Source organism: Uranotaenia lowii, chromosome 1 (genome assembly GCF_029784155.1).
Source record: "Uranotaenia lowii strain MFRU-FL chromosome 1, ASM2978415v1, whole genome shotgun sequence".
NCBI lineage: Eukaryota > Metazoa > Arthropoda > Insecta > Diptera > Culicidae > Uranotaenia > Uranotaenia lowii.
The window spans coordinates 104,351,204-104,413,575 of NC_073691.1; the positions used below are offsets into that span (position 1 = coordinate 104,351,204).

General features: G+C 43.1%; 5 protein-coding genes and 5 long non-coding RNA genes across 12 annotated transcripts; 6 read left to right on the forward strand and 4 right to left on the reverse strand.

Annotated features, from left to right (window-relative positions):
- Positions 1–1,982: 1,982 nt before the first annotated feature.
- Positions 1,983–3,265, reverse strand: LOC129752441 (uncharacterized). Its single transcript, XR_008738876.1, has 4 exons — positions 3,102–3,265; positions 2,977–3,042; positions 2,808–2,877; positions 1,983–2,696 (listed from the first exon to the last, which is right to left on the reverse strand). It is a non-coding gene; the product is annotated as an uncharacterized LOC129752441 (long non-coding RNA).
- A 1,795-nt stretch (positions 3,266–5,060) lies between these two features.
- LOC129752391 (uncharacterized) lies at positions 5,061–6,611 on the reverse strand. Its single transcript, XR_008738865.1, has 3 exons — positions 6,187–6,611; positions 5,720–6,014; positions 5,061–5,344 (listed from the first exon to the last, which is right to left on the reverse strand). It is a non-coding gene; the product is annotated as an uncharacterized LOC129752391 (long non-coding RNA).
- A 2,747-nt stretch (positions 6,612–9,358) lies between these two features.
- On the forward strand, positions 9,359–9,998 carry LOC129752469 (uncharacterized). The gene is made up of 3 exons (XR_008738881.1): positions 9,359–9,488; positions 9,558–9,675; positions 9,733–9,998. It is a non-coding gene; the product is annotated as an uncharacterized LOC129752469 (long non-coding RNA).
- A 10,253-nt stretch (positions 9,999–20,251) lies between these two features.
- On the forward strand, positions 20,252–20,953 carry LOC129737723 (uncharacterized). The gene has a single exon (XM_055728882.1). The coding sequence runs from the start codon at positions 20,252–20,254 to the stop codon at positions 20,951–20,953; it is 702 nt and encodes a 233-aa protein (XP_055584857.1).
- A 1,819-nt stretch (positions 20,954–22,772) lies between these two features.
- LOC129752427 (uncharacterized) lies at positions 22,773–25,003 on the forward strand. Of its 3 annotated transcripts, none has more exons than XR_008738874.1 (3): positions 22,773–23,656; positions 23,720–24,664; positions 24,761–25,003. It is a non-coding gene; the product is annotated as an uncharacterized LOC129752427 (long non-coding RNA). The 3 variants fall into 3 exon arrangements; XR_008738873.1 differs by having other exon boundaries at positions 22,773–23,527; positions 23,584–24,664; XR_008738875.1 differs by having other exon boundaries at positions 22,773–23,388; positions 23,452–24,664.
- Positions 25,004–33,736: 8,733 nt separating this feature from the next.
- Positions 33,737–35,542, forward strand: LOC129737724 (uncharacterized). Its single transcript, XM_055728883.1, has 3 exons — positions 33,737–34,553; positions 34,631–35,382; positions 35,477–35,542. The coding sequence occupies exons 1-3, from the start codon at positions 33,737–33,739 to the stop codon at positions 35,540–35,542; spliced, it is 1,635 nt and encodes a 544-aa protein (XP_055584858.1).
- A 17-nt stretch (positions 35,543–35,559) lies between these two features.
- LOC129752383 (uncharacterized) lies at positions 35,560–39,417 on the forward strand. The gene is made up of 3 exons (XR_008738864.1): positions 35,560–36,837; positions 36,930–37,194; positions 39,053–39,417. It is a non-coding gene; the product is annotated as an uncharacterized LOC129752383 (long non-coding RNA).
- A 9,026-nt stretch (positions 39,418–48,443) lies between these two features.
- Positions 48,444–49,508, reverse strand: LOC129737725 (uncharacterized). The gene has a single exon (XM_055728884.1). It carries the CDS (start codon positions 49,506–49,508, stop codon positions 48,444–48,446), a length of 1,065 nt encoding a protein of 354 aa, XP_055584859.1.
- A 732-nt stretch (positions 49,509–50,240) lies between these two features.
- LOC129737726 (uncharacterized) lies at positions 50,241–55,498 on the forward strand. Its single transcript, XM_055728885.1, has 3 exons — positions 50,241–51,119; positions 51,180–52,013; positions 52,388–55,498. Exons 1-3 carry the CDS (start codon positions 50,241–50,243, stop codon positions 55,496–55,498), a joined length of 4,824 nt encoding a protein of 1,607 aa, XP_055584860.1.
- A 2,965-nt stretch (positions 55,499–58,463) lies between these two features.
- On the reverse strand, positions 58,464–59,528 carry LOC129737728 (uncharacterized). Its single transcript, XM_055728886.1, has one exon. The coding sequence runs from the start codon at positions 59,526–59,528 to the stop codon at positions 58,464–58,466; it is 1,065 nt and encodes a 354-aa protein (XP_055584861.1).
- Between the last annotated feature and the right edge of the window lie 2,844 nt (positions 59,529–62,372).

A 62,372-nucleotide genomic window follows, 5' to 3' on the forward strand; every position in this document is an offset into this window, starting at 1 on the left:
AGAATTCCCTTAAAAAGGTTCCATAGAAGCTTAATCGGCTCTCGTTTGTGTCTGAAGAGAATGCTAATCAGCCCAAAATTTAAGTTCTTAAAGCTACTTTCAAGTTCGTTTAGGTGGCTGTAGAGAACGCTATTCAGCTTCTAAGAGAATGTCAAGAAACTTCTACGCACCGAAAAAAAAATCCGATTGACAGATTGCTCTGACAACCACATGTCAGATTGCTAGGTTGCCGGTCTATCATGGTCTATCTCATTGATTTTAATTATATTGTTTTGATTACAAAAGCTGCTTACACGCCTAGAGAATTGAACCGCTGCTCTCTAGGTTGCAATGAAACTCACCAGCCTCTCGACCAATCCAGCAATAGCTAATTGCCACTGTAATGATTAGTATTTAAACTTAATGTCATTTGAGATGATTGAGTGGGTTGGTCAATAGAAGGTACCTTATTTCGTCCAAAGGACTTTCAGTACACAATATGAATCATAACAAAAATTCGCATCATCAAAATTTATTCGAATATCTTATTTAACATTTATAAGAAAAATTCGAAAAAATCTTGAATTCCATTTGTAAATATCAGTACAGATATAAACAAAACAAATACCATGACAAAAAATTGACAGACATTTTTGACATGTCGCTTAGAATTCCCATATAGGTTCTTTAAAACACCTTCAAGTATCATAATGGTGCGTTTTGGAATGTTACGCGAACGTTATCGACCTTTTTGAAAGAAGTTCCATTGAAAGCGCCTAGAAGTTCTGTTATCGATAGTTTAACCTTTCAAAGGGCGATGGAAGTTCCTGAGTAACTTTTACGCGACAAGAGTCACCTGAAGTTCCCGTAAAACATTTTTTCAGCCAATTGTGAACTTCGGAGTTCCATCTTTAAGTAAAAACGCGACTTTTGGTTGCTTGGGTAACCAGATAAGCTAAACTTTGTAGAGCATATGGACTATACAATTGAAAAAAAATGCCAAAAAATATGGTGTTCTTTGCCGGATAAACAGATATTTGACTTTCTGGTCAAAAATCATTTACACAGTAAACGAAAATTACCGAGTTCGGTAATTGTTTTACCGAAATCCTAACATGTGTAAATCGTTAAACTGTTCGGTAATTTTTTCGGTAAAAAATAAACGAACATCGGTAAATCGATTCTTCATTTACCGATGTTCGTTTGTTTTTTACCGAAAAAATAACCGAACAGTTTAACGATTTACACACAGTAAACTAAAATTACCGAGTTCGGTAATTTTTTTACCGAAATCCTAACATGTGTAAATCGCTAAACTGTTCGGTAATTTTTTCGGTAAAAAATAAACGAACATCGGTAAATAGACTCTTCATTTACCGATGTTCGTTAATTTTTTACCGAAAAAATTACCGAACAGTTTAACGATTTACACATGTTAGGATTTCGGTAAAAAAATTACCGAACTCGGTAATTTTCGTTTACTGTGCACATGTTAGGATTTCGGTAAAAAAATTACCGAACTCGGTAATTTTCGTTTACTGTGTACGTGAAGTCGGTTATTATGCCACATTTTGATTACTGTTCTAAAATTCTACTTGATGCTTCAGATACCCAAATAAAGCGATTGCAGAAAATCCAAAATAAAATTATGAGAGTTGTGATTCGCTGCAACCGATACACGCCTAGTGCTCTTATGCTCGACATGCTTAAATGGTTATCTGTGAAACAACGTATTGCTTATAACAGCCTGATGTTTGTCCATAAAATGAAAAAAGGAATGTTACCTTCTTATTTGGCTCGAGACCTACAGTTCGGAAACGACATTCACAGATACAATACGAGAAGAGCTTGTGATTTTAGACTTCCGATTGCTAAAAAAGAAATGACAAAACGATCTATATTCTACAACGGCTTGAAGATGTATAAAAACCTGCCGCAAGACATCAAAGATAATTCGAATATGAACAGCTTGTAACTTGCCTGACAGCTACACTCAGTGGGATGTGGGAGGAGAAATTATGGGACTCAGGGTCGTTATGTTAAGTTCACCACTGTTCACTTTCCTCTGCGGTATCTCACAACAGGAACTTCCAGATTCAGCGAACGTGCATATCCAGGGTGCCGAAACGGGTGGGTACCTCTCATGCTACCAACCAGAGTTAGACGACATCAATTAAAGAGGAACTATAAAACCTGTCAAACTGTTAGGACCACCCCAGGGCGAGGACTGAAGACAATTTCTGATCTTAGATTCGTGGGAAAACCCGAAAGAATAAATCACTTACGGAGGTCTACGGTTCACAAATATGGATGTTTTTATTCCTAATGGATAGCCCTAACTTTATGACGTGCTACAACATGGGGTACTTGCGGTATTATGTGTTGCTACGATGCTTCGGTCGATCTAGCTTTCCGCCACGACCAATGGCGGATTCCGATGGTTGTGAATAGCCGCATCCGTTGACACGACTGTGAATCGCTGTTTTCGGAACGATTCCACTCGTGCTCGGTACTACTTTGCATGCGTTAGGGACAGCGAGATGTTTGTGTCGATGCTGACCCATGGATGTAAGGTTAGGTGCCGACTCGAGGTGTTGTATCGATGGAGTCGAGGCACGCAGGGACCTTTCTGTCCGGATCTGGTGATTGCCTGGGGATGAAGGAATTGTGGCTCGACAGAACCAGTACAAACCAGAAAGAAAAAGGCCCTCTTGGACCTTTCCGAGGGTGTTAGCATATTGTAGACGTCATTTGTTTTTAACTTGTTTGTACCCACATGTGGTTTTATGTTTTTAACTAAACCTTGTATATATAAAACATTATTTTACCTTTTTCTTTGTTTTTAGATTGCTCGTTTGTTTCCGTGTGTTTTAACAATGTTTATGATTGTTACGCTTGCTTTTAATACGATAGAATAAACATAGATATTATTTTAATATGTTGTCTTTACAAAGCACATGTTTGTTCTTTTACTATTTGTTTTAACTATTACCGTACTTTTTAGGCTTTTACACAATTTTAACTTTATGTTCACCGTGTGTACTTTTCGCACTGTTTGTTTCTCTGTGAAAGTAGACTTTAGGTAAATAATTTAAACTTTATGTAATTTTACAAATTTTTACTCGACAAACTAACACGTCGCGCACTTCTTTTCCCTCAGGCGGTCACGAACAGAAAGGACAGGACAGGAAACGGATCGCTAACAAAGCGCTAAGTACACTATCTTGTCCAACCAACACACTAACAAACAACTATTATCTACAAAACATTTTAAGAGTGTGTTGCTTTTCTGGGTGGCCACACTTCCCCGCTTTGCTCTTTAAAATACACGGCGCCTCTGGAGAATCTCTGAGAGTGCCGTGAATGAGTGGTGAACTCCTGGACAGGGATGTCAGTTGTGCTGATAGAGGGCGACTGTTGTAGGGTTTTCTGAATTGTACAGGGATGTTTGAATTTTGTGACGGAGTCACATAGACATTAAGTAACAGATGGTTACAAGCTTCGAAAGAATGGTAATACTATTTATATGTGAAGAGAACCTTTTAACATAAGCAAAAATCCTAAATGGGATCTTTATAATGTGATGGCAATCTGATGCGTTATCAGACATAGGCCGATGACATAGGCCGATGACATAGTGAGTGCGATGCGATGCGAATTGGCGGAAAATTTACGGACGCAGCCTACGCGAACTCGAGCGGCGGAACAAATTGACATCTGCTTCGCCGCGTTGAGTATGTCAGGTTTAAGCGATTCACATACATTTTCATCAAATGTGGTTCACCGCATTGAACCGCATTCACCGCATCGCATCGCATCGTATTCAATATGTCATCGGCCATAGTGAGTGCGATGCGATGCGAATTGGCGGAAAATTTACGGACGCAGCCTACGCGAACTCGAGCGGCGGAACAAATTGACATCTGCTTCGCCGCGTTGAGTATGTCAGGTTTAAGCGATTCACATACATTTTCATCAAATGTGGTTCACCGCATTGAACCGCATTCACCGCATCGCATCGCATCGTATTCACTATGTCATCGGCCATAGAATCTGTACAGTGATGGACATACGCGGGAGTTGATAAGACGACCAAGTAGTACAGAAAATGACAAAGAAATGTATGAACAAGTATCCAAAGGATAAATTGTCTCTCCCACTTCAAAAGATGCGTATGGGGTGGAGGGAGGACCCAAATGGGCCTCATGGGACCATCACAAAAAAAAAGGTGGCGATAGAAATCCCGTGCTAAGTGTTAGTAAACGTTTTTTTTTTAAACTTTAAAACCATGACAATTCTTGACGTCAGTTGCATTTCCAAACAAACAACCAACAGCGAAAACTATAGAGAAAAAAATTAACGCCAACTGTAGCGAATAGGAATGTAGGAAATAAGAAACCCCGAAGCTTGCTCATATGAGTTGTTAGTATTTTGATAGTATGTTTTCACGGACATGTTTATTCGGCGATAAAGAATATTCTAGACTACCCGAATAGAAAAGTATGGTGAAAAAACCATGAATTCCATATTCACAAACCATAAATTATACGGTTTACACAATGATTATTATCGTCTTCGATACCGTGAACGCACATTGGAATTCATAGTTTTCGACCATACATTTCATCGTTTTGGCGAAAATAACCATGAAAAAGGGGTATTGTTATGCAGCGTGACCATGAAAAAAATGGCGATTTTCCATACATTGAAAAGCCCAAAAATATAAAGTTCATGGTTGAAACAGCTTCCAATTTTTCATAGTGAAACCATGAAATTCCGTTTTTTTACAATGTTTTAACGAAGATGAAAATCAAGGTTTTTCTATAGTACTTACATATTGTTTTAACCGTGAAATTTCATGGTTTACTATGAATAAATTAAATTTTCATTAATTGGAATGATTGTCTAAGGTTTCAAGGAATTTTATTCATGATTAGTTGCGCTTTTTAATAAACTTGATTAACGTTTATTGAAAAGCTCGCCAATCAGGAATATTATTCCTCAAAACAAGAAATAACTATAGCAAACTGGTTAATTAAAAAAGAGTTTTAAATAATTTATTTAATTTTATGATTCTATGACAGCCTTTTATAACAAGGTTGTTGCTGAAACTCAGCCCATCGAATACTTTGATGGCATTTTTGACTACGGACTTTTTCGGCGTCACCTCCAACGATGAACCCAAACAATCCATAGTCATGTGCTGGAAGATTCAGGCCTTTGGTACGAGCAACCACCAATTATTTCATCGATGAGCGCCTCAAATTCGTATCTTTTCTTTGCACTTGGTCGAGCAAGAATTTGCTTAATACTCGATGGAGGTGATACCCTTCGGCAATCCTGTTTCCCATTTCAGATGTGGGAGCTGCAAATGAAAAAGAAATTATAAAGTCATTTAAGATCCCGAAATGAGATTTCGATTTATGATTTCAGTGTAACATTTGAGATTCCAGAATTCAGGTTCCAATTCGAATTTCAATAATAAATTTCATTGAAATCTTAAAATTCAATCATAATTTGTAATTTGTAAGTTGATAATCAATAAATTACAAATTACAAATAATGATTGAATTTTAAGATTTCAGTGATTCAGATTTCAAAATTCAGATTCAGGATCCGATCTCAGAACTCAGGTTTTAAATTTGATTATCTCAGATTTCAACATTCTGATTAAAATGATCGTTGCTTAAAACTCAGTACATGCAAAATCTTAATAGCTATTTAGTCTTACCTTACTTACCAACTTTTACATCGCCACCATCGTCCGCCTCCGTTTTCGGTGACCACGCTTTTACCGCAAGCACCCTGCAGAACATGCATTACCGCTTCGGTGGCCTGCAACTCATTCAGAACCCGGAGGATGTTTCTGAAAGATGTGTAGTGGCATCGGCTTCCAGGCACTTCAGTCTGATGTCCTGCTCGGCTTCGGTGACGGTGTAGGTGATGGACAGTCAGCGAAGCACCAACTCGTAGCAAGTTACTCATGATGTCGAAGTTGGCGGTCATCTGGCTATGCGTGTGGCATATCAACCAGCCTATATTTAAAAAGAAAAAAACCTTAGTAACCTAAGAATAATTATTAAATAAAAACTGAAACCATTGCATTGCTGGTTACTTGGTTGGTAGTAAATAATAAAATTAATAAGCCTGATGTCATTTTATGGCTTTTCTTAGGTAGTTTTGTAACAAATATAAACAATTAGGTACCTCAACATCCTTGCCATCCATCGTTTCACCGGAGATGTGGAAAAGTAATTTCGTTCGACGAATACCACCACCATCGAGGCATGCTCCTACAGCTTCTGGTGCTGCTGTGGATGGAAGGGATTTTCAGGTGATTTCTGCGAAGATGGCCACCACCTTATCCGGATACTTAGCATCAAACAGATCCGTCACAGGAGGTTCAGCATCGGTACAAAACGCCGCACAAGATCGGCGGGCATTGGGTCCACCTCGACTAGGGAATCCTGCAACTATTCGATGTTCCGAATTCGACCGATTAAGCAAATTTTAATTAAAATTCTTTACTAAGCAAAAATTCGCAAAAATGGCGCGCGTTTCAAACCTCTACACGATAAATTTAAAGTATGTAAAAATAGCTCAAGTTTACCAATAATCGATGGGTTTGGATTTCAATTTTACCATGAAGTACACAGTAACAACAAAAATCACAAGAAAATTATTGAAATATCGTGCTTCTGACATTTTCGTCAACTATGAAATATTTTAAATTAACAATATAATTCATGGTGACTTTAAAAAAGATGGTGGTTTCAAAATTAAAACCAGTTTATAAATATTTAGTTATTACGATGAACTTCATTGTCAAATTGAAAATCATTGTTCGGTTATATTATTACCATGGTCTTTGCTATTCGGGTAGTTTATAAACCTTCAAGTCAGGTAATGCACGCTCGTATTTTTTCAACCATTAATGACTTTACTTGAACCATTTTTTGCGATTTCCGATAAAACTGCCATTATTGCTATTTTTTAATCATGACGTACGGTTCAATTTTAAGCATTTTAAAAGTTCTAATGAACAAGTTAAAAAATGGTTAAATTTCAACCGCAAAATATATGAAAATCGCCATCTTTGCAAGCAAACTTATTTATGTTTGACAGCTGTGTGGTGAATCCAACTTTTTCGCTCTGAAGTCAGTGCATGGTTTTAGCGTTTTAGTATTTATGATAAATATTATCTAATAATAAAAGGCGTAAGTATGTTTTGGATTTCCAAAAAATTGTTTAAAAATTAAAATTCTCTAAACCATTATTTTTTTCTTGCAGAGAATAGAAACTTGGAACATCGGAGGACCACAAGTGCTGTAGCATTAATAATATGTTCCAATTAATTAGTCCTTAATATTTTAATATGTTCCAATTAATTAGTCCTTAATATTTTTATTTGATTCCGCATAATTTTTTGTTTCACATATTATATTTTGATACTGAGTTATTTTTTTTAAACTGTTTATCTTTTTACGTGTCTTTGTCCTGTGCTGTCCTTAGTATTTTGCAGCTTAAACTATTTTAATTTCGCCACTTATTTATCTTATTTATCTATTTATTCATTTTATCGCATACTTTTTTTCCTTGTAAATAATATAACATTGATAAAAGTCATATCAGTTTTAATTTAAGTTTTGATTGTGAGGTATCCAAACAAGTTTTGTTTCTTTTTTAATCTTTTGTAGCTGTATTTTATTTTGGTCTGACGAACATGGACGGGGATGATGAAGTAATTTGTACTGAATGCAAAAATGTGGAAAACAATCTTGATAAAATCATTACATGTTCGTATTGTTTTAAAAGTGTCCATTTGCGTTGTAAAAATTTGATTGGCAGTGCCGCTCGAAAAATGAAGGCACAACAATACTTTTGCGATTCGAATTGCGCGTGCATTTATGCCAAAATAATATCGTTGCGTAAAGATCATGAAACAATTATAGAAAGCATAAACATGAAAATAGAGCAGACTGTTCACAATGTTGTTTCCAATGAGATGAATTCTATTAAAACGGATATGAGATCAGTTACGTCTGCAATAGAGGCGTCACAGGAGTTTTTATCTTCGAAATTTGACGAAATTCAGACAGGCTTCGAAGATTTAAAATCCCGTAATGATGCTCTAGAAACAGAAGTATCTGGTCTCAAATCTAAACATTCTAAACTTACGGATCAAGTTCAAAAGTTAGAAATTAACCTGGACCGTTTTAACAAAGAAGCTATTTCGAAAAACATGATGATTTTTGGGGTGCCTTTTAAAAGTGGTGAGAACACCCTAGATTTGGTCCGTAAAATTTGTGGGTCTTTCGGCTATGAATTAAAAATTGAGCACATTGAAAACGCTGTCAGATTGTTTTCTTCTAATAAATCAAACGATTATTTCCCACCAATCAAAGTATTTCTAAAAGATACACTTATTAAGGAAGAAATTTTTAGCAAGAAACGAAGTTTTGGAAAACTTGCTTCTACCTTAGTGGATCCATCATTTTTAGTAAACGGAAAACCTTTAAACGTCACAGTTAGAGATGAGCTTACGCCTTTATCTATGGAAATCTTAAATGAACTACGCGAGTACCAAGATTTACTGGGAGTTAAATATATTTGGCCTGGTAGGGGTGGTGCCATTCTTATTAAACAAACAGACATTTCTAAACCTGAGATTATAAAAACAAAACTAGATTTGAGTCGTTTCATGAGCAAACACGTTATTCAACAGGGAAAGAGCAGTTCCACACTTTCAAAAGAAACTCCGTCACCAAAACGTAAAAGGAACAATGCTGATTCAGGATCAAGTAAATAAAATTCAAAAATAAAATTGTACACACTAAGATTGCATTTATTCCCCTCGGGATAATGACTTCTCGAATCACAGGGAAATTGCTCACTTCATACGAAATTCGAACGAAATCTCACCCGAATCTCATGACACTCCATTCCTTCTGAAATCAAGGGTGACATTTCTACGAGTGTACAGGAACTCGAACTAACCCCGTGAATTCAGGACAGGTGTTCTCCTGAATCACGGTAGACGCGGTAGAAACATTCTTTGTCAAATTTTCTTTCTCTTTCTATCCTGTAAAAAAAGCAACAAGATATTTTTTTCTCTTTTCCAGCTTTTTCGCGCTTTTTTCATTATCTGTAAAGCCTAGTCCACACTCGGCAACTTGAAATGCGATTTCGGTTGCTGAGACTTGTTTATGTTTACATCTTGGTTGCTGAATGTCTCCCATACTAGTCGGGAGACTTGAGACGAGTATCTCATCAAATGTAAACAAAAACAAGTCTCAGCAACCGAAATCGCAGTCCAAGTTGCCTAGTGTGGACTAGGCTTAATTATTTCGGTTACTGTTTGTTGTTGATATTTTTTCTTCGGTGATCGTGCAGAATCGTGTCGTCACAAAAGCTCCAAAATTTAAATTGGCCGGAAAGAACAACGCGAGCATTTCCGGGCACAAAAAACAACCAGAGGAGGGATCGGAAGCGGTAATTCAAGCAGCGAGGTGACTAATATTTTCATCGGTATCGTAATGTGTCGATGAAATCAATTTTCTTTTTCTTTTTCCCGACAGCATAATCGAAACAAAATCTTGACCCTGCAGATCGGATTCACCCACCTTGCCGACTTGCTTCGTTGAAGAGATTATTCCCGCCAATTAAGCCGATGAAATTGCCGATCGGAAGCATCTCGTAAGTATTTAGTGAAATATGGACAAATTTTGTTTTTAATTTTTATTTTTTATTTAGGCTAAATTTCCGGCGTTCGTCAGCGATTTCGACTAGGCTAAATTTCCGGCGTTCGTCAGCGATTTCGACTGCGAGGCGTTGCAAAGGGGTGATTTTTTCTGACATGGAAACAGAAAGAACGGAAAAACGCAACAGTATGCAAGGAAGCTTCAACAACTCCCGGCTAAACAGCAGGAACAAATATGCCAGCCCAGATATTCACCAATTAAGGAGGCTGCTACCATCAAACAAATGGCTCCACTAAAATTCAAGTGATTTCAAGTGATATGTGTGTTCTGTATGAAATGACAACAAATATTTTAAAATAAATAACTCATGTTTGGAAATGATATCTTTTTCTCCAAAACAGAACAACGATGAACTTTTTTTGAATAATTAAAAAGGGGATACTGCTAAACGATTTCGGAACTTCCTACAATTCTCGGGAAGAATCCGTCTCGACAACTCGGAAGTTTTTCATAACAAACCTGTACATCACAGGAGAAACCCGTTTGGAACCTACAGGTGAATTTGACAGTTGTTTTCCTGAGCTGTTTTTCTGTCCTGAAATCGTCCTGTAATTTCAGCTGTTGAAAATACAGGACTAAATCGTCCCGACCACAGGAGAAAAGATTAAGTGTGTAAGTGTTTAACCTTAGTATAAAGATAATTTAATGGATAGTTTAATTAATAAATACTATGAAAATATAGATGAATTTAATTTAAGTACTTGTGCTAATGATTTGGGTAATTTAAGAATTTTGCAGTGGAATATTTGCAGTATGAATAGTTTATGTAAATTTGATTCTGTGCTACAAACTATTCATCAATTAAATAATTGTATTGATGTTATTGTCATTTGTGAAACTTGGCTCGTCAAAGATAATTGTAATATTTATAACATTCCAGGATACACCTCAATATTTTCATGTCGTGATCAACCATATGGAGGCTTAGTGATGTATATTAAAACGAATTTGAAATTTAAAGAAATTGAAAACAAAGTTGTTGAGGGTTTTCACAGAATAAGTGTTGAAATATGTCTGAGTGGTCAAATTTTCAGTGTTCATGGTATTTATAGACCACCAGCGTTCTCGTTTAACCTGTTTTGTGATGAAATTGAATCCTTATTAGCATCTGTTCCTGTTAACCATTCGAGTCTTATTGTTGGTGACTTTAATATCCCCGTGAATTTAGTTAATTTAAACACTGTGATGAAATATAAGTCAATTTTAGAATCTTTCGGTTATGCTTGCACAAATACTTTTCCAACAAGACCAAAAACAAAAAATATCCTTGACCACGTTATTTCGAAGCAGATTGACATCTACCGACTTAAAAACGATACTATTTTTACAGATGTAAGTGACCATTTACAAATTGTTACATCCCTAAAATTGTTATGTGATAAGAGGGAAACAATTCTGAAGAAAGAAATTATTGATCATTCCAAACTTAACGATTTGTTTCGAAATTATTTAAATAATATTCAACTACCAGAAAATGTTAATGATGGCCTACAGCACATTACAACAACTTACAACCGTTTTCTCTCAATATGTCTACAAAAACACACAATAAAAAGGTAAAACTAAAAGGCAATTATTGTCCATGGATGTCTCTAGACCTTTGGACACTGATTAGAATCAAAAATAACCATTTGAAACGTTGTAAACGACATCCCGATAATGTCCAACTCAAAGAAATGTTGAATCATATAAACAAAAAGTTAAACTTTAAAAAACAAGAATGCAAAAAACAATATTACGAGCGATTGTTAAACAACACTCCACATTCCAAGCTTTGGAGAAACATAAATACACTCCTTGGTAAAAATAAAATCACCGCTCCAATAAATCTTTCTGATGAAGAAGGCGTAACAACAAACAATTCTGAGATTTGTGAAAAATTTAACAAACATTTTTCTACGATTGGGAAAAAACTAGCTAATGAAATCCCATCTGATCCCGGCAGTGATCCTTTGTCGCATATTAATAGTGTACAAAATACAATATTTTTACGTCCAGCTAGTGTCAACGAGGTTCGACTAGTAATTCTATCTCTTAAAAATAAAAAGAGTCGTGGACCTGATGGATTTCCTGTAGATGCGTTGAAAAATAACAACGAAATTTTCTCTGGTATACTCATGCAATATTTTAATCACATGTTAGAGACAGGAGTTTATCCGGATTGTCTTAAAGTTGCAAAAGTTATTCCCATTTTTAAGGCAGGTGATCCACATGACGTAAATAATTACCGTCCAATTTCAACCTTAAGTGTTTTTAGTAAAGTTTTTGAAAAACTTCTAATGAATAGAATTGAAAATTTTTTAAATCAGGAAAATATACTGTACAAATTGCAGTACGGTTTCAGACCTGGATCGAGTACGCTAATTGCTATCACAGAGTTAGTTGATTCTATTATTTCAAAAATTGATTCAAAGAATATCGTTGGTGCTTTGTTCTTGGATCTTAAAAAAGCCTTTGACACACTAAACCACGACATATTATTGTCCAAATTGAATGAATACGGAATAAGAGGTGCTGCTAACAACATCCTTCGCAGTTATTTATCGGAAAGGAAACAATTCGTAGCGATCGAAAATACTAGAAGCGATTTGAGAAACATTGATATTGGTGTACCCCAAGGAAGCAACATTGGTCCGTTACTTTTTCTTTTGTATGTAAACGATCTTTGTAATTTACCACTGAAAGGCACAGCTCGATTATTTGCTGATGATACAGCTATTTTTTATTCAGCTGCATCAACGAATGTTATAACTCAACAAATTGAAAATGATTTGAAGTTACTATCAAAATATTTTAAATGCAACTTGCTTTCTCTAAACTATACAAAAACCAAATATATGTTGTTTCGTTCTTCACATAAAAAAATACTGTCAAATAATGACCCAATTATGGATGGAATTGTTATTGAGAGAGTTCATTACTTCAAGTACCTAGGAATTTTCTTGGATGAAACACTTTCTTGGAGTTGTCACACAGAGAACCTAGTAAAAAAATATTTCTCCTCTTTGCGGTGTTTTGTGGAAATTAAGAAACTTAGTACCCCAACATGTTCTTTTAAAGTTTTACTATGCATTTATTCAGTCTCATCTAAACTATCTTATTTTGATATGGGGAAGAGCCTCCTTGTCACATCTTCAAAAACTTCAGACCCTACAGAATAGATGTTTGAAAAACATCTTCAGACTACCCCTGCTTTTTCCTACCCAACAGCTATACTCTCTGGGAACGCACAACATTCTTCCAATAACCGAACTCTGTAATTTGCAAACCGTTATATATGTTCATGATAATATACACTCGAGTAGCAATAACCAAAACCTTAATTTTACTACGGGATTAAGAACCCACAATACCCGTCAAAATAATTACTTGCAACGATGCCGATCCATGACATCTTTAGGGCAAAAAAGAATTTCTTTTATAGGACCTACAATATACAACGCTTTACCTACTGAAATAAAGACCATCAACAACCGTTCCATGTTTAAAGTCAAAGTAGTACAGTTATTAAAAGAAAAATTGAATCGTTAAAAAAGTCGATCAACAACCAGTTTTTTTAAATCAAATTTTGTTTGTTTTTGTAGCATCGTAGTTTTCTTTTGTCGTACTTTTAACTATTAATAAGTAAACTTAAGTAAATGTAGCATAATATTTGATTAGTTAACATTATTAAAAAAAAAGAAATGGATCTCTTTAAAGGAAATTTTCTTCCATTGAGATCCTTATCGTAATATTGTTTAATTATAGCATACATTTCCTCGCAGTAAATAATAAACTTTTGTGTTCTCAGCATGATTAAAATTTTGTTCGCGTTGAAATTTCTTTGTTTTGCTGCCAGACGTGCTGAGAACAGTAGCGTCCATTACCAGGGGGCTCAATTGAGCCTCTTGGTGTGGGGGAGTGTGGTGGGCCGCTACAAAAAAAAAAAAAAAAATTATAATTAAGTTTATGTAGCTATTTTATTTTGAGCGTGTAGTCCTACCATGTGAGTGAAAAACATACCAAAGAATGAGTGTATAGAAATAAGAGTGTAGCCGTCAAACGCGCACGTGGAGAAAACAACATAAACAAAGAGCAACGATCAACAACAATCATCAACAAGCAACCAGAACAAGAAAACGGTTAAGCGGTTAGATTCGCCATCGCGGTGAATAAAAAGTGCCTGCTATCATTGGAGTACCGGAACCGAAGCCAATCAAGGACGATATACCGGATTTGCTCAGTGAAAAGGTGAGACAGCGCGATCACTTTAATCGGATCAGATAAACCAATTGAGATTCCTCCAAATCCCAGACAACTGATTGTGAGCGACACGTAGCAGCATCGACCGAGCCAGCACCGACAAGATTCAACCTGTGCGGAAGCAACGGTAAAGCAGTAAGGATTCATTTTGTGTTTTATCTAAAAACTCGCCTCTCATCGTAGGTTGATGTTAGCGTTGTGCTGAGAGAAGTAGAGCGCGAAAGAACATTTGAAGCAGCGCAAACCAGGTAGTAGGGTGAGTGAAGCAAATTGAAAATCCCCTCCTACAAATGGTGATAAGACACTTTCGACCTTACAGAGTACGCACGGAACTGCTGCCCTGGGATTCACCCATCCGACGTTGGGAATTGGAGGTGCCGGAAGAAAGCGACCCCTAGCGAGTGAGTAGCCAAATTACTGTGCTGAAAAGTAGTTTATATGAATCCAAAAGTAACAATCGGCAGGTCGTTTTTGGGAGCTGAGAAATACGCTTTTCGGGACTCGATTTTCGCCATCTTGGTTTTGCGAGTCCCGTTTTTGCGTAAGTAAGCTGCGGACGTAGAGAGAGCCCGCCGGATCGAGCCGGAAGTCGTCGGAAGTGCTCCGGGCAGCTGCGGTACGCCCGTCGAAGCAGTGAAGCCTGGCAGGGTTGCCAGTTCACCGGATACGACTGCAATACGAAAATTAAAGCTGTGATACACCTGTGCCGTCCAAGCAGCTGTGATATGATTGTTGTGCGTTTGATGTTAGAGTAGGAAAACGGGCCCGTGAGTAGTTATTATGTAAGCTAGCTTAAGTTTTTAAAATGTCGTGTGTAAGTAAATAATTATAATTGCTACAGATTTGGGTTTTGCGTGTTTGTGTTTTGGGTAAAAGTTAGCCGAGCAGCACACACTGAAAGTCAGTGGTGCTCAACTTGTTTCATTGGCGCCCAACACAAAAACCCATTAGTTTATACTACCGTATACGTTATTTATATAATATTTGTTGTTTTGGTGATTTATGCTTAGTTTTGTGATTTTGTGGATTTGGTTTTTTAATTTTTTTTCCAACTGCCACATTTTAATTTAATTTTATTATAGATAAGCATAATTATTTTAAGTTCAGCATGGATTTCACTCATTTATCAGATGAGGAAATCTCCTATGAGCTTGCCTTGCATCATGTGGTCAATGTTGGGCTCACGACGCATAGAGCAAAAGTGCTCAAATTAAAATCTGTAGTGCAAGAGGATAATTCAAGAAATGTAAGACACTTAGATTCCAATCATGTCATGACTCCAACAAATAATCTGGAAAGTTGCCAGCGTAATATTGACAGTATTCAACGACAAATTGATTCGGCAAAATCGACAGCTAACACGGAGATACTAAAAGCCCTATACTCGCGTCTGTTGCATTACAAATCTCGTTTGTCAATCATTGTTCCGCCAGATTTCTTAGCGGAAGCTTTATCAGCACTTAGCATGCTAGTGAATGATTTATTGAAGGATCTCAATCATGTGATTAATCCAGTGTTGCCGGTGCAAACAAGTGCAGTGAACACAGAGTTGGAGGAAACTCGCTTGAATGAAGCTGAAGGTGGCTTTTCTGCAGCGTTGTCAACAGGATCGGGTCAGACGCCTACTCCACCAGGGTTTCACTTCAGTGAGGCGATCCAGCAACATCCAGGAGAATCCCAACAGCAAATACAGCCGCAAGTTTCCGATGAATTATTCCAGGCGAAGCAATTGCAGACGCTATTGGATCAGCAGCGAGAGCAGATTCATATGGAGCTAAAAAAGCACGAGAATTTGAAGCTGCAGCAACAAGAAATCAATCGATTCGGATTGGCTCAAGCCACCCAACCACCTATATCGACAGTTCAACAACAGCAACAACAAGATTTGCTGGAGCAACAGCAGCAACTGATAAGGCAGCTACGAATCAGGAATCAACAGTTGGAGCACCCGATCAGGAGAGAAAAACAAAATTATATCAAAATGAGATATTTTGATACTTATATTTTTTCTATCTAAATGAGTTATAATTCAGTACTCGTAGGATGTTAAAATATCTCAAATTATATCAAAAAATCTATACGATCATAGCTAAATTATATCAGTTTTTGATATGCTCCTATCAAGATTATATCTCGTTCAGATAGCATAGTTTGATATTGGACAGAAAAAATTATATCAAAATTATAACTTATCAAGATATGAGTGCTTCGAGAAAATTTTCTAGTGGAAGGTCAATAAACCACATTATTTGATAAAACCATGCCCCATTTTTGGTTTCCCAAAAATTTGATTCAAATTTATGAATCTGTTGAGCGAAACTCGTTAATGTAAGGTTTGAGCCGTTGACTTCGATGTCCGTGTTTCAGAAAAAGTTGTACGTATATCAAAATAAGATATAATCATTTTATTTTAGGACAATCCGAAAAAAAAAACATTATCATTGAATATGGGCTCAACCCCGTTTTAGTTTGTCAATCAGAATAAGATATATTTCAGAATGGAGAAACTTAAAATCGAAAATTTGGAGTACTTAATTATAACTGAATCAGATGTAAATATCTTGGTGAGATACGTTTAAGTTATTATTTTGATATGCTCTCCTGATCGGGCAAGCGAACCAACAACTTCAAAGACAAACAATGCAACAACAACAACAGGCACCATATCGTGAGGAACCCGTTCGTCGCATTCCAAAGGGAATCCACAACTGGCCGTTCAAATTTCGTGGACAGCAGGATACAACATCTTTGAACGTTTTTCTTGATAGAGTTGAGGCCTTTGCTTCCTCTGAAAACTTAGACCAAGAAACTCTCCTCGCGAATATAAAGCATCTGCTTGAAAAAACCGCTCAGGATTGGTACACCCGTGCATTCGTCGAAGGGCGACTGACGTCGTGGGAAGAATTCAAACGGGAGATACGCAAGGAGTTTCTGCCAGGCAGTTACTCGCAAATTCTTCGTCTGGAAGCGTCCTATCGTTTCCAAGGGCAAAACGAATCATTTGCGGATTTTCATCGTGATATCTCCATGCTATTTCGCTTTATCACTCCGCCGATCTCGGAAGAAGACAAAATCTTTATAATGAAGAAGAACATGTGTGTGGATTATGCCATCATTGTAGCAGCAGCAAATCCAACATCCGTAGCTGAACTTGTTAAAATATGCTCCAGTTATGACGACACACGTAGACTTCTGAACTGCCAACGGAAAATCCCATTCCCGCACAACAGCTTGTTGGAACCGAGTTTCGCCACTCCGTCACTACAACAGCGAACAGGTATAGCGTCGACCAATCAGCGATACAGCCGGGTCAACGTAGTAGAAGAAGATGACAGCAGAAGTGTAACCGAGGCGGTACAGCAACCAGAAAGCGAAGACCTGCTAGCAAAAATTGAGGAACTCGAACAGCAAGTATGTGCATTTAAGATGCAGTTGAATAAGCAACGTCGAGAAGCACCATCGATGGGGCCAAGAGCACCGCAACAGGCAAGACCTTTTCAACGACAGCAAGAGCACCAATTCAATCCTCAGCGTAGACAAGAAACTGGTTATCAACATTTCGCAGTGCAGCCCCCAGAGAGCGCAACTTACCGAACACAATCCAATGAGCAGATCGCATACCCACAGAGACAATTTCCGGGAAGATTCTCACAGTTACCAACACAACAAGAAGATCGACAAAACGCCGCTGAATCTCTACCACAACAACAACCTACAGTGTCAGGACCTTTGTTGAAGGTTTGCTGGAACTGCGACGAGGAGGGTCATCGTTTCATGGACTGTTCGAGACCACAGGCTATTCTGTTTTGCTATCGATGTGGCAGAAAAGGCTATTCACTACGCAGCTGTTTCACTTGTCGTACAGATTCGGGAAACCCGCTAGCGGAGAATCGGCAATAGAGGGAAACAGTTCTCCGTTCTTCAATAATCCCTCCAACGTATTTGACTTTCATTATCTGCATTCAATCGTCATCAAAACCGGAACAGATAATCGACCACATGCGCAAATTAAGATACGGAACAGGGAGTTAACCGCACTCTTAGATAGTGGAGCTACTTGCTCTTTATTGGGAGGCAAGATGACAGGAATTGTGCAAGAACTCAACTTGGTGAAAGAACCTATAAAAGGAGGTATAAGAACAGCAGATGGTACAAAACATGCAGTCGAAGGTTTCGTCAGATTGCCAATAGAGTACAACAACCGAAAGGACACTCTACCACTTTTGGTTATCCCCAGCATTCCTGATTGCATAATTTTAGGCATGTACTTTTGGGAAAAGTTTGGAGTGAAGGCCATTTGCTGCATGGCCGATCAGATAAACGACGAACAGGAAAAGGAACCAATGAAACTTCTATCAGCAGAACAAAAACTCCAATTGGACGTAGTCGTCGACAGTTTTCCAGTAGCAACACAAAACAGCCTAGGAAGGACGAGCTTGTACGAACACCGCATTGATGTGGGAAAGGCAGTTCCAAAAAAGCAACGGTACTACACAATGTCGCCATATGTTCTCAACGAAATAAACAAGGAGATAGACAGGATGTTAGAGCTGGACGTGATCGAGGAGGCACGATTCTCACCATGGAACAACCCCTTGGTGGCCGTAAAAAAGAAAACTGGAAACTACAGAGTATGCTTGGACGCCCGTTATCTGAATTCCATAATGGTGAACGAGGGATATCCAATACCGCAAATCTCGGCAATCATAAACAACCTCGGAGACTGTAGCTACATATCCTCGCTAGATTTAAAGGATGCCTTTTGGCAGCTGCCTCTGGAGGAAAACTCGCGTGCACTCACGGCTTTCACGGTGCCACAGCGAGGGCATTTCCAATTTAAAGTCGTTCCGTTCGGTTTGTGCACAGCAAGTCAGGCGTTATCGAGGATAATGACCTATTTATTTGCAGATCTGGAGCCTAGAGTATTCTGCTATCTGGATGACATAATTATTTGCTCAAGAACATTCGAAGAACATAGACTGATGCTCAAAGAAGTGGCAAGCCGCTTGAAAAAAGCTAATCTAACAATTTCGGCAGAAAAATCAAAATTTTGCAGAGCAGAGCTGAAATACCTGGGTTTCGTTTTGAACGAAGCAGGATGGAACGTAGACGAGGAGAAGATCAGCTGTATTTTGAAGTTTCCAACACCAACAACACGGAAGGAGGTACAACGCTTTCTGGGATTGTGCAACTGGTATCGCCGTTTCATTGCAGATTTTTCCAAAATTGTTACACCTCTAACGGAGCTTACAAAAACAAAGATCAGGTTCAAATGGAACGCTGGAGCAGAACAAGCATTCTCAACACTAAAACAGGCTCTCACATCAGCTCCGGTATTAGCGATGCCAGACTATAACAAACCGTTTGCTATAGCGTGTGATGCCAGTGATATTGCCATTGAAGCAGTTCTAACGCAGGAAGTAGATGGACAAGAACATCCGATATGCTATTTCTCACAAAAGCTATCGTCTTCGGAGCGGAAATATTCAGTCACCGAACGAGAATGTTTAGCGGTAATAAGGGCTATTGAAAAATTCAGGGGATTCATTGAGGGGACAAAATTTACAGTATTCTGTGATCATGCTGCCCTGAGTTACCTCAGGTCGCTGAAAAACCCTACAGCTCTCATGAGCCGTTGGTTGCTGCGTTTGAATGCATTTGACTTCGACATCAAATACCGCAAAGGAACAATCAATGTGGTCCCTGATGCGCTGTCCAGAATTGTTCCAGAGGACGTTTTTGTTGTAACTTCAGAAGCAGATTCCTGGTACACGCATTTGAAGGAGCTGGTGGAGCAAAATGCAAGCAACTTTCCTGACTTCAGGCTGATCAACGGTGTTCTATACAAGAACTGCAAGTGCAAGGATGAAATAGGCAACGTCACGCACAAGTGGAAGAAAGTCATACCGAAGAACGAACGACTAGAAACGATCAGACGATTTCATGACTCATCATCATCGGCGCACTTGGGTTTCATGAAGACCTTCCACAAGTTGCAGACTTTCTTTTACTGGCCGAAGATGGCGGATGACGTAGCAGCATACATTAGAACATGCGACACATGCAAGGCATGTAAAGCATCGAACACGGCTATGATGCCAACAATGGGAGCTGCAAAGCCGGCGCGGATACCGTGGGAATTAATCTCAGTTGATTTTGTTGGGCCCTTGACCAGATCCAAGGCATGAAACACGGTAATGTTGGTCGTAGTGGACTGGGTAACCAAGTACATCGTAGTGCATCCAATGCGATCAGCAGATTCAATAAAAATGGTGGACTTTTTAGAGAAGCAGGTCTTTTTGAAATTTTCGAAGCCGCGTATTATCCTATCGGATAACGGTAAGCAATTCTTGTCATCAGCGTTTAAAGCCCTTTTAGTAAAACATCAGATCACACACATGACCACAGCTTACTACTGTCCGATGGTAAACAACGCCGAGCGAGTCAACAGAGTGCTGATAACATGCATCAGGGCTTTAATCGAAGAGGATCATCGTGAGTGGGACGTCAATCTTTCAGCCATTACTGCCGCCATAAACAGTTCCAAACATGAGGTTACCGGGATTAGTCCGCACTGCGCTAACTTCGGCAGAGACTTACTGCTGCACACGGATCTTTACACGCAGCAAGACATAAACACACCGAAGGATCCCAAAGTGGCACAAGATGTGCGATTATCTACAATTCGTCGCATACAGGAGTTCATTCAACAACGCATAAAAAACAACCACGCAAAATCGAAGAAGCGATACGACGTCAATAAAAAACCGGCTCCTTTCAATGTAGGAGATCTAGTGTGGCGTCGGAACTTCACTCTCTCATCGAAGGCAGATCACATCAACCGGAAACTGGATCCCAAGTTCGTACCGGCAATCGTGAGGAAAATACTGGGCACCAACCTATTCGAATTGGAAGATGTCCAGTCAGGAAAGCGGGGTCGGTATCATGCCAAGGACATGAAAGCCGACTAGAGAGATTCAAGCTATGTAAGCAGTTGCTGACAACACACACATAAAACACGACATTGAGACGGCTGATGGACCTACATACACACATTGAAACCTCGCCTCCAATCCTATCGGACCACGACAACACGTTCCTGACGCCGAATTAGCGTTGAATTGCGCTTGGGATATTGGAATGCTGGAAATCCTGGAAAGTACAGCAGCTCCAAATACCACGTCGCTGCAGTCAAAGGGATTGTCAGGACAACATCATGAACCCCGCGGATTACAGTTTTGCGCAGAAGTTGTGCGGAGTAGACTTCATGACGGCCGCTACTACCATATCGACTCTCTGCCGCAAACTACCAATACCGCCATGTTCCAGCTATGACGCAGATCAACCACCATTTGTGAACCACTACGCTCAATGCGCTAAAAACACCGTTAGCCGATCGGGAAAAATCGTGCCACCATCGAGGGATTAGCAGGATCATCGCTCGCTATCTCCTCGAATCATCACAGCTATGACGACAGGCTAGGCCTGTGAACGACTGCGTTATCGCCGAAAACACCGTTGCCGATCGGGACAAATCGAGCCATCGTCAAGCGCAGCGAGCAACAACACCTTTCACTACCTCCTCGCTTGACGACTATACAGCTACGTCCATCACCAAGGGTGATCAACAAAGAGATCTTCATCGACTCAGCAAACACGCACAGCGTCAATCACCACACTACACCGAACGTGACAGTATGCCCGACTAGAGCATTGGTTAACGCCTTCGCAAGCGGATAGAGATCATCCGCAGCGACAGTGCGGAACTCACGCTGCAAACCTGCTCCTCGAGCGACAGCAGTAATTTCTTCGAAATGGACAACGCATACTGAAGCAGTACGGAGTGTGCAGGTATCGTATGGACAGGCTCCTCAGTAAATGGAGGTCACAAACAGGACCATGCAGACCGAGAATACCCGGAAATGACTCCTCAGCGCCAAAGCGCTTTCCGTTCACGAACCGAGAAAAATCGTACTCTGTGGGCTGGACGCAGTTCGCAGAGAGTCTCGTAAGGAGACAGTATTGGAACGCCAGGCCAAGTTCTCCAATACGACACCGAAAGACGTCACCATTATACCCGCAAAGCCTCCCGCGGGCTAGCCGTTAGTCAGGGCGAGAGAAACTGACCGTGTTCATGCTAAACGCAAACACGCCGTTACTGGAACGTGACAAACCAGCAAGAAGCTCTCTTGAGCGCGATCCGTTAGTCAGGGCGAGAGAAACTGACCGTGTACATGCCTCGCGCTGTCACGCCGTTACTGGAACGTGACAAACCAGCAAATCCAGCTATGCAAGTAGAAACACGACTACCAACAATGGATGACCACTCCACGAAAATCCGGACAGACAGACCGTTTGCCGATCGGGACAAATCGAGCCGCGGAGAGCAACATCTGGACAACAGCACCTATAAACCAGCTATGAGCTACACCAGCTACAAATAGAGTATACTCCACCAAAATACAGTCTTGGAACAAAACGACAAACCGTACTAATCTGGAATGGTGTCACTACATACGAGGTGAATCCAGAGTTTGAACCACATGCTGAACTTGTCCTAATTTCAGGGGAAGTGGCATAAACGGGGTCGTCAAGAAAACCCTCCATTCAAAAGCAACGCGATCTGGAGGCGCGGTAAAACCTCCATTCGGGCTCTTGGCGATCAGGGAACTAAATTCTCCCTTTCCACGGATTTGCTGCTTTTCCCTCTTTTTAATCACCATATTTTTTAACCTCTTTTTAATTTTTATATTCGTTCAATGTTTTGTGTTTTTGAGCAAATTTGTAACGTTTAAGCTACTGTTTTGTGCTTGTAATCGTAGCGGAGGCAAGAATTTGAAAGCTGGTACAGGAACGGTCGGAGACGATTTGCCAAGAATCGTTGGCGTTCGGTCAAGTCTTCCAGAAGTCGCTGGAGTAGTATTTTCGATTTGGGCCTTTAAGTTTCGATCTGGCAAGCATTGTTGTGGCTTGCAAAGTTTCGTGGTTGCCTTAGGGTGGCCAGACCGATGTCTCTGATCGTTGCCTAGGTGTAGAGGTTTTTGAATTTTTCATGAATCGTTTGTCTCCGATTCATGAAAAATTCTTCCGTTGCGGTAGTGTATGTAGCATTATAATTAAGTTTGTGTAGCTATTTTATTTTGAGCGTGTAGTCCTACCATGTGAGTGAAAAACATACCAAAGAATGAGTGTATAGAAATAAGAGTGTAGCCGTCAAACGCGCACGTGGAGAAAACAACATAAACAAAGAGCAACGATCAACAACAATCATCAACAAGCAACCAGAACAAGAAAACGGTTAAGCGGTTAGATTCGCCATCGCGGTGAATAAAAAGTGCCTGCTATCATTGGAGTACCGGAACCGAAGCCAATCAAGGACGATATACCGGATTTGCTCAGTGAAAAGGTGAGACAGCGCGATCACTTTAATCGGATCAGATAAACCAATTGAGATTCCTCCAAATCCCAGACAACTGATTGTGAGCGACACGTAGCAGCATCGACCGAGCCAGCACCGACAAGATTCAACCTGTGCGGAAGCAACGGTAAAGCAGTAAGGATTCATTTTGTGTTTTATCTAAAAACTCGCCTCTCATCGTAGGTTGATGTTAGCGTTGTGCTGAGAGAAGTAGAGCGCGAAAGAACATTTGAAGCAGCGCAAACCAGGTAGTAGGGTGAGTGAAGCAAATTGAAAATCCCCTCCTACAAATGGTGTTAAGACACTTTCGACCTTACAGAGTACGCACGGAACTGCTGCCCTGGGATTCACCCATCCGACGTTGGGAATTGGAGGTGCCGGAAGAAAGCGACCCCTAGCGGGTGAGTAGCCAAATTACTGTGCTGAAAAGTAGTTTATATGAATCCAAAAGTAACAATCGGCAGGTCGTTTTTGGGAGCTGAGAAATACGCTTTTCGGGACTCGATTTTCGCCATCTTGGTTTTGCGAGTCCCGTTTTTGCGTAAGTAAGCTGCGGACGTAGAGAGAGCCCGCCGGATCGAGCCGGAAGTCGTCGGAAGTGCTCCGGGCAGCTGCGGTACGCCCGTCGAAGCAGTGAAGCCTGGCAGGGTTGCCAGTTCACCGGATACGACTGCAATACGAAAATTAAAGCTGTGATACACCTGTGCCGTCCAAGCAGCTGTGATATGATTGTTGTGCGTTTGATGTTAGAGTAGGAAAACGGGCCCGTGAGTAGTTATTATGTAAGCTAGCTTAAGTTTTTAAAATGTCGTGTGTAAGTAAATAATTATAATTGCTACAGATTTGGGTTTTGCGTGTTTGTGTTTTGGGTAAAAGTTAGCCGAGCAGCACACACTGAAAGTCAGTGGTGCTCAACTTGTTTCAGTGCATTCGACAGCTACACTAGCCAAGGAATCAACTAATAAAAAAAACTAGCCAAGGAATACATTTCCATTCGATTATGCGCTATAATCCACAGTCTGCTTCGAAATGAATCGGATCAGGGGCTTCCGGAAAATGATCTACAAGAGCTTCCGGAAAATGATCTGTAGGAGCAGACAATATTATCAACGATAGCTATGCGGGAGACTCTATTGCCTTGAACGAATCCGGCCCCAACGGTAGAAAATGTTACCTCATCAGAATGGCAAGGACAAACGAGATGGAGACTGCCGGTAGTTTAGGAATGGCAAACATCTGCTACGAAACACTTATCATGTAAAAGGTGAGCCTTATTAATATTATTATCAATTGTATCAACCCGTCTTTTGATTTCTATTTGCATCATATAAACGATTTTCTGTATTTCTTTCAATTACAGTTTTACTGAGAATAGAGCTTCCCCTCGCTCGGCGAATCCTTCCGATACGAAAATAGCGGTTCGAAACCGGGTACAAGGTACAGAGTGCAGTGCCAGTTACCTGGTGAGGAGGCAGCGTTCGCGACTGTGATGGAAGCAGGGGCCGACGAAAGCTGAATTTGCTGATCGGTGTAACCACGTAACCATTCCGCCCCGCAGATGCAACAAAAAATAGTGCCAATTTTGTTTTAAATAGATTAAATATTTCCCTCAAGACTTTTTTTTGTCAATAAAACAAGGATTTGTACAAATAAGGCTTGATTTTAGTCTTTTCACATTCATTCAAGTGGTTTCCCCAAGAATTTCTGCTTATTTTCCGCTTTTTTCGACATGCTTGAAAAATAACCATAATCCGAGTTCTTCTCGAAAACTCATTTAATGAGTTTTGGTTGAAAACTCATAAAACGACTTGATCCACAAAACTTCGATTATGGTTATTTTTCAAGCATTAATGGTTCAATATGGCCGAGCGTGTGCTGAATAAACAGTTTGTTTAGGATCCCACGCCGACTGTCCGACGCATGGGAACGAAGAAAAGATAAGGGCAATAAATGTTATGACTAGTTCTCAGATTGTAGGATGCACCAACAAGCGGGTGCAAATAAAGCCGATAAACAATTGACGGTCCCGTGCGTGGGATGAACCAAAGAATCGAAGCAAAAGAGAGAGTTGCTTTCGGGTAGGCATGTACATATAAATATAAGTATCAGGAAAATGAAGTTCAGTTTCAGTTGTCACTTCAGTTCGCGTAAATCAAATATATCACATCCGTGATGACATTTGGTGAACTCCAGAGAGGAAGAAAGAATAGTGAAATACGCGAGTGAAACTGAAATCCGCTTGCACAAAAGGTGCAAGTGTGAAATCTCAATCCAGTTCAAAGTTTTACGTTCCACGCGCCTGGATTTGAGTGTTGATCAAGGCATTTTGTCTTTGGAAATAAAGTTCAAGAGTGAAGTCGAGAAATGTGAAAAGTGGAGAAAAGTTATAAGAAGCTTATAAGGGAATCCAAAGGAACGTCGTCGAGCCAGAACCGTTTGAGGTTGTCGGACCAGGAAGTCTAATAGGTCGTCGGACCGGGAAGCCAGTTGGAGGTCGGCAAGCCAGGAGACACGGGAGGGAGGTCGTCGGGCAGGTGCTTTGGAGGGTCGTTGGTTCGGAGCCATTGAGAGCGGACTTGAATCACTGGCGGTTCGCCGTGCCGGGAGCCATGGAAGGTTTATTGTTTATTGTTTATTGTTTAAAACATCAACGGATCACATGTTGATCCTAATGACTACACTATAACTAACTAATTAAAATTAATATCTACGTAAAACTACACAATACTAGATACACTTAAATTTTTTCTTCGGAATACGTTCCTTGAGACGTCGAAGTCGAAATGTTCGGAAAACCGATTAAAAGTTTTTAGAATGCCGATGAAAGCGCTGTTAGCACCGTAATTGTTCAGGCGAATGGGTACGTAGAGCTGCAGGTTCTGGTTTCGTAATCCTCGTGGTCGTACGCTGAGAGGTATGGCCTCCAACAGTTCGGGGCAGTCGATTCTAGATGTTAGAAGGTCCGCTACAACTAGAGCACGTGTAGCATTTCGGCGTACTTGAAGCGTATCTAAGCCTATGAGACGGCAGTGGTTTTCATAGCTTGGTAAACGAAACGGATCTTGCCAGTTTAGGTGTCGTAGAGCGTACCGCAAGAAACGCCGCTGAATAGCCTCGATTCTTTCAGCTCCATTCTGGTAGAAAGGGCACCAAACAGCTGAAGCGTACTCGAGAATAGAACGAACTATGCAACAATAAAGACTTTTCAGGCAATATACGTCTTTGAAATCTTTGGCCATACGAAACAAGAATCCAAGGCTTCGAGAAGCTTTGTCAACAACATAGTTCGTATGAGTCTTGAACTCCAGCCGTCGGTCAAGAATAACGCCCAGATCTTTGATATGGTCCACGCGGATGATGGTTTGGTCTCCGAGGATGTACTCTGCATGAAGAGGATGTCGCTTACGGGTAAACGATATTACCGAGCATTTACTGCGGTTCAAGGGCAAGCAATTGATATCGCACCAGTGAGCAAAAGCGGTGAATTACTGTTGAAGGAAGTTATTGTCGTCTTGGCCGTTTATGGTGTGAAAAAGTTTCAGGTCATCGGCATATGCGAGCTTTGTGCCACCGAGGAGCGAGAGTACATCATTAAAATAGATCACGAAAATGATCGGTCCCAAATGACTTCCTTGAGGCACTCCCGAAGAGGCAACGAACTGCCTAGAAAAGAATTCACCAGTACGAACGGATAACTTTCGTCCCATTAACTAACTCCGGAACCAATCCAGTAGAGAACCACAGAAGCCTAAACGTTCGAGCTTTGCGATTGCAATATCGTGGTTCACCTTATCAAACGCAGCAGAGAGATCTGTGTAAATGACGTCTGTTTGAGTTCTCTTGGCAAAGCTGTCCTGCACGAACGATGTAAAACTCAGTAGGTTTGTAGTCGTGGATGGTTTAGGCATGAACGTGATGCTTGCAAAATGAGAAAATTGGATCCAAAACAACCAGTTCAAACAGTTTGGCGATCGCGCATAAAGCGGAGATTCCGCGGTAGTTGCTCACATCTCTCTTATCTCCCTTTTTGTGGACAGGAAACATGTGAGCTTCTTTCCACAATGATGGAAAGATTCCGCAGTCCAGCGATGATTGAAAGATGTGCCTTATAGGTGTCAGCAGAGATGGCATAAAACGCTTCAAAAAAGTAGCTGGTATACCGTCCGGGCCCGTAGAGGATGAATTTTTTAGCTTAGCTGTCGCTTTTAGGATGGCTGCATCGTCGACCAGAATACCATTCAAAGATGACCCTAGGGGTGATAAATTTCCGACAGCCCTGGCCAGTTGCTCCATGGAAATTTCCCCAGGGATGAAGATTCCAGAAAATTTCTCGGCAAAAAGTTCACAAATTTCTGGATCAGAATTCGCTGTGTCGCTGTCAAGGAACATGTGAGACGGAAGTTCTGGTTCGTTCCGTTGATTTTTTACGTGTTTCCAAAAAGATTTCGGACTGATCTTAAAATTCCTTTGTAACCGGTTTAGATAATTTAAGTAGCTACGCTTACTGACTTTTTTATAAGCAGAGTTTAGTTTGCGGTATTCTCCCTTAGTGTAAGGGGATTTGTGCTTGTTGTAGTTTCGGCCGGTGCCGTGGAAGGTGGTCAAGTTTTAGGCCAGGTGGTAGTCGTCGGACCAGGAACCTCTAGTGGTCTTACGAGCCGGGAACTACGGAAGGTCGTCAAGCCGGTGCCATGGAAGGGTGTCGGACCGCAAAACAAAGTGAAGGTCGTTGGGCTGGATCCACTAGGAGGCGTCAGGCCTCAGAAGGAGCGTCGAGGCGGAGAGCTTCGATTCGCTGCGAAGGTCAGGAGGAGCGTCGAGACGGAGAGCTTCGATTCGCTGCGAAGGGAAGGAGGAGCGTCGAGGCGGAGAGCTTCGATTTGCTGCGAAGGGCAGGAGGAGCGTCGAGGCGGAAAGCTTCGATTCGCTGCGCAGGGCCGTGCGAGCCGTGAGAAACGGCATCGGTGGCAGAAGGGTGTCGGGCCAGACGGAAGTTAGTCTTCAAGCGATTCGAAGGAAGGTTGTCATCGAGTGGGCCGGAGGATGGTCGTCAAGCGAAACCTGGAGAAGGTCGTTGAGCTGAAGGCGATGAATGTGGTCCGACGCGGTGCATTGCTGACCGGCGAACAGCGTGTGTTGGGGAGGAGTGTTGAACCACCCTAATGGTTCGACATACATCAACTGTTTCATCGACTGCCAACTGGCAGCACTAGTGTTTTATCGACAGACTTGAACAGTGCTATTTCTATTATACGACGATATGATACATTCTGCTTTTACTTGTTACACGAGATAGTCGCGTATTTATTCTTATCCGATTGTCCCATCTTCCGGTCTTCCGCACCTAGCCACAGGTTATGTGCTCAGCACTGGGACCTTTCGGTACAGATTTTACCGTGTCACGCGTTTTTATTTGGAAAGTGGTGACTTTTTCACGGTCAGCGTAAGTTTCGCGAGTGAAAATGGACTTTGCCAAAGTTGGTGTCACGCGGCTAAATAGCCGGAACTATCGTTCGTGGTCGTTTAGAGTTCAGATGTTGCTGCTGAGAGAAGGAACATGGGCATACGTAGAGCCAGGGATTCCACCTAACCCGATCACCGCAGAGTGGACTGAAGGGGACGCTAAGGCGAGAGCAGCCATCGTATTGTTGGTGGAGGACAACCAGCATATCGTCAATAATCGCCAAAACGACAGCAAAAAGCACGTGGGAAGCGCTAAAATCTCACCACCATAAGGCTACTCTTACGGGTAAAGTGGCACTGCTAAAGGAAATATGTAGCACGGATTACCAAGAGGGAGATAATATGGAGGAGTTTTTATACAGCATGGAAGATCTATTTTCACGTCTTGAAAATTCAGGTGAGAAGCTATCGGATTATATGCAAGTCGCCATGATCCTCCGCAGCCTTCCGAAAGCTTTCGACAACCTCACTACAGCGTTGGAAAGCCGAGCGGATGTTGAGCTGAGAATGGATCTCGTCAGGTCTAAATTGATAGACGAAAGCGAGAAACTCTTCGGCGGGAAATCCGTGGACGAACGGGTTCTAAAATCGGACAGTTCTGGACGTGGGCCAGCCACATGTTATTTCTGTGGAGTGGCCGGTCATAAGAAGAACTGCAGGAAGTTTTTGTCCGAGAAAACGAACGAGAAGAAGAGTAAACCGAAGCTGAAAAAAGTGCGCGAAAACGATAAAAAATCGTTTACGTTTAAAGTTCGAGCAAACCAACACACTAGTGAATCTCGGTTGTGGTTGTTAGACTCGGGGGCAACATCACATATGTGTAGTGATGAACGTTTATTTGTTGAGCTTTCACGTAAATCTCGTTCGAGTGTAATTGTTGCCGACGGATCGGAAAAATTGGTTGAAGGTGTAGGTAGTTGCCTAATCGATTGTGTGAACAGTATTGGTGAAGCTATCGAGCTTACGTTGAGTGATGTATTGTTTGTGCCCGAACTCGAAGGGAATATGATTTCGATCAGCAAGTTAGCTGCGAAAGGTGTCCAAACAACATTCAACAATACTAGTTGTACATTCTCTCGCAGTCGTTCGATCAGTGCAGATGTGCGTTATCTCACTGCTGTTCGAAGTTTTTTTTTTTCTCTCGCCGAATCGGAAAAGACCTTTGTGGTTAAAAAGTGCTGTTTCAAGCGGAGTGTTTTTTGTTCTCACGCCATCATCCATCGAGGACATCGAGGACATAACCATCATCTGACGGCGCCTTGCTGATAGCCTCACAAAGCCGGGTATTGGACACCGTAGGGGCAACTGGGCTGATCCTGATTGGAGTACCATAACCGGGTGAATTTCGAACGGTTCGATTGGTTTCTCTCGCCTTTGACGTCGCCATCTTCCTTTTGTGGAAAAACACGTGGTTGGACAACGGACAAAGGAAACAATAATTAAGAAGTGCTTCCAAATTGTGAGTCTTTTTTCATTTTTCTTCCCTTTTCTCCTTCTATTTTTTCCCTATATTTTAGTTTTTGAATATTGTTTGCATCGCTCATATTTTAAACACGGAAGACATCCGTGTCTCCGTAAGAAAATATGAGCGATGGCGGGAGGTTAAACCCGTCATCGGTGGACGAAGAGGAAGCAATGTTCGAGAATGAAGAGCATTTGGAGGATTCAGATGATGCTGGTCCCTCAAGTGCTAATCATTCTCGGACGTCTGTTAATTTCTCATCACCCACAGTTGACAGTGAAGCACCCCGGCTCCGAACCTACACAGATGGTTCGTCCTTTTCTGGGCCATGGGTGGTTTTCATCCGGCCCAAACTAACGGTAAACAGCTCAACGTAGTGCAGATCACTAAAGATCTGGCGAGATGGTCCTCCGTAACCAGCGTTACCAAGGTGCGACCCAACAAGTTGCGCGTTGTCGTGGGCAATCGAAAATCCGCTAATGGAATTGTTCCCAGCAAATTCATTACCTTGGAGTACCACGTCTACATTCCGTCTCGAAACGTAGAGATAGAGGGCGTGATCTCTGAAATGAGTCTGGAGGCTGGGTACGTTAAATCCCACGGCGTTGGTAAGTTTAAGAGCCTTGATTCGACTTCGGTCGAAATCTTGGATTGCCGACAACTCAACACTACCACCGTCGTAGAAGGAGTTAAAAAGTACTCGCCTTCAGCCTCATTTCGAGTGACCTTTGCGGGTACCGCCCTCCCTCACTACGTCTTGATTGACGGAGTTTTGAGGCTTCCGGTGCGGCTCTTCGTGCCTCGCCCGATGGAATGCAAAAATTGCATTAAATTGGGGCATACAGCTTCCCATTGTTGTAGCAAGAAGCGTTGCCCCAAATGCGGGGAGGTTCATGGGGATGGAGCGTGCTCAGCAGTAGAACAGAAATGTGTCTATTGCGGGGGCTCACCTCATGACATCTCTTTGTGCGAGGCATTTAAGAGCCGCTGGGATAGTCAAAGGCGCTCTTTGAAGGAACGATCAAAACGTTCCTATGCCGCCATACTAAAGGGCGCGGCGCCAACCTCAGTCCTCAAACATCTTCTCAGTGCTGCCAGTTGACAACGAGGATACAACAGATGAGGAGAATCCATTTATTTTCGTAGCGAACTCACGAAAGTGTGCTAAAACAAATACTAAGACCCCCAAGATTCCGAATAAAATCCCGACGGTCAGCCCTACAACCAACATCACTAAGAAAGCGATTGCTACAGAAAAGAAGTTTGCCCAGAATCAACTCCTCAAGCGGGAATTTTTAAGGTTTCTGACATCCTTGATGGAATTTTTTCGTTTTTCAACGTATCTGAATCCATAAAAAGCATTATTGGTGTAATGCTTCCTATTGTAAAGACACTTTTGAAGCAATTGATGCAAACTTGGCCCCTTCTTTCAGTGTTTATCTCTCTCGATGGCTAATTTACGCCCAGAGGTCGGAGATATCACTGTTCTACAGTGGAATTGTCGTAGTTTAATCCCTAAACTGGATCCGTTCAAATTTCTTCTTCATGAAACTAGTTGCGATATTTTTGTCCTTTCTGTAAAATGGCTTTCTTCTGAGTCAAACATCTCCTTCCACGATTTTAACATTATCCGTCTGGATCGCAACGATTCTTATGGAGGAGTGCTTTTGGGGATCAATAAGCGCCACTCCTTTTATAGAATCCACCTCCCTTTATCAGGAGAAATTGAAGCTATTGCATGTTATACAACTATAAGAGGTAAGGACTTATGCGTTGTCAGTTTGTACTGGCCTCATAGAGTTGCAGTGGATCGAAATCACCTAGAGGATCTGTGCTCAGTACTTCCTGAGCCAAGGTTGATCCTGGGTGACTTCAATTCACATGGAACTGTCTGGGGAGAACAAATTGACGATAGTCGTTCTACTCTTATATATGACATTTGTGACAGTTTCAATTTAACAATTTTGAACACGGGTGAAAAAACACGGGTGCCTAAACCTCCTGCAAGACAAAGTGCAATTGACCTCTCACTCTGCTCAAACTCACTATCATTGGATTGCCAGTGGAAGGTCATCTCTGATCCCAATGGTAGTGATCACTTACCAATCAAAATAACAATCACCAATGGGGCCAGCACTTCAAATTCAACATATATGGCATATGACCTTACAAGACACATCGATTGGAAAAAGTATTCGGACGAAATAACAGATGCCATTGATTCTATGAATGTTCTACCTCCTTTGGAGGAGTACCACTTTCTTTCACGTTTGATCCATGAAAGTGCACTTTGTGCTCAAACAAAACCCATCCCAGATTCGTCTGTTCTTCGAAGGACCCCAAATCCATGGTGGGACCAGCAGTGTTCCAAGCTCTATAAGGACAAATCTAAAGCATTCAAAGATTTTCGAAAACATGGAACCCTCGTCCTTTTTGAATCATATGTTTCCCTTGAAAATCAGTTCAAAAAATTGATCAAAGGGAAGAAAAAGGCATATTGAAGAAATTTCGTGGGTGGTTTATCACGGGAAACATCCTTGAGTACTTTATGGAAAGTTGCACGAAATATGCGTAATCGATCATCTACAAATGAAAGTGAAGAATACACACATAGATGGATATTCAACTTCGCACGGAAAGTCTGTCCAGATTCTACACCTGTGCAAAAAATAATCCGGAACGTGCCTCCTGATAGGTGTGGTCTGGATTCCAGCTTTTCGATGGTCGAATTTTCACTTGCTCTCCTCTCTTGTAACAATTCAGCTCCAGGAATTGATAAAATCAAATTCAACTTGTTGAAAAACCTTCCGGACGCTGCAAAATTTCGCTTGTTAAATTTATTAAATCAATTTGTGGCGTACTTTACCGCCGTTCCCTTCTTGCGTCATCACATCGAACCTTCCAGAACATTCCACTCATCGAGAACATTCCACATCCAGAACGCACGACGCTTGCGCTAGCCAATCAGCGACGCGACCATTGCGACACGCAATAGCAGGTAGCAGCAATTACCGGCGACAGACAATAGCCGGCTACCAACAACAACAACAGCAGACGGCAGTCGACAGCGACAGCAGACAATAGAGAACAACAATAGCAATAACATACAATCACCTGCATGTACAATAGCATACACGACACATTCGATATCTCACACACACACATACACACCACACAGTATAAATAGTCAATAGTTGTACATAGAAAACGAATATTAATAAAGCTGACATCAAACAGTGAACACGCGTGTGTTAATCGATATCCGATAATTTGGACCCCCAAATTTTGGTGACCCCGACGTGATTAAAAGGAACCAACCGTGGCATCAGTAAACCAGTGCACCTAGTGGCGAAAAAAAACTCTCCTGAGGAACATCAGTGATTTTAGTGGAAAAAACTCACCAGTGGAACCATGGCCCAAGACGGTGTGAAAAGTGAACATTTACTAGCAGAGGAACCAGCGCTGATTGCTAAAGTCAGCTATCCTGCATTCGATCCAGACGACATCGAAACTTGGTTCTTGTGTCTGGAAGCCGCGTTTAGCGTGAATTGTGTCAGGAGCGACAGGAACAAATTTCACACCGTGATTGTTGCTCTTGGGCCCCGATGTAAATTTGTGCATACCACAATTGCACAATGCACCGAATCTGCGAACAACGACAAATACGAAACACTGAAATCCGCCGTGATTTCGCATTTCCGCCTCTCTGATAACCAGCGACTAACGAGTTTGCTTTCCGGAATGATTTTAGGTGACCAGAAGCCGAGCGTTCTTCTTTCGGAAATGCGCCGCCTGGGTGATGACGGGTGTTCGGACAACGTTCTTTCCAACTTGTGGCTCCGTGCACTGCCAGTCACAGTGCGTTCCATCATCGCAGCGATGCCAACCGCCTCATTGGACGAACAAGCGAAAGTGGCCGACAAGATTTTGGAAGTCCCGAGGAGTGATCCGCCATCCGTTCACTCCGTCGAACCGTCCGCATTGGAACAACGCATCGAGGCACTTTCTCGCCGACTCGATCAGGTGCTTGGTGGAAAATCCCGCAGCCGTGAGCGACCGACGTACCGAGATCAAACCCGATCTTCAAACCGTCGCTCACAAACGCCATCCCGATCAACAAGCTCCCGCCGATGGATATGTTGGTTCCACTACCGACATGGTGCCCAGGCTCAGAAGTGCGAGAAGCAGAGAGGAGACAACGCCAACGTGCCGTGCATATTCTACGACGGCAAGTTGAATGTGTACACCCGGCCAGCAAAAAATTAATTTCCGTGCAATCACCTGATTGTACGCAATCATCCGAAGCCTCCTTCGAACCAGCACAAGCCGATGTAACCAGCATCGAACTCAACAAGGACATCTTGCGTATCCACGTGCACGATCAGCAATCAGCACAACAGTTTCAAATCGACACTGGTGCTGATATTTCCGTGCTACCACCGACACCACGAGAACAGCTTCACCCTTCACCTTCTCATCGCCTCTACGCGGCAAATGGCAGCCCCATACAAACTTATGGCACCAAGCGGTTGCAATTGGACATCGGACTCCGCCGACCATTTGTGTGGATTTTCACTATCGCCGATGTGAAATCCCCGATCATTGGAGCTGATTTTTTGAAGCACTTTGATCTTCTGGTGGATCTGAAACGCAACAAGCTGATTGACAACCTCACCAACCTGCAAGTGAACAACATCAACGCTGCCTCCGAGCCAACGATAACCACATTTGATGTGAACTCACCCTTCTCAGACATCCTGAAGGAATTCCAAGACATCACCATCCTGAACATGAACCATCACCCGACCAAGTCGAACACCGTCCATCAGATCATTACGACAGGCCAACCAGTTTTTTGTCGCCCCCGTCGGTTGCCACCAGACAAGCTGAAGGAAGCCAAAGAGGAATTCCGTTTCCTCATGGAGCAGGGAATATGCCAACCATCGAAAAGTTCCTGGGCCAGTCCTCTTCACATGGTACGGAAATCCAATGGCAAATGGAGACCGTGTGGTGACTATCGGAATCTCAACGCCATCACCGTTCCCGATCGTTACCCAGTGCCACATATACAGGACTTTTCCAACATCCTCTATGGGAAATGCATTTTCTCATGCATTGATCTGCAACGTGCCTACCATCAAATTCCTGTAGCAACGGAAGATGTACCAAAGACCGCAATTACGACCCCGTTTGGCCTTTTCGAGTTCAAATTCATGACATTTGGATTGCGTAACGCCGGTCAAACTCTCCAGAGGCACCTCCATCAGATTCTGGGCCACCTGGAATATGTTTTCCCGTACGTCGACGACTTATGCATCGGCTCCGCCAGCATCGAAGAGCATAAACAGCATCTGCGTCAAGTATTCCAGATCCTGAGGGAAAACAACCTGACCATCAACGCCAGCAAATGCCAAATCGGGAAATCTGAGGTGAAATTCCTGGGTCATCTCATCACTCCCGAGGGCATCAAACCAAACCCGAGCAAGGTCGAAGCTGTGCTAAATTTTCCTCAACCTCCCTGTCAGGAACGTTTGCTCAATCGGGCCGATTGCAAAACAGACATGGCGGTACTCGAATTCTAGCGGTTAGAATTCGGTCGGTTATCGGCTCGATTTCCATCCGCCTGCTCGATTGCTCGAAAACAGACGATATTTATCGCAGTGCTGCATGAACAAAACGAAACACAGGCAGTTTTCAATCGCAGCAATATGGGTGCGTGTTTCGTTTTGGTGCGTGATTGTTGTGAATTGTGTTGTGAAATTTGGTCGCAGTTCTGTTTCTGCCGTTTCCGCTGTTTCTTTTCAGAAATGCTTTTAGCGGTATGTAGAAGAAGCCATTGTCCGGCGATAATTTAATAAAAAGCGAGGTATGTTTGATTGATTGAATTCTAAATAATCAAGTTTTATTTATATCATTTTCTAACCCTTAGTTGTCCCCATAGAAAACATCCCGAATAGAAAAACATTATGAAAACACCATGAATTTCATTTTCACGCAACCATGAATTTTATGGTTGAAACTATGCGAATCATGGTACATGAAACCATGAATGGACTTTAAAATTCATATTTTTAAACAGTGAAATTTATGGTTCTAGCAAAATTTACCATGAAAAAAGGGGGTTGTTAAGCAACTTAGGGCATCCGCAGCAATTGCGAGCAAAGTGAAAATGCTCACGAGTTTAATCACTTCCATACCGCACCGGGGGTTAATATGAAGGTGAGCAAAATAGGGCCGATGCCGTCGGGACCGACAAAATCACCAAATTTGCTCACTAGAAAGGGGCGAGAGCAAACATGCACTGAAAAAATTCTACCGTTTTGAGCAGAATTAAACAAACGATGTCGCAGCGTGTAGATGTTTGTTGATATTTATTTTAAGAAAAAAATTGTATCAGCTTAAAATTGTGGATGGTTTTTCTTGTAATAACTGCAGTTAAATTCGCAATTTCGTTACATTTTTTCGGGGTTTTCCAGGAATTGAACGAGAAAGTGTAAATGCTGGTTCTGATGGTGAGTTATTTATTTTGTATTTTATACTGTTTTTGACTTTTTTTCTACCTATGAATTTTGATAACATTTTTTCCTTTCTCACTCAATTTCAGATAAACAAACTTGAAGCATCGTAATTTGTGACCAAAAATGGTCACTCGGAGTTTCTCGGAGTAATAATAATCGAGACCAGTGCGCTGTGCAGGATTTTTGTATCCAACCGGCCGATATGGGTGGCATTCCAGTACTGTCCCTACCGATTCGGCTTTCGGAACGAGGTCCAATAAGTTTGCAACTAATGGGACCCAGTTTTTCGGAGCAGCAATTATTTCAATCAGCACGTTGGATAGAAAAAGAAGTTGAAGATTTTTTAGAAAAGTATGATTTTAATATAAATATAATGCTGTGTGGCTGTGTGGCAGCGGCCTAAAGAATACTGCCACTGGGATACTGGTCCATGTCGTACGAGGCGACTTATCCAGTACTTCCCAGATACGTTCACCTCATATTTCTGTCTATTGGAAATCAATGAGGCTGTATCTGGGCGGGAGAGAAAATAGGTCAAGGTCAACTATTGCATGCAGAGTTCAGAAGTTTTTCAAGTTTAAAACATTGGAAGTAAATGTTTTGAATCTGCATCAGTTTTAAATTCTTGCTAGTATTTTTTTTAACCTTAGTACGTATTTTCTCTCGAGAAGGGTATGCCAATAGTGCATATGTAGTACATGCATTTGCACAAGCTGTATTCTTCTATATTTTCTTGTTTTACCAATTTGGAATATGATTTTTCATCTAACTAATCTCTCTGCTCTCCTAGTAACTCTGTTCAATAAACTCTTCACAAGTGTTCAAATGTGAATCGCAAACGCATCGCTTACGGTTCCATTGCTTTTGGCTATCTGTTAATATTAACCGATTTGGAATCATTGAAGAATATGATCTAAATTACATCAGTTATATCTGTTACGTCAAGCGCAAAATTAGTGCATTTTCCTTATAATGGACAAGTATTCAGTCCCTTCTATCTTTGGATTGCTAACAGAATTTTGTGGAGGTAAATGTCCGTTCATATAAAGATATTTTATTAAAATTGCGTCATGGTTATTCAATCATTGAAGCCGTACAAATATCGTTTTCGTGGAAAAAATTTTCAAAAAAATATTTTTTTTTTTTTTAGGTTGCTAAAAGGTTTCAATATTCCCTATTACATCAAGATTTTGATCAAAACTTGTATCGCATGTCGACAGTCATATCTGTTTCACCTAATATATGTCACTTCTCTTGTATTGACACATGTTCTCTTAGCTTTAGAATGGTTATAGTGTTAAGAAGAGTCAAAGCTCCTTAAGTATCGTACTCTGATATTTCGTATCATACGTCAATCCTGGTTCTGGAATCCACTGCTATAGCTTCGTGCAGTGATAATATCGCTAGTTTCAAATTTGGCGTCACAGAAGCTCATTGTAGTCGTCTAACCAGAGCGCTAACTGGTCAGTTAAATAAAAATATATAAAATCAAGACTTTGTGCTCTGAATCTCCTGTATGGTTAAGCTATGATTCAGAGGTACTATTGTACCTATATTTACCTTCCACTTAGTGTGTACAGGTCCCTCTTTTGCCCGACTTCATTTTTTTTTTTTAATGTATGTCAGAATTTAACAAAGAAAGCTAAAAAAGTCCTAATTTCCAATATAATGATTAAAAAAAAGCTTAATTGCTATCCCTATGTGGATAGGCTAAATGCCAACTTTGCCATTATGAAATCGTTTATTTGCCCTCATTGTAGCATCCTGGTTAGAACATTTTCTGATCATTGTAAATTCAAATCTCCTGAATTTTGTAGTTGTGAATCAATAATGTGTGATTCATTTGCCTGTTTTTCGTTTGCTAGAAAGCTTTTATGTACTCTCGCATATCCTGCTATAAGTGTATCTAATTCTAAGAATTTAAACTAAAATAACAATCTGTCATTTTTCACCCAATGTGGTTATAAGCTTCAATGCTTCAAAATCCCTACGTGGATCGGCTTTATGCCCTAAATATTTATTTATTTTCTAATCCTTTTATGGTTTTTAGGTTTCTCAGGTATATGATGAAATCTGTAAAAAAAAGGCTAGGCACAATTTTCCCGTTTGTTTGGATAACGTGCCGCTATCAAGCCTACCCCTTTTCTGATACCTGATACTGATACCTATGAATTTTGATAACATTTTTTCCTTTCTCACTCAATTTCAGATAAACAAACTTGAAGCATCGTAATTTGTGACCAAAAATGGTCACTCGGAGTTTCTCGGAGTAATAATAATCGAGACCAGTGCGCTGTGCAGGATTTTTGTATCCAACCAGCCGATATGGGTGGCATTCCAGTACTGTCCCTACCGATTCGGCTTTCGGAACGAGGTCCAATAAGTTTGCAACTAATGGGACCCAGTTTTTCGGAGCAGCAATTATTTCAATCAGCACGTTGGATAGAAAAAGAAGTTGAAGATTTTTTAGAAAAGTATGATTTTAATATAAATATAATAAACAAATAAAGTTGAATTTTAGTTGAATTGTTTGGTTTGTTAAATTTTGTTTTTCGGGTCCATTTGTTAGGAAATATAAGTGCCCGGCGTTTTGAAAGCAAAATCGAGCTTAATTTGAAAATATATTCTTTTTTTTTTTGTTAATTCTTTATTTGAAACGGCTCATACCTTTAGGCTTTAAGGAGCCAAACTCTTTTTGTTTTTTTTTTACAATAGTTTGCTTTTTTTAAAGAAAAGAAAATAGATAGAGAAATATGAAAATAAAAAGAATTATAGACGAAGATCAATAGCTTTAAGGAAAAGATATATTTCGAACATGTAGTCCAAGTCTATCACTGCCAGCACATCTCTCACTGGAACATAGGGTGGTTTTCCTCGGGCCCGAAGGGAGTCTATGAAATTCGTTCTAGCGACAAGATGGACCTCGCACGACCAAACAATATGCTCGATGTCGTGGTAACCTTGGCCGCAACTACACAAATTGCTGCCAGCAATATCAAAACGATAGAGTACCGCGTCTAAGGAACAATGATTGGACATGAGACGGGAAAATATACGAATAAAATCCCGACTCAGGTCCAATCTATTAAACCATGGTTTAAGGCTTACCCTTGGGATAATCGAGTGCAGCCACCGACCATCCTCATCCTCGTCCCATTTGCGTTGCCAGTTGACAAGAGAGTTTCTTCGAACTAAAAAGTAAAATTCGTTGAAGGCGATTTCACGCTGATACGTGTCGCCTTCCATCGCCCCCACCTTTGCCAGAGAGTCTGCCTTCTCATTACCCTCTATCGAGCAATGAGAGGGAACCCAAACAAAGGTGATGGTAAAGCGACGTTTTGATAAAGCACTCAAACTATCCCGTATCTTCTCGAAGAAGTATGGCGAGTGCTTTCCCGGTTTTATTGAGTGGATTGCTTGAACAGAACTCAGACTATCCGTTACAATAAAGTAGTGCCCGACTGGCTTTGAAGCGATACTGTCCAAAGCCCAATGAATTGCTGCTAACTCTGCTATATACACAGAGCATGGTGACTCGAGGCTGTAAGAGGCGCTAGATATTTCGTTGAACACTCCAAATCCTGTTGATTCCTCTATAAGTGATCCATCAGTAAAGTACAATTTATCAGCATCGACGTGTCTATATTTAGCTTCGAAAATTCTTGGAATCAGAAGTGGAAGATGCGGATCCGGGATTCCACGAATTTCCTGCTGCATAGACAAATCAAACTGGACAGAAGAATTATCGTAGTCTGGGCTACAAACACGAGCAGGAGAATACGAAGAAGGGTTTACCTGCATTGACATGAGGACATGGTATATAGACATAAATCTTGTATGAAAATTTTGCTCAAGTAACCTTTCAAAATTTACGATCACCAATGGGTTCATGACCTCACACCTAATGAGGAACCGAAGTGACAGTAGATTGAATCGATCTTTCAAAGGGAGTATTCCTGCCAAAACTTCAAGACTCATGTTGTGCGTAGAGGGCATACAGCCCAAAGCGATGCGAAGACAACGGTATTGGATACGCTCGAGTTTTATGAGGTGAGTTTTGGCAGCCGACTGGAAACAGAAGCTACCATATTCCATAACTGAGAGGATAGTTGTTCGATACAATTTTAAAAGATCTTCTGGATGGGCTCCCCACCAGGTGCCAGTGATTGATCGGAGAAAATTGATTCTCTGTTGGCATTTTCCTTTCAAATACTCAATGTGTGCTCTCCAGGTACATTTGGAATCAAACCAAACCCCAAGATACTTAAAACACCTCGATTGAGTGATCGTCCTGCCAAGAAGTTGGAGCTGTGGTTGAGCTGGTCTATGCTTTTTAGAGAAAACCACCAACTCCGTTTTCTCTGGAGAGAACTCGATTCCAAGCCCCAAAGCCCAGGATGACAATCTGTTTAAAGTATCTTGTAAAGGTCTGTGCAGATGTGACTCAGTATTACCTGTTACAGATACTACGCCATCATCTGCAAGTTGTCTTAGAGTGCAGCCTTCAGAGAGACAACTGTCGATGTCACTTACGTAAAAGTTGTACAAAAGTGGGCTTAAACATGAACCCTGCGGGAGACCCATGTAGAAGGTTCTTCTAATTGCAATATCTCCGTGAGCAAAGTTCAGATGTTTCTCACAAAGTAAGCTGTATAAGATGTTGTTCAATAGAGGAGGCAGACCCCGGGAGTGCAACTTGTCTGACAAAACCTCTATCGACACTGCATCAAAAGCTCCCTTTATGTCTAGAAACACTGAAGCCATTTGCTCACGTTTTGCGTACGCCATTTGTATCTCTGAAGACAGCAAAGCAAGACAATCGTTTGTCCCTTTGCCCCTTCGAAACCCAAATTGAGTATCTGAAAGGAGACCATTTGCTTCTACCCATTTATCCAAACGAAACAAAATCATTTTCTCCATCAATTTGCGTATACAAGACAACATCGCAATAGGACGGTACGAATTCGCATCGGATGCTGGTTTTCCGGGCTTTTGGATAGCGATAACTTTCACTTGTCGCCACTCTTGGGGAACAATGTTGTTCTCCAAGAATTGATTAAATAAATTTAACAAGCGAAATTTTGCGGTGTCCGGAAGGTTTTTCAACAAGTTGAATTTGATTTGATCAATTCCCGGAGCTGAATTGTTACAAGAGAGGAGCGCAAGTGAAAATTCGACCATCGAAAAGCTGGAATCCAGACCACACCTATCAGAAGGCACGTTCCGGATTATTTTTTGCACAGGTGTAGAATCTGGACAGACTTTCCGTGCGAAGTTGGATATCCATCTATGTGTATATTCTTCACTTTCATTTGTAGATGATCGATTACGCATGCTTCGTGCAACTTTCCATAAGGTACTCAAGGATGTTTCCCTTGATAAACCACCCACAAAATTTCTCCAATACGCCTTTTTCTTCCCTTTGATCAATTTTTTGAACTGATTTTCAAGGGAAACGTATGATTCAAAAAGGACGAGGGTTCCATGTTTTCGAAAATCTTTGAATGCTTTTGATTTGTCCTTATAAAGCTTGGAACACTGCTGGTCCCACCATGGATTTGGGGGCCTTCGAAGAACAGGTGAATCTGGGATGGGTTTTGTTTGGGCGCAAAGTGCACTTTCATGGATCAAACGTGAAAGGAAGTGATACTCTTCCAAAGGAGGTAAAACATTCATAGAATCAATGGCATCTGTTATTTCGTCCGAGTACTTTTTCCAGTCGATGTGTCTTGTAAGGTCATATGCCATATTTGTTGAATTTGAAGTGCTGGCCCCATTGGTGATTGTAATTTTGATTGGCAAGTGATCACTACCATTGGGATCAGGGATTACCTTCCACTGGCAATCCAATGATAGTGAGTTTGAGCAGAGTGAGAGGTCAATTGCACTTGGTCTTGCAGGAGGTTTAGGAACCCGTGTTTTTTCACCCGTGTTCAAAATTGTTAAATTGAAACTGTCACAAATGTCATAAATAAGAGTAGAACGACAATCGTCAGTTTGTTCTCCCCAGACAGTTCCATGTGAATTGAAATCACCCAGGATCAACCTTGGCTCAGGAAGCACTGAGCACAGGTCCTCTAGGTGATTTCGATCCACTGCAACTCTATGAGGCCAGTACAAACTGACAACGCATAAGTCCTTACCTCTTATAGTTGTATGACATGCAACAGCTTCAATTCCTCCTGATAAAGGGAGGTGGATTCTATAGAAGGAGTGGCGCTTATTGATCCCCAAAAGCACCCCTCCATAAGAATCGTTGCGATCCAGACGGATAATGTTAAAATCGTGGAAGGAGATGTTTGACTCAGAAGAAAGCCATGTTTCAGAAAGGGCAAAAATATCGCAACTAGTTTCATGAAGAAGAAATTTGAACGGATCCAGTTTAGGGATAATACTACGACAATTCCACTGTAACACAGTGATATCTCCGACCTCTCGGCGTAAATTAGCCATCGAGAGAGATAAACACTGAAATGAGGGGCCAAGTTTGCATCAATTGCTTCAAAAATGTCTTTAATACAGGAAGCATTGTTGTTACAATGCTTCTGATGGATTCAGAAACGTTGAAAAACGAAAACATTCCATTTAGAATGTCAGCCAACTTAAACAATCCCGGCTGGGAAGTGGATTCTGACAAAGCTGCATTTTTCATGGGGGCCTTTGAGGTCCCTGCTGGAGTTGAACTATTTTGTGGTGAAAATATCGTGCGGAATCCAGGAGGATTTTGTTTTTGTTGTTCTGCAGCATTCGGCTTTTTAGGGACACTGATTGGAGGGCGTCTTGGGAGTTGTTTTAGCACGTTTCCGGGAGTTCGCAACGAAAACAAAAGGGTTCTCCTCGTCAGTCGCCTCTTCGTTGTCAACTGGCAACACAGAAAAGATGTTACTCGAATGAGGTTGGGCCAGTGGAGAAGCGCTCTTTAAGATAGAGGCATAAGAACGTCTCGATCGTTCTTTTAAAGAGCGCTTCTGTTTATCCCAGCAACTCTTGAATGCCTCGCACGAAGAGATTTCATGGGGTGAGCCCCCGCAATAGACACATTTCTGCTCTATTGCTGAGCATGCTCCAGCCCCATGATTCTCCCCGCATTGGGGACAGCGTGGCTTATTGGAACAGTGCGACGCTGTGTGCCCCAACTTGATGCAATTTTGACAATGCATGGGTCGAGGCACGAAGAGTCGCACGGGAAGCCTTAAAACTCCGTCAATCAAGACGTAGTGAGGGAGGGCGGTACCCGCGAAGGTCACACGAAATGAAGCTGAAGGCGAATACTTTGTAACTCCATTTACGACGTTGGCAGTATTGAGTTGACGGCAATCCACGATTTCGACAGAAGTCGAATCGAGGCTCTTGAACTTACCAACGCCGTTGGATTTAACGTATTTCGCATCCAGACTCATTTCTGTGATCACGCCCTCAATCTCTACGTCTCGAGACGGGATGTAAACGTGATACTCTAAATTCAGAAAATTGCTGGCTACAATCTCATTAGCAGCTTTCGAGTTACCCACAACAACGCGCAGCTTGTTTGCACGCAATTTTGTAACACTGGTTACAGAGGTCCACCTCGCCAGATCTTTGGTGATCTGTACCACATTGAGAGGCTTGCCGTTCTTTTTGGGCCGGATAAAAACCACCCAAGATCCAGAAGAAGATGAACCTTCCGGATATTTTCGGAGCCGGGTTGTTCTACTCTCAACTGATGATGAGGAATTACTGTCCGTCTGAGAAATGTGAGCATTTGAGGGACCAGCAGCATCTGGATCCTCCAGATGCTCCTCATTCTCGTAGGTCATATTCTCATCATTATCAGTTGAGGGGTTTAACCCCCCGCCTTCGTTCATATTTCTGCACGGGGACACGAATGCCTTCCGTGTTAGAAATATGAACGAAGCAATCAATTATCGAAATAATAAAAAGGGAAATGAAGATAGAATAAGTAAAGGGAAAAAGAATAAAAAAAAAACTCACAATTGTTTTTTTGTAACTTTGCTTCAAACTTTTTTTCTGAGTGTCCGTTGATTGTCTCGAACACGTGGTCCTCCGTTGGAAAAAGATGGCGTCTTCAATCGGGGATCACGATCAACCAAACGACGAATCGACCTGCAGCTCTGCAACTCGGTCCCGTAATCAAACTTGAACTCTCCAAGTCTTCACTCCGACGGTAGAAAAATCTGGATTCTTGGGTGAACGCTATCTGATGATGGTTATTGCCGTATATGGAGATGGCAAAAACTTGCAGTTGCGAAGCAATTTGGTGATGGCCAATTTTTGCCAATTATTGTTGCACACGAGTCTCGGCAATTGACGACCGAGCAGGAAAATCACTCCGGGCGAACAAAACTGCACTTTCGCGATAGCACTCCGACTTGGTAAAACCAAACTTCGACACTGCGGTGTGGAAACGCATCCGAACGGGTCGAGCGATTGGAACAGAATGAAAATATATTCTTATCTGAACTTATTTTATTCAATCAAGTCGTCCTACAATTCAATAAGTTTTTAATCACAATCCAGCAAACGGGTGACACGGAATTGGAAACACCGTAAGGAAAACTCAACGCTTTACAACCACCACCGGTTGAAAGCGGTGTCCTTTTTTTTTTTTAAAAAAAACGAACACAAACACATACAGGATCTCAATGAAACATGATGTTTCCTCGAAGAGATTCCTTTTTACTTAACTCTAAGCGTACATTTTTCGAGGATATGATGGCTAGCATCTTCCAAATGCTAAAACCACCAACCCACCGAAAGTGTACTATGTATGCCGTGACCGGGATTCGATCTCATACCCCCTGGCTTAGAAGACTTGAAGGCTATCTTCTACGCCACGGGCGGCGGCTGCACTATCTGCACTACGGATAAACTGCAACATATCGGCGGAGCTTGAGCCATCTTCTTGCCGACCCTGGAAATAAGTTTTTGCAAAGTTATCCTACAAATTAATCAATATATAAAAAAAAGTATACTTACACAGCTGAGCCATCATTTTCATTTCCGAATCCGGTCTGCTTGATTTCGGATTTAGTACGGATTAGCTGATTCCGACCGCGAAAATAACAGCCACAACCTCCGAAAGAAAGTGACGTTTATGGAGCGAGAAAAATTTTCGCTACACGGAAAAATGTAAATGAGTAAATTTACCAATTTTCGCGTGGTTTGGATTTTTATTTCACCATCAAGTACACTGTAACAATAAAAATCACAAGAATATCACTGTGATACCGTACAGTGTTCGTGTTTCTGACATATTTGGCACCATGAAATATTTTGAATAAACGATATACTTCACGGTGACTTTAAAAATCATGGTAATTTCATCATAAAAATTGGTTGATAAATATTTTGAAATTATTATGAAGTTTATTGTTAAATTCAAAATCATTGTTTTGTCATATTTATACCACGATCTTGGCTATTCGGGATCGAACCATGCAAACAAAGCTTCCAAAGAAATGTCCACACTGTACAGGCTCTGGTGGAATGCTATCCCGGACATCGTATCCGGATCCGGATCCCGGACACGCTCTAAGGTGGGTGGCTTCCCTTGGATTACTTTTAATCAGTTTTCGGTGTGATCCTTCAAAAGGGAAGCAATGTCACAATTATTTACTATGTACTTATTAAAATGATCTTTTTCATGATTGAAATTTTAATTCTTGTGGATCAATTCAAGAAACAAATTTCGAAAATGTTTGATTGATTGAGTTCTAAATAATCAAGTTTTATCAAAATAATTTTCTAACCCGTTATCGTCCCCATAGAAAACATCGATCCATCGAATTCCAAGGAAATTTCCACACGGTACGGTATCCAGATCCGGATCCCAGGCACGCTCAGAGGTGGTGGCTTCACTTGGATTACTTTTCATCAATTTTCGGTGTTACACTTCAAAAGGAAAGCAAGGTGAGTACCGTTGTCACAATTATTTACTATTTACTTATTAAACTGATCTTTTTCAAGATTTAAATTTTAATTCTTGTGAATCCAATCTATAAACACAAAAAAATATTGATAATTACGTGTAACTGAAAGTTGTTGCCTTTAAAACAATTCAACAAGTAATGGAAACAAAATCGTTTTGATTTAGCACTACCTATCAGACAGAAAACACTATCTCTTCATTTAAGTCAGCTTTCTCTTTAGAATAATTTTTTAGAGAGTAATTGAATAGTACAGACTAGAACTAATTAATTCACTTGTTACTATCGAATTGTATTTCCTTGACCCTAACTATGATTTTATATCGATGGGCTGACGTTAAATCAATAAAGCACAATTACAATATTAAATAAAAAATGATTTGATTTTACAACAAATGTCCTGTAACAAAAAGGAGCATGACATTTGTCGTAGTTTTACCGTTCAAAACAAATTACAGCGTAAAAATTACAGGTTCAATAATTATTTTCAAGTTTTCAATCCCACTTCATCAATTTCCTGTTCTGTTTATAAGTACACAGAAAAAAAATCTGAATCCTAAACAGCACTGAAATAGAAAACCTTTATTATTACATGACGTGGAACGCGATTTATTAATGTAAATTTACAAAATAAAAAAAGTTGAATCCTTAACAACACTGAATTCTAATGACACGAACATAATTTGACACGGAACACGATTATTTGATGTAAATCTACATCACATATGATGTAAATAAAAAGAAGCATCACATATGACGGAATTTTCAATGCGAATTCAATATTACACGTCTCAAAAATTTTACATGTCTTTCATATTTTACACGTCTGTTGAAGTTTATAGACGTGTAATATTCAACTTGCACTGAAAATTCCATTATATGTGATGCATTTTTTTCGTTACATCATATGTGATGTAATATTACAACATTTTCGGGTCACACAAAATTCTTAATAGCACTGAATTAGAAATTTCTTAAAATTACACGACATGGTGTTGCATTTAAATTTATCACTATTTCATCAGTCTCAAATTGATACGTTTTAAGCGTTTGGCAACAATAACTCATCCAAAAACCCAACCCCATATTAAGCAGCGTTAGCGTGTACAAGGTATAAACGCAAAAACACATGAAGAATACTGAGCGTGCAGAAAATAAATTAGCAAAACGGAGCGTGCAGAAAAATGTGTAAAAAATACGGAGCGTGCAGAACCGCCGAAACGTCAAGTCAGTTTCCGGTGAAAAAACGAGACGGTCGGTCGCCACATTTATAGCGTGGTAGTGCGCGTGATTCCGGATTGTGGTGCCAAGAAAAGCTGTGCCAGAGCCGTTCCCAGCACATCCGGAGGTAGGTAGGACCACTAATCATCCTCTTGCGGTTCGGCATTAACAAAAATGCGAATTAATTGCAGCACACACGAAGAGAGAGTGCCATTTACCGAGAGTGCATTTTACCGACGTGCACCGAGTCAGGCGAAACAAAAGGAAAGCCAAGGTAAAATTCGCCACCAGCAAGCCATTCCACACATCTAAATTATTAATAAATCACCCATAGGGTACCCAGCGCCGAGAAATCTATTCGCAAGGAAGTCGGGTGTGGAGGAAAAAAGCTTTCCTTTCCAAAAGGGTCGCAAAAGGTAAATTGGCCAATCATCAGGAAAAAGAGGCTGGCGACTAATACGGGCTTTTGCGAAGGCGGCCCTTTTTTCCCCAATTTCCTTCTAGGAAGCTCCTCGCCGCATCTAAGGCGCTACAGCCGAAAGCCACTGCCGAAGTAAAGGGCCTCTGACCGCCGCAACAGCCACCGAAGCTCCTTGCCGCATCCGTGGCGTAACCTCCGGGAATCGCCGCCGAAGTAAAGGGCCTCTGACCGCCGCCACAGCCACCGAAGCTCCTTGCCGCATCCGTGGCGTAACCTCCGGGAATCGCCGCCGAAGAAAAGGGCCTCTGACCGCCGAAGCAGCCACCGAAGCCCATTGCCGCATCCGTGGCGTAACCTCCGGGAATCGCCGCCGAAGAAAAGGGCCTCTGACCGCCGAAGCAGCCACCGAAGCCCATTGCCGCATCCGTGGCGTAACCTCCGGGAATCGCCGCCGAAGAAAAGGGCCTCTGACCGCCGAAGCAGCCACCGAAGCCCATTGCCGCATCCGTGGCGTAACCTCCGGGAATCGCCGCCGAAGAAAAGGGCTTCTGACCGCCGAAGCAGCCACCGAAGCTCCTTGCCGCATCTGTGGCGTGACCACAGCCGGAGCAAGGGTCCTCAGACCGCCGCAGCAGGCGATCATCGGGCGCAGCAGCCGCCGAGATTCCTCGCCGCATCTGTGGCGTGACCACAGCCGGAGCAAGGGTCCTCAGACCGCCGCAGCAGGCGATCATCGGGCGCAGCAGCCACCGAGATTCCTCGCCGCATCTGTGGCGTGACCACAGCCGGAGCAAGGGTCCTCTGACCGCCGCAGCAAGGCGATTATCGGGTGCAGCAGCCGCCGAAGTTCCTCGCCGCACCTGTGGCGTGACCGCAGCCGAAGCAAAAGTCTCTGACCGCCGCAGCAGGCGATCATCGGGCGCAGCAGCCGCCGAAGTTCCTCGCCGCACCTGTGGCGTGACCGCAGCCGAAGCAAAAGCCTCTGACCGCCGCAGCAGGCGATCATCGGGCGCAGCAGCCGTCGAGATTCCTCGCCGCATCTGTGGCGTGGCCACCGCCGAAGCAAAAAGCCTCTGACCGCCGCCGCAGGCGATCATCGGGCGCAGCAGCCGCCGAGATTCCTCGCCGCATCTGTGGCGTGACCACCGCCGAAGCAAAAAGCCTCTGACCGCCGCCGCAGGCGATCATCGGGCGCAGCAGCCGCCGAAGTTCCTCGCCGCTCCTGTGGCGTGACCACAGCCGATGCAAGGATCCTTTGACCGCCGCAGCAAGGCGATTATCGGGTGCAGCAGCCGCCAAAGTTCCTCGCCGCATCCGCGGCGTTACAGCTGGAAGCCACCGCCGAAGCAAAGGGCCTCTGACCGCCACAGCAGGCGATCATCGGGTGCAGCATCCACAGCAAATTTCGTCGCCGCATCAGAGGCGAGAGACATCGGAAGTCCAGGCCGAGGAGGAAGCATGTTGCAACCTTGTGAAACGAGTGAGTACACGCTATTTCGGGGATAATGGGGGGTTTGAGTTTTCTAATGTTGCCCAATACACGTAAAGTTTACCTCAGCTTGATTTTTTTGATTGTGGCACCGACCACGGAAAGCCTCCATTACAAATGGCGCCCAACTAAATCGAACCTTATGATTTAGTTTGATAAATTTCAATATCATTAGTAATTGCAATGATATGAGTATGATTTTTGAACAGTTTATTAGTTAAAGGAACTGTTATGCTTATTTTGTTTATTATCGCTCGAATTATTCAATCGTATCAATTTTGTAATCTGTAAGTCCACTTATTGTTAAATTATCTGGTTTTTTGGATCCAAATAAATAATCATGAACAAACTAATTGAATTGTATCATCTTAATGATGAGGAGATGGAATATGAATTGGCCTTGCGCCATGTTACAAATCTAGCCCCATGCTCTAGAAGAGCTAGGGTGGTCAAGTTAAAAGCCCTTGTCCAAGAGGACACCCTTAGAGACACCATTTATGTTAATTCGGAACACGTAATGTCGCCGGAGTTGAACATCGAGGTCTGCCAGAGGGCAGTTGTTGAATTGAGGAATCAGGTCGATTTAGCTACCCAGAATAGAAACGCCGATCAAATGGCTTGCGCGAAATCGAGATTGCTTCATTACCGGCAAAGATTATCACTGATTCCAGTGGTCGCGAGTTTAGAGGAAACGCGTAGGGTCGTGTGTGAGCTTGTAGAGACGCTGCTAGCTCAGATAGAGTGCGTGAACAGTGCAGTCAATATGGTGCTAAGTGAAACAGAAAACACTAGCCTTTCAACTAGTGTCCCAACCATCCAGGCAGAGAACAGTAGCAGTAGGGATGCCTGCGATGCGTTGACGATTCCACCGAGGCCACAAGCAGCCGGAAATGATGAAGGAGCACGAGCACGGATGCAAGAAGCGGATGTCGAGCCGTCTTCTCTTCCATTCCAAGGAGGCAGACAAGGACAGAGGGACTCGGAGGAAGTAATCATCCGGAGGTCGGGTAGTTCGGCTGGTCTGGCTGCTGTGAACGTTCTGGACGAACTGCGGTTCGACATTCAACAACGACAAAGGAGGCAGCAGCAGTTGAACGACAGCTTTACAAACCGAAGTGGTAGCAACTACGACAGGCGGATGCAGAAGGCGATTCACAATTGGCCTTTCAAGTTCCGAGGCGAAAAGGACACCACGTCCCTCAACATTTTCTTGGACCGGGTGGAGACGTTTGCCAGATCAGAGGGAATCGACGATTAGACACTTCTGGCTTCTATCAAGCACCTGTTGCTTGAAGACGCCCTCGACTGGTACTCAAGAGCACTTGCCCAACGTCGCCTGTATTCCTGGCAAGCATTCAAGCAAGAAATTCGACGGGAATTCCTGCCTAGCGGGTATGCTCAGATCCTGAGGTTGGAAGCCAGCTTCCGTTTTCAAGGTGCCAACGAAACGTTCGATAAGTTTTTCCGTGACATCTCTACACTATTCCGCTTCATCGATCCACCACTTACGGAAGAGGAGAAGTTGTTCATAGTCAAGAAAAATATGAACATGGACTATGCAACAATAGTAACGGCCGCTCAGCCAAAGACACTAATGGACCTGGTCAACGTCTGCAGCAACTTCGACGAAACAAGGCTATTGCTGAACCAGCAGCGCAGAATTCCAATTCCGCACAACCACTTACTAGAACCGAACTTCGCAACACCAGCAACAACAAGTCGGTCTCAGCAACACCAGCAGCAGCGTTTCGGGAGATTGCAAGCAGTGGAGGCGGACGAGCAGTTGTATGGAGCCACATCATACTCAGCACCATCGCATCGGCTTCCAATACAACAGCCACGCCTCAACAGAGTACATGCGGTGGAGAACGAGGCCCAGCAAGGTGCGGCTTCAACGTCAGCTATTCAAACTGAAGCAGATCCAGTGGATCCAGAAGATGCAAACGGTTTGCAAGGGGACTTCAACCAGCTGTACGAGCAAGTTTGTGCCATGAAGCTTCAACTGGAGCGCAGATCGAATCGTTTCAATACAGGACCACAGCAGCAACACTCTCAACAACGACCGGAACAGCGTCAGCAACTGCCTACAACTTCGGCAGGTCAGAACAATTTGGTGAATCGGCAAGGCAGTCAAGCGGAGAACTATCGAATACAACATCAGTTGCAACAGCAAGCTAAATGGGCGCCGCGGCAGCAGCTTCAACAACAGCAGCAGCCTCAACAGCAGCAGCTTCAACAACAGCAGCCTCAACGGCAATTCCAACAGCATTATCAACCACAGCTCCAGAACCAGCAGCTTCAGCAAGCAGGCAGCAACATGTACGATCTAGATCCTGTTCAGCATACAGCGTACCGCCCAGCGCTTTGCTGGAACTGCGATGAGGAGGGGCATAGGTTTCCGGATTGCACGAAGGCACAGGCAATTCTCTTTTGCTACAGATGCGGTCGAAAAGGTTACACGTTACGCAGCTGTCTTGTTTGTAACAGCGAAGCGGAAAACGCCGCAGCGAGGAGGTGGTAGATGGAGGGCCAGATTCTTCGCAACACAGCTATCAACCTTCAATACCTCCCGACTTACTAGACATCAACTCTATCATTATCAATCCCGGACATGACAATCGTCCACACGCCGTTTTGGACGTTCTTGGAAAGAAAGTTACAGCTTTGTTGGACAGTGGTGCAAACTGTTCTTTGTTAGGTGGCAGTAAAGCACAGATTGTAGAAGAGCTTGGACTACGAAAAGAAGCACTGAGCGGTGGGATCAAGACAGCGGACGGAACGCCACACCAGATCAATCACTTCACACGTCTGCCAATATCGTACAACAACCGAAGCGAAATTTTGCCGGTTCTACTCGTGCCTAGCCTGCCAGATTGCGCTATCATGGGCATGAACTTCTGGCAAACGTTTGGCGTCAAGGCAGTGTGCTTCTCGATAATGAGCAGTGAAATTGAACAAGATGCAGAACCTATGAAGGCGCTTTCACCAGAACAGCAAAAGCGACTAGACCAAGTGGTACACATATTTCCGAAGGCAGAAGATGGTAAACTAGGTAGGACGCAGATCTACGAACATCAAATCGACGTCGGGAATGCGCCACCAAGGAAACAACGGTACTACCCAATGTCGCAGTACGTCCTAGCGGAAGTTAATAAAGAAGTCGACCGAATGCTATCCCTAGACGTGATCGAAGAAGCAGTGTTCTCACCGTGGAACAATCCACTGGTAGCGGTGAAGAAGAAAGATGGCAGATACCGGGTATGTTTAGACGCAAGACACCTGAACTCAATCATGGTGAACGAAGGTTATCCGATACCGCAGATCTCCGCAATCATCAATAACCTCGGAGGATGCTCGTACATATCTTCAATTGACTTGAAGGATGCCTTCTGGCAAATGCCGCTCCAACAAAAGTCACGACCCTTAACAGCATTCACGGTACCATCCCGTGGTCACTACCAATTTAAGGTTGTTCCTTTTGGCATCTGTACGGCAAGTCAAGGACTCGCAAGACTAATGACACATCTTTTCGCGGACATGGAGCCATTCGTCTTTCATTATTTGGACGACATTATTATCTGCTCCAAAACGTTTGACGAACACGTAGCAGTTCTTCAGGAAGTGGCAACCAGACTACGTCAGGCGAATCTCACCATTTCTCCGGAAAAATCCAAGTTCTGTCGCCAACGCATAAAATATTTGGGCTACGTTCTCAGTGAAGGAGGATGGAGGGTCGACGAGGAAAAGGTGGAGAGCATCGTCAAATTTCCAGTTCCAAATACACGAAAGGAGGTTCAAAGATTCCTAGGCTTATGCGGATGGTATCGACGCTTCATTCCGGAGTTTTCACGAATTGCTGCACCAATCACGGAACTCACGAAAGCCAAGATCAAATTTCGATGGACAACAGCAGCAGAAGAAGCTTTTCTCAAACTCAAGTCAGCTCTAGTCACCGCGCCAGTACTTGCGATGCCGGACTATACAAAACCGTTCTCAATAGCATGCGACGCTAGCGATGTCGCGATTGGTGCTGTATTGACGCAGGACATCGAGGGAGAAGAACACCCGATCAGTTATTTTTCCCAGAAGCTATCTTCGTCGGAGCGAAAATACACAGTTACAGAAAAAGAGTGCTTAGCAGTTATTCGTGCGATAGAAAAGTTTCGTGGGTATATAGAAGGGGTACGTTTCGTCGTCTACTGTGACCATTCCGCCCTCAGCTACCTGAAAACTTTAAAGAACCCCACAGCTTTGATGAGCAGATGGCTTTTGAGACTCAACGCGTTCGACTTCGAAATCAGGTACCGGAAGGGCAGCTGCAACACCGTACCAGATGCGCTATCCAGAGTAGTCTGTTCGCTAGTGTTTTCAATATCCGAGGAGAATGATCCATGGTACAAGAACATCGTCAAGCAGGTGGAAAGGAAAGGCGATAAATATCCCGATTTCCGTATCGCGAACAACGAGCTCTACAAAAATTGTCATTGTAAGGATGAGGCTGGTTTAATCACGCATCGATGGAAGAAAGTTGTTCCGGAAAACCACCGAGCAGAACTCATTCGTCGATATCACGACGCACCATCAGCAGCGCATCTAGGATTCCAGAAGACGTGGCACAAACTACAGCAGCACTATTACTGGCCGAAGATGCAGGACAACGTCGCCCGTTACGTCAAAGCATGCACTACGTGCAAGGCTAGTAAAGCGCCCAATATAAGAATGATGCCGCAGATGGGGAAGCTCAAGCCAGCAAAGGTACCGTGGGAGTTAATATCCATTGACTTCGTCGGGCCGCTCACCAGATCTAAGAAGGGCAACACAGCTCTTCTGGTCATCGTCGATTGGATCACCAAATACGTCATTGCTCACCCGATGCGAGCAGCCGATTCAACCAAGATGGTCGAGTTTCTCGAGGAAAAGGTATTCCTGAAGTTCTCCAGGCCAAGGATTATATTATCAGATAACGGCAAGCAGTTCGAGTCGCAGGTGTTTCGAGCGCTGCTAAGCCGTCACAACATCATCCATATGAAGACCGCTTTTTACGCACCGCAGGTCAACAACGCCGAGCGAGTGAACAGAGTTCTAATCACTTGTGTTCGATCGTTGTTGGAAGAAGATCATCGAGAGTGGGACAAGAACCTGGCCGCCATCACCGCAGCCATCAACAGTGCGAAGCACGAATCAACCGGAGTCAGCCCGCACTTCGCCAACTTCGGAAGGGAACTTCTGTTGCACACGGACCTCTACACTCTGCAGGACTTAAACGTGTCGGACGATCCAAAGGTCGCGCAGGAGATGCGGCTATCCACGATCAACAGGATTCACAAATTCATCCAACAGCGGATCAAGAAGACCCACGAGAAGACAAAGAAGCGCTACGATCTACAAAAGCGGACTGTGTCCTTTCAACCGGGCGAGCTAGTATGGCGCCGCTCGTTTGTTCTTTCTTCGAAGGCGGACCATATCAACAAGAAACTGGACCCCAAATTTATTCCAGCTATCGTTAAAGAAAAGCTGGGAGCCAATCTCTACACTCTGGAGGATGTCGTCACCGGAAAGCGAGGTCGCTACCACGTGAAGGACATCAAACCAGACTAAAATATTCAAGCTATGTAAGCAACAACGCTGACCACAAGCTCACGCGGAGCACAAAATACGAAATGGAGAAGGCTGAAGGACCAACATCATCTTTGAAACCTCGCCCCCAACAACTCGGAGTAAATTATGCAGAACTCTTCCATTCGAACAACTCAATGAAGCACAGCTGATGCTAATTCGTCGCTAGGATACCGACGAACACAACGAAGTAGGCGTTTATGAAGGAGACAACGGCCTTGCGCGAGACCAGCGTCGGCTGAAAGGACTCTGAGAACTCTGCCAGGAAGTTCGTCAGAACTTGGAGAGGGCTGGCAACCTTGCGTGGGATTGCCGCCACTCATTGTCCAGAATGCAATCCTGTCATCTTGAAGCAGCGTAGCAGCGCAGGGGATAGTAGCACTGGTGAGCCACCGTAGCCAGGCGCTACACACCATCGCAGAGAACCCATCCAGGTTCGGGATATTGGAATGTTCGGAAAGTCAAGTACAGCAGCTCCAAACACCACGTCGCTGCAATTGAAAGGATTGTCAGGACATCAAGAAGAGGATTCAGCACCATAGAATACAGTTAAGCGAAGAAGTTGTGAGGAGTAGACATCATGACGGCCGCTACTACCATATCGACTCTCTCTCGCTAACTGTCAAAAGCCACACGCCCATAATCCAGCTATGACCGCTACCCAAGGTAGTCAACAAGAGCCTAACGAGGTCAAAACACGCCAGTCGTTACTACCACAAACAGGAGATCATCCACCAACCCCAAAAATCTCCGAATCAATACAAAAACCCTTCAGCTATGACCACAGCCAAAGCCTGTCAACCAAGCGCAACAGCGCAGGAAATACCGTTAGGCCGATCGGGAAAAATCGTGCATCTGGAAAACGCAGTGAGCAATATCTCTTATCTACCTCCTCGTGAGTACAGTAACAAGTCTAGCTATGTCCGCTACCCAAGGTTGCCAACAAAAGCATCGCCGATGCGAAAAACACGTTCATCGTCAGCACCACAACCATCTGCTTTGCTCGACGACTCCGGAAGAAGGGCCCGTCTGAGGGAGCTCATTCGCAGCAGCAGCAATATCCGATTTTGTCCCGCTAACACGAACCCTGCTTATTCAGCACAGTATCAACAGGACGAATCAGGACAACGCCCAGGGTAGCTTGAAAGAGGTTGCAAGATTCCTGCTGACTTTCTCCTAGTCCGGAGGACCATAGCTGACCAGGCTTCCCAGAAATAAGAAAACCGAACAAGTACATCCACAAGGACCTCCCGATTAAGACTACCCGATTAAGACCTCCCGATTAAGACTACCCGATAAAGACTACCCGATAAAGACTACCCGATCATGACTACCAGATCAAGACCATCTTCAATCAACCATGACAACTCCCGATTAAGACTTCCCGATCAAGACTATCTTCAACCAGCCATGTCAACTCCCGATTAAGACTTCCCGATCAAGAACATCTTCAACCAACCATGTCAACTTCCGATTACGACTTCCCGATCTAGACGAAATTATCAAAAGCTATCTACCAACTTTGTCAAGACCACAAGCTATGAGAACACCATCTACCACGGTCCACACCCCAAAATACGCGCAGCGGAACCACAAATTACCCTCGCCTGAAATGGTGTCGACAGTTCAACTGTCCGATTCAGACTTGACCACAAATCACCAACCTCATAGAATGATACATAATGGATCATGCACAGTTGTCAAGGGAGTTGCCAAGGAAACATCAAAAGGAACGCGATCTGGAGGCGCGGTATAACCTCTATTCCGGGCCCTTGGTAATTAAGAGGATTAAATCCCTCTTTTCCTTAGACTTCTGTTGCTCTTAGTATAAACCAGTTAAGTTCCCACCTAAATTTCGTTTGTTAAGTTCTATTTGTAAGATCTAGGTTATTATCTCTATCAATAACCATTTGATTTTGGATTTTTGTATGCTGCTGAGGTGGATGTTATTAAGTGGATTGTTTTAAGGATTCGAAGGAGTTTCTTTCTGCCAGATATACTGGTAATTATCGACACATTTGCCATAACTCGTTGGCTTTGATTTTGTTATAGATTTTGCCAAGACTCGTTGGCGTAGAGATCTAGTTTACTGATTCGTCTTTAGTTTTGAAGATACTCACCACTGCAGGGTGAATACAAGTGCGAGGTTTTCTCGACACAGCCGTCGATTTTCAATATCTCCTTCGAACTCCTAGTGGCGTGATTATGAATTTTTCATGGATCCTCATCGCGATCCATGAAAAATTCTACCAAAGCAGCAATGTTGTGTTGCATTTAAATTTATCACTATTTCATCAGTCTCAAATTGATACGTTTTAAGCGTTTGGCAACAATAACTCATCCAAAAACCCAACCCCATATTAAGCAGCGTTAGCGTGTACAAGGTATAAACGCAAAAACACATGAAGAATACTGAGCGTGCAGAAAATAAATTAGCAAAACGGAGCGTGCAGAAAAATGTGTAAAAAATACGGAGCGTGCAGAACCGCCGAAACGTCAAGTCAGTTTCCGGTGAAAAAACGAGACGGTCGGTCGCCACATTTATAGCGTGGTAGTGCGCGTGATTCCGGATTGTGGTGCCAAGAAAAGCTGTGCCAGAGCCGTTCCCAGCACATCCGGAGGTAGGTAGGACCACTAATCATCCTCTTGCGGTTCGGCATTAACAAAAATGCGAATTAATTGCAGCACACACGAAGAGAGAGTGCCATTTACCGAGAGTGCATTTTACCGACGTGCACCGAGTCAGGCGAAACAAAAGGAAAGCCAAGGTAAAATTCGCCACCAGCAAGCCATTCCACACATCTAAATTATTAATAAATCACCCATAGGGTACCCAGCGCCGAGAAATCTATTCGCAAGGAAGTCGGGTGTGGAGGAAAAAAGCTTTCCTTTCCAAAAGGGTCGCAAAAGGTAAATTGGCCAATCATCAGGAAAAAGAGGCTGGCGACTAATACGGGCTTTTGCGAAGGCGGCCCTTTTTTCCCCAATTTCCTTCTAGGAAGCTCCTCGCCGCATCTAAGGCGCTACAGCCGAAAGCCACTGCCGAAGTAAAGGGCCTCTGACCGCCGCAACAGCCACCGAAGCTCCTTGCCGCATCCGTGGCGTAACCTCCGGGAATCGCCGCCGAAGTAAAGGGCCTCTGACCGCCGCCACAGCCACCGAAGCTCCTTGCCGCATCCGTGGCGTAACCTCCGGGAATCGCCGCCGAAGAAAAGGGCCTCTGACCGCCGAAGCAGCCACCGAAGCCCATTGCCGCATCCGTGGCGTAACCTCCGGGAATCGCCGCCGAAGAAAAGGGCCTCTGACCGCCGAAGCAGCCACCGAAGCCCATTGCCGCATCCGTGGCGTAACCTCCGGGAATCGCCGCCGAAGAAAAGGGCCTCTGACCGCCGAAGCAGCCACCGAAGCCCATTGCCGCATCCGTGGCGTAACCTCCGGGAATCGCCGCCGAAGAAAAGGGCTTCTGACCGCCGAAGCAGCCACCGAAGCTCCTTGCCGCATCTGTGGCGTGACCACAGCCGGAGCAAGGGTCCTCAGACCGCCGCAGCAGGCGATCATCGGGCGCAGCAGCCGCCGAGATTCCTCGCCGCATCTGTGGCGTGACCACAGCCGGAGCAAGGGTCCTCAGACCGCCGCAGCAGGCGATCATCGGGCGCAGCAGCCACCGAGATTCCTCGCCGCATCTGTGGCGTGACCACAGCCGGAGCAAGGGTCCTCTGACCGCCGCAGCAAGGCGATTATCGGGTGCAGCAGCCGCCGAAGTTCCTCGCCGCACCTGTGGCGTGACCGCAGCCGAAGCAAAAGTCTCTGACCGCCGCAGCAGGCGATCATCGGGCGCAGCAGCCGCCGAAGTTCCTCGCCGCACCTGTGGCGTGACCGCAGCCGAAGCAAAAGCCTCTGACCGCCGCAGCAGGCGATCATCGGGCGCAGCAGCCGTCGAGATTCCTCGCCGCATCTGTGGCGTGGCCACCGCCGAAGCAAAAAGCCTCTGACCGCCGCCGCAGGCGATCATCGGGCGCAGCAGCCGCCGAGATTCCTCGCCGCATCTGTGGCGTGACCACCGCCGAAGCAAAAAGCCTCTGACCGCCGCCGCAGGCGATCATCGGGCGCAGCAGCCGCCGAAGTTCCTCGCCGCTCCTGTGGCGTGACCACAGCCGAAGCAAGGATCCTTTGACCGCCGCAGCAAGGCGATTATCGGGTGCAGCAGCCGCCAAAGTTCCTCGCCGCATCCGCGGCGTTACAGCTGGAAGCCACCGCCGAAGCAAAGGGCCTCTGACCGCCACAGCAGGCGATCATCGGGTGCAGCATCCACAGCAAATTTCGTCGCCGCATCAGAGGCGAGAGACATCGGAAGTCCAGGCCGAGGAGGAAGCATGTTGCAACCTTGTGAAACGAGTGAGTACACGCTATTAATGGGGGATAATGGGGGGTTTGAGTTTTCTAATGTTGCCCAATACACGTAAAGTTTACCTCAGCTTGATTTTTTTGATTGTGGCACCGACCACGGAAAGCCTCCATTACAATGGAATGTTATACACTCAGGCAAATTCTTATTATTATTTGCATAAGATACGTCTTATGAACCACTTTTTAGAGTGTAAAATTGATTTTCATAAGAGTCTTATGAAATTCTTCCAGTTTTCATAAGAATATCTTATGCAAAATAGGAGTACCGGCATTGTGGAAACAAAATAAACACATTCATTCATTCCATCAGTTTTCATCGTCTAACGAAGCACTCCTGGTGCAGCTTTTAATTTTCTAAAGTGAAATTAAATTGTATTTTTTTTAATGGTAAGTTTTTCTTGTAGTCGTTAAATTTATTTGCAAACTAAAATATATTTTCTGGCTTACTTTTCAGCATGCTGACCGGCAACAAAGGTCAAAGATCCGGATGTGACAAATTGGAACTTAATTGTGTGTGACTTAATTGGAACCGGGTGTTGATGTGCTGCTGATGGTGACCATTCATGAAATTATTCCACACAAATTTGCGAAAGAATAAAATGAAAATATCAAATATTTTGAATTTTTATTATTATACATGAAATTTCCCGTTTCCATAAGACCATCTTATGAAAAGCGGAAACTTCTCATTGAAGTAGGTGTTCATCTCAGAATTCATTCGCTTCATAAGACAATCTTATGAATTTCATTGATTTTTCTTATGGCGCCAGTTTATAAGAGAATCTTATGGCATGCTTAAGAGTATTTTTCTGAGTGTAGGACATTGAATTTGAATTTAATTAATATTACAATACACTGAACGCGATGATGTCATGTAAAAATACAGACTGTCGAAAACAGGCACACACAAATGTCAACAAAGTGTTGCGTCAAGTCGTGCCCAACAGTATTTTATTGAAGAAGGTTTTCCGCGATTAAGTTGATCAATCTTGCTGGTTCCTGGAGATCTTCGAGAGGCAGGAATGGGAACAGGACCATACAGAAAAATGTTAACAAACTGTTAGGTCAAGTCGTGCACCGAAGTATTTTGTCTAAGCATTTTCCTCGCGCGTGAGTAAGCTTATCGGTTTTGATGGTTCCCGGAGATCTTTGAGCAGCAGGGATGCGGTTCTGGAAGCTGCTCCATGATACCCAAATTTGGATCCGGTACTTTATAACAAATGTGTCGGCTAGCGGGTTCAGCGGTGCTGAAACTCCCCTATATATGCCTCAGGGTCGGCTTAAGCTAAGAGACGATTCGGCTAGCCAAGAAAACACCTTATCTGCTTTGAAACCTCCCACGTTTATTTCTACCCTGGTTTTGGTAAGTGCACACTTGGGACAACGTCCCCCCCCTTATGTCTACCTCCTACCTCGTATCTGCAATGGCACCACGGATGCGTCGGTTGAACGGCGATACACCTCCTTCGTCTAACCGGCCTGACGGTTTACCAAGCCCAATACCGGACCAAGTTGGTTGTAGGTCGGTAACCTCAGCTGCGTTGTTGACGAGCTGACGATCTTGGGAAACACCGGCGGGAGACCTTCACAGCAATCACTGACCGATGCTCGGGTAGTTGACGGACCGAAGCCTCGGTGGCTGACCGTAGGTAGATTTAGGCGGTAATAGCGCTTCGCTGAGTTATGGCCACTGGATTAGGGAGCGATGGCAGCAATGGCGGATTTCACTCGGGACGAACAACACCTTTCACAAAGGTAAAACCTCGGGGTCCTATGGGGTATCAGGATGGGGTATTAGAATGGCGTTGAAGAACGGTTGTCACAGCTGCTACAGGGCATGGTTCCGTATTTACCTGGATATCCTGGAATCTAGCACTTCCGGATTCCGTGTTTTCACTACTAGCACAATATAAGCGTAATTTGCGCCGTTGCGTGCTGGCGTCTTTGGCTACTGCAGTGAAATGGCCGATTTATGGCAGGTCATTGGCCCTGTAGCCGCGTATAATGACTTGAGACGTCATCGTTCTTTCGCCCCATCCTGATACTCGATTCGCCTCGCCTTTTCGCCGCATTAAAACAGCGCCATCTGGTCGTGAGGTTCAGAACTTGCCGTTGACAGTTGCTTTTCGGGTTGGTGCGTAGGGGTTCAGGGGTGGACTCCAACGCAGAGCGATTCCTCCACAAATACAGTGTCTTCTTGGCACATTTACACATTATCACGAATTAGAGATCAACAACCACTGACACTACTAACCGAGCACTTGTTACAACTTAGGGGAAGAAAATAAATGTGTGAATGTGGCTCCTAATTAAATAAAATTGTGAGATGAAAATTTTGCCGCTTGATAAAATAAATTATATTTGTAACAAAAAGATTTTATTTTCATTAACAGCTGAGAAAATTCCATTATTTAATCATAATAACAATAAATAAAATAAAACAAATTCC

Excerpts from the sequence above, each read along its gene's own strand:
- LOC129737725 (XM_055728884.1), bottom strand. The coding sequence starts at position 49,508 with ATGATCGCCTGCGGCGGCGGTCAGAGGCTTTTTGCTTCGGCGGTGGCC.
- LOC129737728 (XM_055728886.1), bottom strand. The coding sequence starts at position 59,528 with ATGATCGCCTGCGGCGGCGGTCAGAGGCTTTTTGCTTCGGCGGTGGCC.
- LOC129737726 (XM_055728885.1), top strand. The coding sequence starts at position 50,241 with ATGAACAAACTAATTGAATTGTATCATCTTAATGATGAGGAGATGGAA. Across the intron at positions 51,120-51,179 it reads TCAACATTTTCTTGGACCGG|CACCTGTTGCTTGAAGACGC; the intron begins GTGGAGACGTTT and ends GCTTCTATCAAG. Across the intron at positions 52,014-52,387 it reads CGGCAGGTCAGAACAATTTG|CGAAGCGGAAAACGCCGCAG; the intron begins GTGAATCGGCAA and ends TGTTTGTAACAG.
- LOC129737723 (XM_055728882.1), top strand. The coding sequence starts at position 20,252 with ATGGTGGACTTTTTAGAGAAGCAGGTCTTTTTGAAATTTTCGAAGCCG.
- LOC129737724 (XM_055728883.1), top strand. The coding sequence starts at position 33,737 with ATGGCCCAAGACGGTGTGAAAAGTGAACATTTACTAGCAGAGGAACCA. Across the intron at positions 34,554-34,630 it reads GCCGTGCATATTCTACGACG|CCTCCTTCGAACCAGCACAA; the intron begins GCAAGTTGAATG and ends AATCATCCGAAG. Across the intron at positions 35,383-35,476 it reads CCGTTCCCGATCGTTACCCA|CAACGGAAGATGTACCAAAG; the intron begins GTGCCACATATA and ends AAATTCCTGTAG.